Source organism: Ursus arctos, unplaced genomic scaffold, assembly GCF_023065955.2.
Source record: "Ursus arctos isolate Adak ecotype North America unplaced genomic scaffold, UrsArc2.0 scaffold_13, whole genome shotgun sequence".
NCBI classification, from domain to species: Eukaryota; Metazoa; Chordata; class Mammalia; order Carnivora; family Ursidae; genus Ursus; species Ursus arctos.
Window position 1 is genome coordinate 64,963,862 of NW_026622797.1, and position 72,089 is coordinate 65,035,950.

Here is a 72,089-nt window from a genome sequence, read left to right on the forward strand (position 1 = left end):
TTCTACCAGAAACTCCAATAGAAGCAAATAGAAAATAGGGAAGAGGTAATATTTACAGAATTGATGAAAGACCTGATTTCAGGATGACTAAGTCCCACTCAGGATAGAGACACTTGGACACACAAGAATGACACTGAAGGACACTAAAAACAAAACAAAACAAGTTTGTAAAGACAACATGCAAGAAAAAAAATATGGATTATCTATAGGAGAAGATGACAGATGGGTAGGAAATCTTTTAGCAGAACCACTAAAAGCCAGAATAATATATTCAAAAGACATATGAGCAAAGACTTAAAGCAGCTGTGTGACTTAGCCACACGAATTTCAGAGGGCAGGGTTAGCAGAACATTTTGGGCCAAGGCAATGAAGCTACAAAGGCTGTAAGACAAGGATATGGATTGTTTGCTCAAGGAAAAGTCCAGGGTGGCCAGAGTCTGTAAAGAAGACAGAAGAAGCAGGTGAAATCAAAGAAAAAGGATCAGGTTATTTGGGGCCCTATAGGCTGAGTAAAAACTTTCTCTTCACTTTTAGTGAAGTGTGAGCTATTACAAGGCTTTGAGCAGAGAAGTGGCATGATCTGATTCACCCTTTAAAATGACTACAGTGAGAGTTTTGAAAACAGTCTGTTAGAAAGCGAGGGTATGTATAGTTAGGGAAACCGGCTAACTGAAAACTGTTGGAGCAATCCAGGATTGGATTTTGGTTTTGGAACAGTGGAAGTAATAAAATGTGTTTGAATTCTGGGGCCATTTTGAAGGTGGAGTCAATAGGATTTCCTGATTGATTAGATGCAGAGTGTGACAAAAAGAGAGGAATCAATGATGATTCAAAGATTTGGGGCTTGAGGAGCGTAAAATATAAAATTGGCTTCAACAGTTGGGGAGAGAGTACTAGTTTGGTTTTAAACATGTTCTGTTTGATAAGATAAAGCTTATATGTAGGATGAGGCTGCTAGAAATGGGGTGCTTCACCAGCTCTTTCTATCACTTATCCCTGACCCCACTTTTGTGAAGCTCCTTTCCTGAAAAACTTTTCAGTTACCGTGTCTAATATTTGTTTCCTGTTACAACTATGAATGATACAATTATGAAAGGCAAAATTGATTGATGTAATAACAAACTCTTCCACCTGCTTGGGTCCTTAATGCAAGAATCTTTTAAAGTGTATATTTTGGCATAAACGAATTTTCAGTACCAAAAAAAAAAAAAAACCCACTAGATTTAATTAGCAGTATGCTACATGTATTTATCTTAACCAAATTTCAGATAACGAAGATAACACTTTAATGAAACTACATTCATGAAACTTTCATAAATAGTAAATGACCTGAAGTTTCACATGTTTAATTCACAAGTCATGATCTACTATCTTAAGAACAATTATGGATAAACCATATGTGTATTTAGGATGTTTTGCATTACTTTGTTTCTTGCCCAGGCTGAAAGCCAACAATGGCATGTCCTGGCAGAGTCTAGGAATGCTATTGATCACATTCCTGAAAAAAAGAGGAAGGGCTAATGTACACAAGACTGTGTCCAAAATTATAATTAACTGACAAAGAGAGGCTTTCACAACATGAAGCATTGGATGTTTGATGGAAAATAGATGCAAAAATGTGGAATTTATCAACCAACTATACACAGAAATGAGAAAAAAACACACACTTAATCTTAATGGATGAGTAGACTCTTCCAAGGGATAAAGTACAACTTTTACCTTCTTTTTAAAATTTCACCTGTAAACTAATACCCACCTTCTGAGTCTCATCTTCCTCTCCCCTGTGTGTGGGACAAAGTATGACGGGGCAAGGAGAGTGCCCTGCAACACCCCCGATCCTCCCAACAAACAGATGCAGCCCGTGTTCTCACACTTACTCAAGCAATGCCCCTTGTAGGAGTCATGCTCCATAACACATTTGCCTTCCAAAACTCAGAATAAATTAAAGAGAGAAAGAAATAAAAGCCATACTTTTTAGAAGTATGTTTATATTGAAATTTAAACACCCAAGTGAAAGAGATTTACATAAAAGAATATGACCTACCTGATATAATGTACATGAGTGAAAATTGCTTCTCAGTTCTTCATAAAATTTTAGCTTGACTGGCAGGTACAACGTAAAAACAATATGCATGCTCTGCTTGCATTTACATTTTCACTCTCCCATGTCACATTGGATTATAAATTTTTTTAGTGTTTTATCACAGCAATAATCACTTCAAAGCATATTAGGGCTGTGTCCTTATGTGATATAAACAAATATGTGCCAGAACACTGAATTCTTGCTTTAACCCTTGATCTAACATGGCTTAGCAGAAGGGTATTTTTCCTCATTCATATGAAAAATGCAAAATAGTGGTTTTGCACTCCACATACAAACACACACACCCTTATCATGTCACATAATGACAACCATTCATCTAGATTAAATCGATGAAATTAACATGTTTGATTCTCTAAGAATTAGGAACGAGTGTTTTTACTTAACAATATACATTTAATTCTAATATGTGAGCTTATAAATATTTACTAAGTGCCTAATAAATACTGGACAAGTACTAAATAGAGGAAAAAGAAAATGGATAGGTTTTTTTATAGTACAATGGGAAAGAAAAATATATAAATCATGAACGAGAAATTTCCATATAGTATGTTAAGTGTTAAAATAGGTATGAGGCAGAGTGTGATAGAAAGCCAAACAGGAGGCCTGCTTAGCTAAACCTGAAACTTCAAAGTAAGTTTCCTGAAAGAGATGATTTGATATCTTTTTGCCAAATGGTCCCACGAAATATACCTATGGTACTTCGGAACCCAAAAAAATAACACTTCCTATGCTAGAATGAAGTTTCCCAGCTTATAAAATTTGAACAATTTATTAAGTATGATCCTTTATGAAAATTGATCCTTTCTTGAGTATAATAACCTTAGAATTAATGTGTAGAATTATTGTCAATGATTTATAAAATAAAATGCTTTACCTTCGTATTATTTTAATGATGAGATACATTTTTTATGTGTGATAAGTGGATATGGTAATTCATGGAATGTTTTAATAGTAGAGCCGGGTCCTTCAGCAAGGATTTCTATAAGGGGCTCTTAGAAAAATCAAGGTGAGAAAAATGGTAAGCCTTAAACTAGGGCAGTAAATGGAAGTGTAGAACCTGAGTGAAGTAATTAAGCATCTGCGTTTACATGGGGGCGTGAGATGCAGGACTCCGGGGTGGCTCCCATGATTCTGGCATGGTGAACGAGGCATGCGCAAGTGAGGAATGCAGTTGGAAGAGCGACCTGAGCCATGTTGAAGTGGAAGTGAAGTTGGGCTATCCAAATCGGCGTATGACCTAAAGCTCAGAAAAATCAGAGCTCAAGAAATATTTAAAGTTATCTACATGCACGGGGCACCGGGGTGGCTCAGCAGTTTAAGTGTCTGACTCTTGATTTCAGATCAAGTAATGGTCTCAGGGTTGTGAGATCGAAGCGGCTCCACAGCCAGTGCAGGGCCTGCTTAAGACTCTCTCTCCCTCTCTCTCTGCCCCTCCACACACACCCCCTTAAAAAAAAAGTTATCTATATGCAGATAGGTAATAATTAAAACTATGAGGGACATGAAATCATCTATAGGGAATACATAGAAGCAATGCTAAAAGCCGAGGTAGAAACCCAAAGTATTAACAATACTTAAAGAGCAAGTGGAAGGGAGAGTATCAATGTTCACAGTGAGAGTGGAGAGAACACGAGGAAAATAGTACAGAGACGCAGAAAACTTGAAGAGAATATTGCCATGGAAGTTAAATGAATAGAGAGTTCTCAGAAGAAAAGCAGCACTATCCATTGCAGCAGAGATAACCAGCAACATTAAAGACCAGAAAGGGACTATAAACTTTCATTTCCGGGAATTGAAACCTGGGGAATTCAGGCCAGATTTCTGCTGCAGAAAAACAAAAAATAAAAATAAAAAGTTGAACTAAACGAAACAAAATGGAAGTCATCGGAAATTTGATATAATGAAGATACAGAGGGTAAATGGAATAGTTAATTGTATTCACTAATTTTGCCCACTTTCAATGCACTATGAACAAACAGATACAAGTAACACGATTTCTTATGGAAGAATTAATATCTTCTGAAGAAGCATGAGAGACTTTGAGAATTGAAAAAATCTCACACTGATAATATATCATGAAAATTGTGAAATACCGGCACAGTTCAGTGCACTTCTTAGGTATTGCTCCATTTGTTTCTCTGAAGATAAGTGTGGCTAGCCTAGCTCTCACACGTTACAACTGGTTCGAGAAACTGTCTTTAAAGCTAAAAATCCAAAAGAGGAAGCTTCAGAAAAAACATCTTCTCAGGGAAGGAAAAATCCCATTGTTTATTATTAGTGATAGTTGTAGACAACATCAACCCTTGAAATTGTTTTTAAACATTTACTCCTCTTTGTTGTTTTTCTGTATCAGTAGAATTACCTTTCCAAGGGGACTATTTGAAAGAGTGAATGCAAGGACCAAATAGAACATGTGTGGAAAGCCTAGTGTTGAGTGTAATATAGTGAACAAGCTCTCACTTTGGATAAACATAAAGGTGTTATTGTTCCATTTGATTTTTGGACATGAAACTCAGTCTTTTAAAAAAATGTTATTTTGTTAGATTAAGTAATGTTTTTCCAGATGCCTTGATGTTTCTCCAATTTAGTTTGTTTTACAACAAATGGAATTATTAGTTTAGGAGCAATGGATTTAAATATCCTTAAAAAGTAGCATTTTTCGGAATAAGAACAAGTCGGTTGTGATGCCATAATTCCCCTCCAAGAGCTGATACTAATGTATATAAAACATGAATTTACATAAGAAACAAACCACATGAATGCAGAAATAAATCAGTTTAACATTAAAAAAAAAAAAAACACATCCCTACTTTTGGGAGGGTATGAAAAGATATGAGGGAGTGCAGGTATTTATACAATAGCAAGTATAAGTAATAGGAAGTAAAAAGCAGAGGGGAAAAATGTCTATAAAATCTCATTGATGATTCAGAGACTTTTTAACTGGTGTAATTCATTTACAGTTTTGTATACATAGCATAAAATGGTATACAGTTAAATGAAGATATAAGGACTTCTCCACATGTGCCCTTTTTTTACTCCAGTTCATCCCTACCAATGGCTTTAATAACCATTTAATTGCCAACAACTCTCACAACTACATTCTCCATTCTCCACCTCTCCCTTGGCTTTTTAACTCTTCTACTTGCTTGTCTTAAAGGTACTTCAGACTTAATCTAATATCAAACTCATGATCCTTTTGCATGAAACTGACTCTTGTCTAGAAGCTCCCATTTCCATGAACGTCATAACCATTTAATCTAGTTTAGTAAGATAGAAGTCTGGGGTCATCTTTGACATTCTTCTTCCCTTTTCTATTATTATGAAGTATTATAATTATATGCATATTTTATTTCAAAAGCTATTGATGTTCTGCATTTTTTGATATACCAAAGTAATCATTAGTAAAATTCTATTTCAATAGTTTCACTGCTCACTTCCAAGCCTACACTTCAACAGTCTCAATCTCTGTCTCTGCTCCACCTGTCCCTTCCACCCTCCTTTCTACTTTCCTTCCAATTTCTTTTTGTCCTCTCTTTCTTTCTTCTTTTTTTAATCTTTGTGGTGGCTGGAATCTTTTTAGTAGTTACATTTTTTATGGATGGCTTATGGATCCATTCATTAATTTATACATTCATTCAATACGTATGTATTATGCACCTACTTTGTAGATTGCATTATGCTGGGGAATTCATGTCTCAACATAAATTACAAAAATTCCCCAACATAATTAATTTTCAGCAATTGTGTGAGGCCTTATTTTAAAATGATGATTGGACTGCCTTTCCAACGATGTAGATTCATTCATTCAACAGCCATAACAATAACAATTATGTGACCAATCCTGTATTGGACTAGAATACAAAGATGAATACAACACAATTTATACTTACACTATAGTACAGAGAAACAAAACAATAAAAAATAAAGAAACTTGGATGCTAACTATATACTGTGATAAAATGGACAATGCAAATAAGAGTCATAAATTCCCTGGAGAGTGAGTGTCTGAAAACACTTCACAGTAAAAAAATAATGTTTTTCTCTTAAGGACTTACTCAGAAGATTTTTCTCTCTCTGGAATACAATCACAATAGTTCTCTTTTTGCAATTAACTGAGCATTCTATTCTGAACCTAGTAACAGTATAGGTGTATAGTGTTGTTGGAAGTGTCTCTTACATTACTTGGTGAGTCAGTTGAAGAAAATGTCCTCACCTGGTTACTGCAAGTGCTATAGTGATTCAGAAAATGGATACTAAATTTAACCTGTTGTGAACATTTTCTGTGACCATTACTACCATTATTCGTAGCTGAATTAGTAGTAGTAATATCATTATTACCCAGAATTGGAATTACCCAAAGATACAACTTAGTTGTTATTTGGTGGTTTTGTTAGTTTTTTTCCTCTCTCCTAAGCCATTGTAGAAATCAGGGAAATTGTTGTCAAGTTATCATTATGGTCAGAAATACAGAAGTCGTGTTGGGATAGGGAAAACATACCAAGAAAGCAAACTGAAAAGGAAAAACAAGGACCACTGTAAGTAGGTCTAGATATGAAGCCAATGTTGGACCCATGTGAGAATAGATAAAGGCTATGGAAGCCAAGATTAGAATACCCAAGACCAGCTTTGAGAAGGGCAGGGAAGTCACTCTAGATCAGAATGATAGATTCAAAAGAAAAGCACAAATTATTCATCAAAATAGAGGAAACACCTCAGTGATTTGTTCCCTAACTTTAAATAGAGGCTCATCATTGTGGAAGAAGAGCCATTCGCCTTCCCATTAGGTCTCAACAGATCGTCTCCTGAAATCAAATCAGACACTTTTGCTAGTCACGTTATTTCATAACGTAATTTGCTATAACTACACAAATTTTCAATTTTTAGACATATAAACAATAAATATCAGATATGACAGATCAAGATATTCACTTTTAAGTTAGTTATTCAGTATTTTGATTATCAATCATTAGTGTTGATATTTGTGAGTGGTTAAACTGGGGAGCAACATTAAAGGTCAGCCCATTCCCTTATTTTACTAATGGTATAACCTAGATTCAGACAGGTAAAGCACCAGGGGGGGGTCACACATGTAGCTAGTGTTGAGACCAGGATTAAAACTTCAGTGTTGTATCTTCTAGTATGGTTATGTTTTTCTAATAAATTCTTACTTTACACCTGAGTGTTTTAAGTGCTTGTGAACACAAACATACTAACTACAGTAATATATGAATAACCGTGCTAAAAGTAATTATAACAATGATTAAAATTCGTTTTCATTAATCTGTGTTAAGAAAAAATAAATGTGTCATTTCATACTTGGCATGTGCCACAAAGCCCTAATGGGAACACACATGCAAAAATGTAAGCTTTCATTCAATGACCATTCCAGAAACTATAATCTTGCTTAATTCCATCTTAAACATTGCTTCACATTACACATCTGTTTTATACAGAGAAATACCTCCCCGAAAAATGCCCTTAAACAATAAAAGTAAATAATTTTTCCATGGTACAAAATTTAAAAAAAAAAAACAAAAAAACGACTAGGAAACGATGATGAAGAAGAAAGATGTTAGGCTTCAGTCTGTCAAAGGAAAGCATTGTGTTCCTCAGTTACTCTGAGTCTGAAGGGAAGAAATGAATAAGTACAGAGGCATTACAAAGGAACCTCATCTCTTACCTCGCTGTCATCTCGCACCTTCGTAAGATGGGACCCCCCTCAGCTGCCAGCCGCTCGTGAAGGCAGACAAAGAGGGCAAAAGGATCAGTACCGCAGCGCTCCTCCTTGACAGGTGAATGTAAGTGGCACTTCTAATGCTGTTACTAATTTATTAAGTATTCCAAAGTTAGAATTTAATCAGAATATTTTTGTCACATTATCCATCACTAACTTAGAAGAGATGGAATTTTCTTAAGCAGCCACGCAGTGCAGCGCCTTAGGCAGGCTTTTAGTCATTTCAGTTTGTCACAATGGACTAGTTCCATTTTAATGATTTAGTTAATTGTGTGACAAGCTATGAAAAATGGGAGTGACCCAATGCCTAGTCCAAGGAATATGCCAAGGTCTAGCGGCTAAGTTACTGGGAACCAATCTCATTTGCAAATGAAAGAAAAGTTTCTACTTTTGCCTTTTTCCTTTGTAAATTTCAGATTTCATTGGTGAAGCCATAGTCAAGTTAGAGAATAGCTGTTCATTTATATAAAGACAAGATGAACATAAAAAGTCACATTAGCAGTTTCAATGATCAAGTTAAATAAGACACAATTTAGGTGAAAAGATAATTAAGTGTTGAAAATGTAATGATCCATCTGACAGTGGGAGAATATAGATGCAGAGAATTCCAAATACAACCTCCTCATCTAGATATCACACTTAGTATTCCTCACAAGAGAATATATGCATCTGATAGTCCTGTGTTAGCTTAATATCAACCAATTGCTTAATTAAGACACACTAACATTCTATAAAATATACACTTTATGATCACGGTAGAGTTAGGGACAAGGATTTTTTATAAAAATCACGCATCATAGGATCATCAATTGAAAATATTAACAGTGTTTTGTCTTTACTCTGCTTTGTGATTTTGCATAAGAATTTTATTGGTGCAACCTTAGACTGCCTGCTAATTCTTTTTCTCAAAGCATTTAAAATTTTCACTCCATCTTGGCAGGAAACTAACAAACAAAAAAGAAATGACTCTAGAAATAACTCAAAACACAATAACATCTTCACATTCAAATCCAAATTTCATATTAATCCCTATGGCATTTTGAAAATAAGACATTCTGTAGAGTCAAAAGATCTAGGTTCAAATAACTGATTGAAGCAGTTTGTGTAATCTCCCTGAGCTGTGGTTTCTGCATCTGTCAAGCTGGACTAATGTTATTTACGGTATGTGGTTATACTGAAGGGAAAATGTTAATTTATGTAAAAGCAACGATATGGGTCTTTATTAATAAGGCTATATGTTATGCTGGCAAAGACCAGGAAGTTAAACAGGCTAAAGGCAACCTCTCTGGCATATCGCAGGAGAGCACCAGGCAACCAAACAACACAAATACTGTATTGTAATCCATTCCAGGTAGGTGTTATGAACTGTGGAGTGACCATCGAATGATTCATTGAAGATACTACTGCACCATTCAGGGGGAAAAAAAGCATCCATCCTACAAAAACCTCAAATCATTACATATTTTAAATAAAAACAAATTATGAGATACATTATTGAACTGGCAGGTAAATGGATTGGGTGAAGTATCACATTTTTTGCTTCTCTATTTTTATAATGTTTAGACAGTCTATGTATGCTCCCAGCACTTTATCACCATGCTCTAAAGACTTTTAAGTGGAATAAATGTGCATTGAAATTCAATGCTGAAATATAGACAGTGACCTGGTCACAGAAAACCAATGCATGGCAATTCTATGACAGCCAATACATCATCAGTTTACAGTGTATATTATGCTCATAGATTGTAGTGTTGTCTAAAAGGTCTAAAAAATAAAAAAACTGAACAAGAGACATATAATACTCTTTACTAATACTAATACTCTTTAACCAAATGATTCATATGAAAAGGAGAATGGATGATGATGCCCATTTATAGTTTCTTCTTTTTTTTATAATTAGGGCATTTATTCAATTTATCAAATTACATATACAAAATTTTTCTCATAAAGAAAGCATAAAAATCACTATAGGAGACTGGGTTTTCACTGTTTGACTTTAAGCAATGTGATCAGGCTAAAAAATATTTGAAGCTATATTGCAAAATGAATGTGCTCTAAAAAACAGATGAGTGTAACATCATTTTTATTTTTACAGTTTACATGGTACTTCTCCTAGAATGAATTTAGCTCTGTATACATAATAAATTAATTCATTAGAATATCCACATCTGCATGCAGAATCCGTTTTCCTGAGTGCCTACAAAGTCTCCAGCTCCACTCTAAAAACTATGTTGAAACTTAACTCATTAATTACTCTTAATATTTAAGCATTCTCCTTATAATCTATTTACAGCTGACTTCTCTTCCAAATTAATTCAAATGGCCAAATGTGATCCATTACTTATCATCAATCAATCAACCTACTATATATCCAGAACCTTCCAGATGTGCTTGTTTATGGCTCATTTATACCTACTGACCAGGAATCGTGTGTTTATGTACCAACTGGAGTATTAGTATATAATTATTAATGATACCTCTGGTTACTACAGCTTAAGCCCTGACATCTACTGAGGATTCCAGTCACCTTTAATAATAAATTTATGGAATTCAGAGAAAGAACTTTCTCTGTAGAGGATTTTTCATTTCAAATTTTATTTTTTAGGTAGACCATTAAGCTAGTGGATAAAACATTTCCTTTAGTATTTGTTTCTGAGAACCATATCTAAGCTGTTCCCATGTGTTATACAATTGATCTGTGTTCATCCCTTAGATGAGAGATCAGAGTAGGTAACCTCCAAGACCTTCCCAGTTCAAAATATTTGACACTCAGCCTGGGAGCAACCACCAAAGATCAGTGGTGCAGAAACTCTTCCCCAAACTCTAAAGGCCTAGACTCCTACTTCATCCCTCTCCTCTTCTTCAATCCTTATTATTACAAACATTGACAGAGAGTTTGGAATCCCCAAACACCCAGAGATAGTTTCTCACTTGGTATCCCAGATGACATAGTGAATTGTTTGGTAAGGCGAATGGCTAGAAGAGAAAAAGTGAAGAAATTATGTAGGCCATCTGTTTCTTTTCCCTTAGTGACATAGCATCAGATGAAGGGGTGGTAAATGACACTGCCAACACCATAATATTTCACCCCTCTCATATTTTAGTTTGCTTCACTATGTCTGCACATAATGTCCCCAATTCTCAGCCTCACAAAACAATGTTTCACAGAAAGAAAATTAAAACAAATAAAAATAATCAGAATTTTCAGAACTTGATAGTGTGTGGAATCAGCTATGCAGATTTTTAAAAAAAGAAAAAAATTCATTCTAACATAGAACATAAATTCTATTTTTTCTGGGACAATGGGAAAAAATCAGAATATTATCAATAAGATAGAAATATAAGGAAGCTATGAGTATCATATCTAGCAACTACCTCTTTTCCATATTACTATATGCCCCCTTAAATATTTTTAAGTCCCCCATACTCAGTCCTTACTCTTTTCCTCTACCTGAGCCTTCTCTCCATACACGTTTACCTAGTGACATGCATATACAAAATCCCTCTCCTCCTCTCCCTTGCCCTCTTGTCTTCTTCTTCTCTCTCTCTCCTCTCAGACTGTCCCTTCAAAACTTAGGGGTGATTCATTTGCAGTATCTAACTCTTCTTAACTCACTTCTATGAATGGCCTATCCTGCCCTCACCATAAATACAAATTTCTCCCTTTCTCATAGCTTCAGAATCTGCATGTCTCTTACGCTAATGTGCCAAAGAGGCTGAGTTTTTCCCCAAAATATTTCAAGAAATATTTAGGCTGAGCATTTCCCTAAAGAATAAAACAACATTATACCAATATTCCATGTATATCATAGCCACGATCATCACCAATATACAGCTGTGCATTCCCCTTCATGAAATTTGTTTGTATCTCTTCAATGTTTAAAATATTTACTAGAAAATGTTGCATTATCTTCCGTGTTTTTTGTGGATATGAATAGGAAGATAGAAAGTACACACTTTTTTTTTAGTTCACAATGTACCAAGAAAGTGAGAAACCTTCAGGGAAATGTCAAGTAGCTGGTGGTGAAAACAGTACATAAAGGCCAAACCCTGGAAAATCAGAAGTTTTTTTTTTAAAAAAGAAAGAAAGAAAAGAAAAGAAAAAAACGTGAACGCATAAGCTAAAAACCTAGCTCCAGAGCCTCTACAACTCACTGCTGCTTTTTGCTTCCACATTCCTTTTCGACATTCTGCCAGCACCCTGGATCAGTCCTTCTCCAAGTTCTCCTATGATGCGGGTTAGAGATGAGGACTGGGTTGTATTGAATACAGAATTTCCAAACTCTGTTGCCAGGAAGTCAGCAGAGGAAAATGTTCTTCCCGAATCCCTAGTTGGACTTTCTGATTCATAATCCTGCAGAACCATCATGAAACAGACAAGGTGATCCATGTAGCATCGCACGGCTAGACCTATACTTCAGTCACATGTGTGGGAGGCATATTTAGACTGTGCTGAGATCCAAACTCGGTATTTTGTCTCTGGGCTCCAAATAGCCAACATCCAAATGACTTTTGAGAATCCAATTCATTGACAAATTTGGATTTGGCTCTGCCTGTATTATAAAATTATCAAGAAGACAAATGAGGTAGTATATTTGAGAGAACTTTGAGAGCCTACTTAAGAAAGCATTACATAAGTGCAAAGTATTGTAAAGAAGCAATGGTGGGAAATGTGTTGGCGGAGGAAATAATTGGCAATGGGGAGAGGCAACAATTCTTGCAGCTGGACAGAAAATGTAGTGAGGCAATACCGAGCCAGGTGAATGGAAAAAGGATTTGGTTTTATTGGAGGAGGACGACAAGTGCCAGCAACTTGGAAAGAAGTGGAAAACAGATTTGACTGTTTGGAAAACATTCTTCAAGAATACCTGATGGTATTTCCAGATTGTCAACTGGACACTCACCCTAAGTCTCCCAAATGCCAACTTTTTGCCCTTGAATTTGAGTAGACATATGTTATTAAGGGGTATGCAGGTAGGTATTCATGTTTTTAGGTACGTGTACATGTGTGCATGTGTAAATTACTTATAAAAGCTAGAATAAGAATCGTCTTGAAAATATCCAAAAAAGATGCAGAGTTCACAAAAAATAATGCTCAGAGAGACCAATAAACATTATGCTAATTAAAACTGAAAATTTTGATTAATTTAAATTTTCTTACTAATTAAAATTATATCGAATGGGTTTTTTTCTTAGAGATTTTTAAAGGTTTAATTTGTTTAAAGCTGGTAACATAAATTGCTAATCGAAGCTTTATCTGCACCTGTGATATCTTACTTTTAATTAATAATAATATATCAACCACTGCAATACTCAGGTATCAAAGAAGGCTATGGTCCATGGTCAGTAAGTACAGATGAGAAGAGTTTTCTCAGGAAATATAAAACACAAAAAAATGTGGGCTTTTTGCTAAAAAATAGAATGATGAGTAGATATAATCATTTGTTAATTTAATTTGTATTTTTATAAAAAGATCTTACTCTCAGAATTTTTAAAAATTCCACTTTATATCATCACATCAAAAATCTTTTCAGTTTCAATATTTAAGGAAGGCATGGGAGTGGAAACATTCCTCCTCGTGCCTGCTATCCCCTGGCTCCTATAAAACTTGTAGTACTGACCTGCACAGTCGTCCAGCTGTCTTTCTAAAATTACCCTTGGATAGAAATTTCCTTTGTTTCTGTCCTGTGCTGGACAATCTCCCTTGATTCCACATTATTCTCTGTTCTAATTGTTCCCCTCATATCGATGAAACAAACTTGTGTAACTTCCTGGAAAAGGATGTATGGAATGTTAAAATTTTAAGAATTTGCATGCATGGAATGTCTTTCTGCCATCACTCTTGTTTTATCTTTTGGCATAATATAGAATTTAAGTGAGAATTTTTTTTCCCAAAACTTGAAATCATCATTCCATTTTCTTCCAGATTTCAGTATTATACCTCATATATCTGATGCTACTCTGTTTCCCAAATCTTTGCCTACCCCACTTTTTCTCCTCCCTGGAAAATGTTGGCATCTTTCCTATATTCCTGGAATTCTGAATTTTAATAAAGTAGATTATTTTAATGGGTCTTCTAAATCGTTACTGTGTTGATTATAACATATTGTTACCTTTTGATGTAGAAACTCATGCCCTAACAATATAGATGATATTCATATATTATTTCTTTGATAATTTCTCCCTCCTGATTTTCTCTCTTTTATTACTGGAATTCTTATTAAAGTTTATACTTCCTGGACGGTTTCTTTAATGTCCTTATCTTTAAACTTCTGGTTTTTTTGTCACCTTTTTTTGTTTTTGTTGTTGTTATTGTATATATATATATGTTTATGCAATTTTTCCTCAGATTTTTTTCCAAGACTTCTTTAAATATGTTTTGTATATACATGTTAGATATGTGTGTATATATATATATATATATATATATACACACACACACATACGTAAGCATAGATATATATGTTAGATATATATATGTGCATGATAGAAATATATCTATTTCATATGTATACTTATGTTCTTAGATAAGTGTGTGTGTGTATATATATATATTCATTTATAGTTCTATATTAATTCTCTGTTGGTCCATAAATATCCCTTTTTAATGGTGTCATGTTCTTATTTCATAAATGTAATAAAATGGTAATTTTAATAGTAACCAAAATCTATTGAACACTTAATGTTCCAGTATGGTTTTAGGAACTTTATCTGTCTTAAATAATTTCATCCTTTTATTTCTATGAGATAGTTTTTTTTTCCCCTCTGTTTTGTTCACTACCTCTGTGTTCTCAAATGCATTTAAAAAAAAATCTTTTCTTTTTCTTTTTATCTTTTGTTTTTCCATTCCTCAATCTTCAATGAAACTTTGTATGAGGATTACATATTTGATTGGAAGTACTACATATGGGGCAGGGCTTGCTTGTCCACTGGTGAACTAAGCAGAGAAATAGACTTTTCTTTGCAAGATGCCCCTGTGGCAGGCAAAATTACAGAATGGGGGGCGCCTGGGTGGCGCAGTCGTTAAGCGTCTGCCTTCGGCTCAGGGCGTGATCCCGGCGTTCCGGGATCGAGTCCCACATCGGGCTCCACGGCTCAGAGTCTGCTTCTTCCTCTCCCGCTCCCCTGCTGTGTTCCCTCTCTCGCTGGCTGTCTCTCTGTCACATAAATAAATAAAATCTTTAAAAAAAAAAATTACAGAATGGCCCTCCATGAATCTCTACTCCTTGGTGTCATTCTTGTATTTATGTTACATTATATAACAAAAAGGATTTTGCAGTTGTAAATAAGGTAAGAACCCATTACTTTAAAATGGAAAAATTAGAAAAAATATAGTGGGAAAATTATCTAGGTGGATCTAACATAACCTTATGAGCCCTTTAAAATTAGACCGTTTCCTCCAGCTGGTGGCATAAAAAGGAGTCAGAGAGATTTGAAGCATGAGAGGGATTTGCTGAGAAGGAACAGACCATGTGGAAAAGAATTGAGTGGCCTGTAGATGCTGAAAGCAGTCTCCAGTTGACTGGAGGTCTCCAGCTGACAGCTTAGCAAGACAGGTTGACCTGTCCTGTTGTGAATAATGTAGCCAAGAACATAGGTGTGCAGATATCTGAGTCCTTGCTTCACTTCTTTTGGTATATAGTCAGAAGTGGCTTTGAAGGATATTATGGTAGTTTTAGGTTAAATTTGGGAGGAACCACTCTCTGGTTTTCCATAGTAGTTGCACCATTTTACTAAATTTATGTTGTTTTAAGCCATTAAGTTTCTTGTAATTTTTTATGTAAGAACAGAAAATTAACACATTACCCTTCCCACCAAGTGTTCATATCTACAGGATTTCTTGTTGTTGGGTGGGGGAATGCTAGTCAATTTTTACCAGAGAGTAATTTATTCTGTGTTTGGAGAACAAAAGTTTTGATAAATGGGTAGAAAAAATAGACCAGTTCCTTTATATCTTCCACTTTCAATTTGGTTTCTCTTCCCTAACGTTAGTCATACCTGGTACTTCTCATTCCATTTATCCACAGAGTAAAACTTTAGTCTTTTTCTTGGATGGGAGGAGTAACTGACAAGTTGTATGAGATGGGCAAAGATATTGAGAGGGCTCATTGCTAATTATGAAGAAAATTTTTAAAAATTTAATGGTTATCAGGTGAACACAATTGGGTTAATCATATTCCTTTATTATGAAACACTGTCACCTTTGGTCCATGCATGGGCCTTTCATCTATCTATCTATCTATCTATCTATCTATCTATCTATCTATCTTGAATAAGCACACAAACATAAAAGCCAAACCTTTGACAATAACTTACATCTAACTATATGGCTCCCCACCACCCCATTTTCTGGTATTGTCTCATCTGAGGCAACTATTTCCTTGATTCCCATGTTTATAATGATCTCATCTATAGCCATTATAAATGTCTATGTGTTTACAAACAAAAACATTTACATTTATACATGTAAATATATGTATATGCAATTATAAATATATGTATATATATATATGTTTAAGTTTAATATCCTTATATGTGCATATATATGAGTGTATATGTATATGTATTGTGTCATATGTATGTATCTATTTGTGTGTGATGTACATATATACATATATATACATACACCAGAGTTTGGCAAACTTTTCCTGTAAAAGGCTGAATACAGCTTTGTGGGCCATATGGTTTTTGTCCCAACTGCTCAGTCTGCTATTGTGCTGCAAAAGCAGCCACAGGTATAACATATACTAACTAATGAGCTTGACTATATTCCAATAAATCTGTATTATGGATACTGAAATGTGGTTTTCAACCATTATCTGTATAAAAACCATTATTAGCACAAGGAACAACCATACAAAAACAGGTAGATTTGGTCCTCAGGCCATAGTTTGCTTCCCATGGTATACATATAATCCTTGTATATTTTTTAAGTTTACTGTAATTTTATAAGGAATGTTAAGCTCTACGTAATCTTCTTATACTTACTTCTTTCCATGTACATATTCATAAAATGTATCCATATTTACCTATTATAGTTACTTTATTTTGCTTGATGCCTATTTCATTTATGAGGTCATATCAGAGTCCATTCATCCACTCTTCTGTTGATGGGCAGTTGGGTTCCAAGTACCTGGACCCTCAAATTCCTGAGCATTTCTTCTGGTTTCTGTAGAAGAAATTAGTTGCTGCTTGTTAACTTCTGCCTTGGAGTTTAGTGTGTCAGTTTTTGTCACCTGCTGAGTCCATACACCTGCCATCTTCCAATGTTCCCTTGACATCACTTATCTGCTATTATCTCCTCTCCCATTGTCTTTTTATTTAGCCTTTTAGATAAGTTTAATTATATTAATGTCATTTCTGAAGAAAGAGGATACAGAGGTAAACATATTTTTTTCTACCATATTTAACTGTGATTTACTTGGATCGTCTTCATAGATGATTTCAGGAGATGTGTTTTAGGAAAGATAAAAGGCAAACCAGAAGATTCACTTCTGGCATGATGGAGTGAGGACATCAACAAATTCTTTTCCCAAAAAGCAGCTATGAATGTGGGCAAAACTGTCAAGAAACAAGCAACCATTTCAGCACTCTGAAAATCAAAGGCATACAACAAACGGAGGAGAGTTTATAAATGAAAATGTTAAACTTGGCATTTAGGATACCATAGACTCCTTCTCTGACACTGCTACCATTGTCCTGTTCCCCCATGTCCCCCCAGTTCTGTTGGTGAGGAAGTTTAATCAAAGTAGAGCAGGCAGCACCTTCAACCCCCCTACAAGAGAGCATTCTATTGATTTGGAGTCTTGTCATTTAAAGTGGAAAAGCCAACAAAGAAAGTCAGAAGCTCGGCTAGCTATAGTTTGCAGCACTGTGTGGATGAACAACTGACCTGCAAGCCAACGAGTGATTCAACTGGGAGTTCCAGAAGGTGTGACAACCACAGGGACTTGATAAATTTCCTATCAATTTCAGGTTGGATCCTAGTCTAATATACTGCAGAGATCAGAGTAGGTCAAAGTTACCCACACATCCTTGGCTTAAGTTACCTGAACATACACAAACAGGGGGTCCAGCAGTAAATAAAAGTGAGACAGATCCTCAAAAACACCCTGACCTTTGAATGCGCTTCTCAATCTATTGGTTTTATTGTCTGCTTGCTTGTATTTTTGTTTGATTATTTATTCACTTGACTGGGTTAAATCTGTGAGGTATATCTCCTCTACAATGTGTGGTCATTGATGGCTTTGCTCATTTGTTTGTTTTCCCTTCTTGATTTTAGTTTTAAGCTCAGCTTCCCAAGGGTAACCTTTATGTCTGCATAGCTAAGTGTTCAAACAATGATAGGTCATAGATTGTGGGCAAACATAATGAGGCAGTAGGATTTCTACACTTCAACTCTCAAGTTTCAGAGAAACTGGAACCTTCATATATTGCTGGTGGAAATGCAAGATTATACAGCTATTTGGGAAAACAACTGACAGTTCTTATAACATTAAACATTAACTTAGCATTCAACCCAACAATTCCATTGTTAGGAATCTACCAAAAGGAAATGAAAATATATGTCCATACAAAGATATATATATATGGATGTTTATGACAACATTATTTATAGCAACCAAGAACTGGAAAAAAATCCAAATGTCCATTAAGTGGTAAATGAATAATCCAAACGTAGCATATCCACAGTATGGAATACTATTCAGCAATAAAAAAGAATAAAATATGGATATGTGTTATAACATTAATAAACCTCAAAGATATAATGTTATGTAAAAGAAGCCATATACAAAAGACTATTTCGTAATTTAGATTCTCAGTGGAAGTGTTTTTAAAATATGGTATTTACTCAAAGGATACAAAAATATTAATTCAAAGGGATATATGCACCCCAATGTTTACAGCAGCAGCAGGAATAGCCAAAATATGAGCCCAAATGTCCATCGACTGATGAATGGATAAAGATGACGTGGTATGTATGTACAATGGAGTGTTACTCAGCCATTAAAAAGAAAGCAATCTTGTCATTTGCAATATTGTGGATGGTTCTACAGAGTATTACTCTAAGGATAATAAGTCAGCCAGAAAAAGACAAAAGCCATATGATCACTCATACGTGGAATTTAAGAAACAAAACAAATGAACTTAAAGGGGGGAAAAAAAGAGAGGCAAACCAAGAAGGTGACTCTTAACTATAGGGAACAAACTGATGGTTACCAGAGGGGAGGTGCGTGGGGGGATGAGTTAAACAGATGTTGGGTTAAGGAGGGTACTTGCTGTGATGAGCACTGGGTGTTGTATGTAAGTGATGAATAACTGAATTCTACACCTGAAACTAATATTACAGTGTATGTTAACTAGCTGGAATTTAAATAAAAATTTGGAAAATTATCCCTTTCTTTTCTCTTTTTTTTTTTTTTAAAGATTTTATTTCTTCATTTGACAAAGAGACAGCCAGCGAGAGAGGGATCACAAGCAGGGGGAGTGGGAGAGGAAGAAGCAGGCTCCCAGTGGAGGAGCCCGATGTGGGGCTCGATCCCAGAACACTGGGATCACGCCCTGAGCTGAAGGCAGCCGCTTAACGACTGAGCCACCCAGGCACCCCTATCCCTTTCTTTTCTTTATCCCTTTCTTCCCCTACCGATCTTCCTAGTTCTTATGTTCCATAGATGAGAGAAATCATATGATAATTGTCTTTCTCTGCTTGACTTATTGGGGGGTAATCAGAAGGGGGCATGAAGCATGAGAGACCATGGACTCTGAGAAACAAACTGAGGGCTTCAGAGGGGAGGGGGGTGGGGGAATGGGATAGACTGGTGATGGGTAGTAAGGAGGGCACGTATAGCATGGTGCACTGGGTGTTATACGCAACTAATGAATCATCGAACTTTACATCAGAAACCGGGGATATACTGTATGGTGACTAACATAATATAATAAAAAATCACTAAAATAAAAAAAAATGGAAAATTTAAAAAATAATAAATAAAATAATAAAATCTGGGTCTTTAAAATCATATAACGAAGAAAGGGTAAAAGTTGACGCCATGTATCACTTCCTACTTAATCAGTATACCAAAACTTACCACATTGTCTTGACTACTACAAAATTAGTGAATCCTAGGGATAATATGAAAAATCCGAACTTTTTTCCTTTTTGCTTTTTTTACATCCAAACAACAAATGATTATGATAGAAAAAAATATTACAGTGAAGAGATAGTGATATAAAATTAAACCACTCTTTTCCCTATAATGTTAAAAAACTATGTTAGAGTTTTTAGAGTGATAGAGACTCATTCCCCTCACTGACCAAGGGTAGGTTACACTTGTGAAGGAAATAACAAAATTTAAGGATGAACAATGATAGTGAGAAGTGAAGGGAGAAAAAAATGATAAAAGAGATTACATTGATATTGCTGTACATGGGGAACACACGATGAAAAGAAAAAAGAGAGAGAAGGTGATTTAGAGGATAATGGTGGGAAGGGGAATATAAGCTTTTGACACTTCAAGGATGTATATATATATTTTTTTTCACTTTAAAACAGGAAGGAAATTATGGATTTTAAGATGTACGTGGAAACTGAGAAGCTCTGTGTTGTCTATGCTGTTTATTTATTAGATGAAATTGTCACATATACATCTGTAACCTTTAAAATAAAGGATTCTAGAAAATGTCAAAATGTTACATTGAAGGAATTCAACCCAGGAGAGATTATCTTTGAAAATATACCCGTGAATATGAAAATAGGACAATATCTGAGAACAAGTAGCATCAGTTACCTTATAAATTACACTTAAACACTGACCCTTTCGCCAACATTCTGCAAGTTTTAATTAATTAGTTAGCGTTGCTTTTACTTTTATAATGAACACAAATTCCAATTCAGTTTCAGGGCTAATTTAGAGCATCTGTTTCTTCCTGTGAGGAAACACAGATTGGTTCACGTATCTGTGATACATGCATGAGACCTTAATCACGCTCAAGGAGGCTGCTTGCGAAAATAACCGACTCCATTCTTCAATTTGGCAGGAGTGCCTTGTGGAATAAAGACACATGGCCATCCAATGAGCTTCCTCTGAGAGGTAAACTCTAGGCCAAGAAAACCGTATCCAGCTCAGCTACAGAGATGTACTGAGTAAACAATACAAACTGACTTGATTCATTTTCCTCTCCAAAAACACTGCCAGTCCAAAAAGAAAGCCTTGTCTTTTTTTCTTTTTTTCTTCTTCTTCATCTTTTTTTTTTTTTTTTTTTTTAGCACCCTCACATCTATCTTAACTAGTATAAAGTCTTCAAATAAAGGATCTTCTTTTCCATATGGCTATGAAGCATGTGATCTATGACTGGGAGGCAGACAAAATAGGGGAAGGGAATTAAGAGGTACAAACTTCCAGTGTTAAAATAGATAGGTAACGGGGCTATATGGTACAGCATAGGGAATATAGTAAATAATACTCTAATAATTTTATATGGTGACAGATGATAACCAGTGTCATCATGCGGATTATTTCATAATGTATAAAAATATCGCATCAGTATGATATACACCTAAAAGTAATAGGATAGTGTATGTCCATTATACTTGTTAAAAATTTTAAAGGTATTCCGGACACTTGCCTGAATATATGTAGGAGCTTCATTCTCTAGACCGACCATGAAACCAGTTCCCCTTTGAGGCATGATATTAACTTTCTCTTGGTTCCTTGACATAATCTTACTAGTGTCAATGTGAAAACTTTCTCTACTTCTTCTGGAAGTAACTTTCTGAATCTCTCTGCCTCATTGACTCTTTTCCCCATTTCAAACGTCAACCAAATACATCCTAGTTTTCATCTCCTGTGATTCTTAGATTATTTTTCCTTCTGTTATGTCTGTTTTTCACTATGTAGCTATATTACTCGATCTGCAAGAACTTTGGAGACCCTGTTTTTGTAATAAAATAAATCAATTTTAAGAAGTAAGCAAAGAAACAAACAAAAACTCCGGAATGTACCATTGATCATACCAACTCACAGATACAGGTTAAATCAATGTGTGACCAATAGAAATGCGAAATTCAATGAATCTTATTATATTCAAGACATGAGTTGACATTCTCCCAGTAGAAAGTTACTGAAGTAAGGTACATACTTAAGAAAAACTGAATTTTTAAATATGTCTTAAGAAGTTGAGATGTTTTTGACTCTTTACACTGGTATGAGTTTATAATAAACCACAAGGCACACACACAAGTCACTCCGATAACTAGAAAGCAGATGCACAGCTTGGGATAGAAGCTTTCTTTGCCGATTATATACATAAGATATTAATTTTAAATATGTGAGGAGAATATGTATTTAGCATAGAAAAGCTCATAGTTAAATAGATAGGAGAAGTGGACCCACAGTGCAGAATGGTTTGCATTCCAGTTCTGTATTTTGCTGTAACATTCGCAGTCTGGAGAGCTGTTCCGTTAGAAGGTAACTCCCGTTATAATGATGTGATATGCTGCTTGGATTTATTTTTCAAAATATGTCAGTATTTCTTAACAGACATTCATGTACCTTGCTAATTACTGCTTCATGAACACGCGTTGTGTACTTTGACAATCATAAAGAAGTGCAAATATTTACTCATTTCAAGTGACATAACCTCGTAAAGGGATGAAAAATAAATTCTGGCATGAAGAATGAGAAAGGGATGACAGTGGGAGAAAAGAAAGACAGAAAATTGCTACGAAGTTAAGAAGTGTCATTCTAATTAAATACATTAAATGCATTGTGTCTAGCATGCTGTAGCCCCAAGCATAACTCTGGCTTAATCCCTTCCAAAATGAAATATAAATATATTTTGATCTATTTAAGGAGGTTTTCTGTCATAGAAATCATTTTTTTTTTTAAATAAAAGTTTAAAGGCCAAACTCACATTATAGAATGCCCATGACAGTTAACCTTGCTGGAAAACCACTATTCCATCAAAAGAAGATACCTGTCATCTCGCATCACTTACAAAATGAACAAAAGAATAAATAATACCCATGATCTGCTGATTCCAAACATGAAACGGTTTTAAAGTTAACCAGGCTTACTTGGTTGCATGGCATTGCTGATAAGAAATATTAAAACGCCAAATATCACTATACTTAGATGTATCTTTTAGCTAGCAGGGAAAATCACCATGTTTTTACATTAGCCATGATTCAAAACAGAACATGTGAAGTACAGAAAATGCAGTAATGATGATCTGTGTTTTGCTTCTTGATCTTCCTCAAAAAATATTATCAGAGAAAGTTACTTGGAGAAATATGAGATATCACATTGTATATTTGCTTGTATTTAAGGGGAAAAAATCAATAAGAAAAAAAAATACTTTGGTTTATTTAAATTCCAGTGGTGTTCATTGTAGTCAAAGCATCATTTTCATGGAGTTATAACTTATCTAAATGCAATGCATGCTTATTTTAACAAACTATATATTAACTGACGCTTTGCTTCAAAATAATGCATATTAATTAAGACAAGCATTTCTAATATAGAGATAGGACTGGCACTATTTTTTACATGTGTTTTCTATTACAGGTGCAATGATGGCAAAATTTGATATCACTAAGGAACTCATTGCTTTTAGGAGACTTTTAAATCTACATGAAGATATCCAATATCAAGCGATCTTCCATTAATGAAGCGATTACTGGACTAGGCTTTCACTGGGATGTGGAGTCTAGCACACTGCTTGCAGAACAACCCCTAACCAGCACAAGGCCAAGGAATGAAAACAGGATCTGCTCTGAAAATGACATCTGAAGGATACTTCAAGATGCAATTAACTGGAAGGGTGGAAAACTGCCTGATGTTTACATTATGGCCCCGTCAATACGTGTACTTTTACTTGATTAGTTCTTTAAGAAACAAGTATGGAGGAAGGGTTTAGCGCTGTAATCTACTATATGTTAAAATGGTTATGTGGAATAGAAGCCTGAAGAGTATGAATTAAAAATTGAAACATTAATCTAATGCAAGTTTTAAACAAAAGAAAGCTTTTGAAATCACCATTACTAATTAACTGAGGAAAACATTCATTACAAACAATAAGATTTGTCTAGTGTTACAGTGTTTGTCCTGTGCTGTCCCATATTAAACCTGTTTATCTCTATATAAAGGATTGTCTGGTGAGTCCTTGTTCTTTCAGAGTTAAATCAACTAGAATCAACCCTCATTCAAGGCAAATTGCAGTCCTCACCAAGATCCCTACAGATTTCCAGGTGGAAGGGGAAAGCTTAAATTTTCTGGTCACTTCTTGCTTGAAGTTTCAATTCCCTTTTCTTAACTTTTTTTTTTTTTTTTTAATTAGGAATTTGTATCTAGATTTTGGGGCAAAGCGAAGAACCTTGAATGAGACCAAGCTCCTTGTTTTAGAGGCTCCTACCCTCCCACTACTGATATTCTCCCAACCACTTCTCCTACCCATGTTGCTCATCTCCCAGTGTCCTTCAGGCCCTCCTGTCACTTTTCTTTAGCTTGATACCCCCAGTGACCCTGAGGCGAATGTTAAATATCCAAAATCTCAGTAACTTGCTCTGCTATCTGCTCGGTTCTCACAGAAAGGCGGGCAGAGGCATTGAGAGTGTGAGAGTGATTCCCGGACCACTGGGAAAATAGATCTCTTTTTTAAGGTAGAAGCCACTCCCACATAGCTGATAAGGGGGGTGTAACTACTAAATATTAGGACATCTCTGTAAGATAGGCATTACCATCCCCATTCCTATTCCACAGATGGGGAAAGTGAAGTTCAGTGCTATTTTCTAGTTTTCTGTGTTCCCACAAAACTAAAGATGAACACTAGGGCTTGAATTTAAGCCTTTTATGCCTGTATTAGTCCATCTTTCTGGCATTCCATGGAGTTTCTCTCTTTTTGGTAATATGTTACCATCAGCCAGTTTTTTTCATCGGAAATAGGACTCTTTGTAAATAGATTCTTTCTTTCTTTCTTTCTTTCTTTCTTTCTTTCTTTCTTTCTTTCTTTCTTTCTTTCTTTCTTTCTTTCTCTCTCCTTCTTCCATAAAGAAATATTTACCCAAAAAAGACAGCCCCTGGGTGGCTCAGTCAGTTAAGTGACTGACTTAATTTCGGCTCAGGTCATGATCTCAGGGTCCTGAGATGGAACCCTTGCTTTGGGCTCCATGCTGGATGTGGAGCCTGCTTGAGATTCTCTCTCTCTCCCTGCCCTTCCTCTTCCCCCCCATTTCCTTCTCTCTAAAAAAAAATAAAGAGCCTGAGATTCCTTCATCAAATCTTTACAGCTGTCTGTATTCTATCTTACTCCATGGTTTAAGTGTGAGTGCATACAGTGCAGAGCCGTGGGGAGTAACATTACACACGCGATGGGCACCCTCCCTTGTTATTCTTCTTCCCCAGCAACGTGCTGTGGTTCTGCTGACACAGAGTTGCAGCAGGACTGGGAAGATGGGAGCACAAAATAAGCTGAATGATTTCAAAGTTGTCTTGAGGTCTGTGCACGCTTGGAGCTCTCCTCATTGAATACAGGTGGTGCATGGTGTTTTAATCCTTCCTGCATCCCTTTGGCTCTGTTCAGGAGAACAGAAAACATGATAGGTCTATAGAGAATTTAATTCAGGCAAAATTTGGATAATTTAGATACGCAAGTGAAAAAAGAGCTGAGAATCCAATTGGATAATTTGTTTTTATTTATTATTTTTTAAAGATTTTTAAATTTATTTATTTGAGAGATACACACACACAGAGAGAGAGAGAGAGAGAGAGAGAGAGAGAGCGCACGACCAGGAGGGGGCAGACTCTGCACTGAACACGGAGCCTGACACCAGGCTCTATCTCATGACTCTGAGATCACGACCTGAGCCAAAACCAAGAGTCTGGCTCTTAACCAACTGCACCCCCCAGGCGCCCCTCAATTGGACAATTTAAAGCAAGTAGGCAACATGCACTAGCAAGAGTCGGAAGCTAGAATATCCCAGTGGTTAAAGGAGAAGTGGGAGGCAATGGAGTAGCCAAAATTTGGAAGCCAGGCCATGTGGCTAGGCTGCTCAAGTGGGATCTGGGCCATGAGGGAGAAGGAGCTTCTTCTGCAGGCTGTGTGGCAGAGCAATGAGGAGAAACTATCTCCTGCCCTCCAGTCCTCTTCCCATATGCCCATTACAGAACTAGTCAAAACCCAGCTGTCAGAGGAGCTTGAAAGGATATTCTCGTAAAACACCAAGGGGAATGGAACAACACGCAAATGAAAAGCACACTTGTCGCAAAACATCCGCAGCTTTTAAATACCTCCACATTTGCCAACTAGAAACCCTGTTAATGAATGGCTTTAAGGAATAGGAACAGTACAATTCTGATATCTCAGAAAAGATTTCCAGGATATAGCAGTTATCTTCTTTAGCATTGATAGTAGTGATAGTAATAATTTTACTTTATTAATATAAGTAATTAATAATTACCTATTACTTTTAAGTAAAATAAAGGCAATCTTCAAGGCTTTTCATGACCAGTATCTTGATTTTTCTCTTTAACCTTTCTTCTTCCTTAAGACTTGTTAGCTGTGGTCTGGTCTCTAATACCCCGGTTTTAAGGGCCCTTTTTTAAAGATAAGTGATGATTCATTTGGTGTTGTTCACCAGGGTGTCTCTTTCTCTTCTAAGAAATTTGCTCATCCTAAAACATGTCAGCATGAGTTTCTTGAAAACAGAAGCTGAGAGAAGGGATTTTCCAAAGATAGTCTGGAAAGGACAGAAGAATGCCAGAGGAGCCATAAACACTTCCTTTGAAATGTTGCCTACGGCAGTTTGTGCCTTCCAAGATCAGATTAAAAAAGAAAAACTAGGCCATTTTCTGAAGGTCTCAATAAGATCAAGAGTCATGGAGACCCTGTATTCAGAAATTGAAGCCTACGTGCTGGGCACAGCCAAACCTGCTTGGGAGATCTATTGATGCTGATGCCATGTGATGGGGGATATGAGCAGCCTCCTCCCGACAGAGCCGCGCCCTGGGCTTGTAGCACGAGGGGGTTACAAACCGACTTCCTTCTCTCTTCCCCTGTGCTTGTTCTGACCACATGCATTATTCTGGTTTAAGAGGCATTGGGCTTATATTTATCAAATAAAAAGTGTCTACGGAGAATATTTTTCCTGTGTAGCCATAGACATAGTTTAAAGGGTTCCCCAGTTGAGACAATTTTTGGAAGAGAGACTATAGGAAAAATAAGGATTTATTAGGTTCCTTTGAATGGTTTTTAAATATGAAATATTTTCCTCATGAAAGAAGTTTTTTATTAATCAAAACTGCTTAAAAGACATTCATATTTTATTTTTAATTTTGGTATAAAATATCAGGTTTGAAATGGTTATATAAACATGTCACTGAATCCAGCTATGTTTGGGATCATTCATGTCTTAAGTGATGCAGGTGTTAGGTGGAAAACATTTGGGTAAATATTAGTAATATTTAACATACCTCATCATTCCCAGCTTTCCTAAACTTCTGTGATATTTAAGGAGGTAAATTTCATCCCTTTTATTCTTTGTACTGTTTCCTTTAGGTTTCTATTTATTTCAGTCTTCCCATTGCAAACAAATTCGTCGGTCTTGGTCAACTGACCATGGTTTTATTTGAGCAGCAGGATATATTATGATTGTTACTGTTATGGCTCACTGCCCACTTATATGTTGCTTTTCTGTAAAGAGGTTAAGGTATATTATTAAATCTAGAGATAATTTTTATAATTCTCAGTAGAAGTAGGTGGAATATATTTAAAAATCTTAATAGCCCAACAATCTATATATGTATTCCAATCTAATCCCTAGTACCAGCAACTATGCCAATGAGGTTTCCAAACTCTAAAAATTCAACTAGTGACTATTCATTTTAATTAAAGAAACAAAGGAAACAGCACAAAGTAATCTCACATTAAAACAAGTATTAGGGCTATGCCACATCTTGTGAACACCAATGTAGACCCTTGAAACAAAATAGATTAGTAGGGACAGGGTATTCAGTATCTCGCTATTTAAAGGGACTAACTCATTCTCTGATTTGAGCCCAAATTGTACAGTATATCAGAATAACTCATTTCCTCTGTCCAGTGTTAGTATCTAGTTTTTTAAATAATTCTTATTCTCAAATAAGAAACAGAAAACGTCATAAAACAAATGTGTAGTTTACTAAATTGCCAAAGGTGAATATTCTTGTAAACACCATTCATGTCAAGAAATAAAACCTCACCAGGGGCTCCTGGGGTCCCTAAGCAGCCCCCAGTCACAGCTCCTTTCTCTCTCTACTGAGTTACTTCCCTAGACTTTTATTGTGACTACCTCCTTTACTTTATCATCCAACTGTGTTTTGATAGACATCAAAGTTTAGTTTTGTTTAGGTTTTTTTTTTTTTCAAGTATTTTTGTTTTAATCTGTAAGATCCCCTCCATCACTTCTCTGTCCTAAAATCTATTTGTTAAAGAAGCCGGGTTATCTGTCCTATAATTTTCCACAGGCTGGATCTTGTTGCTTGCATTCCCCTGTAGTTTACTGTGTTCCACTGGTTTTTCTCCAAATTGGTAATGGAATCTAGAGACTTAGTCAAACTCAGGTTAGTGTTTTTTTGTTTTTGGTTTTTCAAATCTACTTTACAGCCAGTATTGTGTTCCTCATGAGGGATCATGGGCGGTATTTAATGACCAGTTGTCTCTTTTGTTAAAATTAGAAGCCTTAATCCCTGAATCCTTTAACTAATTAGAATTTGCAAAATGTACAAATTGCAATTCTGTCATTCTTTCTTCCTGTGTTTTTTGAAATATTCTTATGATGACACAATTTCCTTCATCTGCTCTTTGGTTACCCAATCCCATAGTTCATATAGGAAAAGTAGGATAAATGTTGGATTCCTTCCTTATATTTATATCGGTTTATGTTTTGAAGTTGTGTTGGCTGTAACTCTCATATACTTGGGAACACAAGTTCTATAACTCATCTCTAAATACCACAGCTGTGCCTTTCAAAAGAGAGAAATGCTTCTTTCGGTTTGGGCCACACACCCGAGTTATTCAAAATTTGCATTCAAGATATCACACCCTGAGATATATAATGATCTAACGCTATCCACTTCTTTCAAAATTCCCCCTTCAGCAGATCTATAGTCAGAGAGCTACCCAGTTTAAGCCATCTTACTTGTGGATATTCTATTATGCTTTGTACTTTCCTTCATGTTACCAGTATTCAAATTTCGTTTTCTACTTCCAGTCATTAGGTTGGAATTATATTAGAAACTTAAAAAATAATCGATTGTAACTAAATTAAGGCTTATTTTCTCCTGAAGTTTTCATATTTTCATTTAAATCTCAAAATGGAGAAAGCTCAACATGGAATTCCTGTGTGGCTCAGACTGAACCCTTGAGCAAGCTGGTTGAACCTTACTCGTTCTGTTTGGTTTGGCTAGTTCATCTAAGAGATCTCAGCGTCACAGAGAGATAAATAAGCATCTAGAAATGAGGGTCCTTGGAGACTGTGTGTGACTTCTTGGGGAAGATGAGCCAATGATCTGTCTGGCTTATTCATGCAATTAAGCTCTTCTCACTAAATGTGGGCTCAGAAATAAGTGTGTCCATTTGGAGTGCAAAAACCTTGAAGCTGGAAGGCATGCGGTACATGCCCCTTAAAGTGAAGGAACACATTTTAACATTTTCTTGGGTAACCTTCCTTGAGTTTAGTGCCCTGGCTAACACTATGATAAGTTGATAGTGTCATTAGTACTAGACTCTCCTAAATATTTAAAATAATTAGTGGAACATTTTAATTTAATTAATGTTTCTGAACATAAAATAGAGGAGGAAATAGGGATAGCAGGCATCAGATAATGCAGAGACTTATATTTTAATGATAATATTCTTTATTCTTAAAGCAATGGTTTTTAGGCAAGGGAAATGGTGATTACATTTCCATCTGGGGATCACTAGCTACAGAGAAGGGCTTAGAAGAATCAAGAATGGGTATGGGGTGACATGCTAAGGGATAGTGAAATAGTCCCAGTGATAAACTATGGTAGATTTCACAGAGTCAGAAAGAATGAAATTAATATATTAGGGAAATATTTAGTGTTCCCTTTTGCTCTGGCAAAATTAAAGGTTAAATTTGCAGTGTAATCAGAATCTAAAGGTTATTTTACTTCTACAGGATGGGGCCTTCACAATGACTTATTCAGGATGTCCAGATCTCTCTCTCTCTCTCTCTGTCTCTCTCATTATGTTTTCCTCCTCCATCCTCACATCTCCTGACACTGTCTATGCCTTGCTATAATTCAAAACTTAGAATTTACAAATACAAGGACACGTAACACAAAACATTAATTTGCCTTTTGTTTAGTCTATAAATAACATGTATGTGACAATATAACTTGATGTATTCTTGGATTTTTTTTTCTATAAAGGATCTGATTGCTTAGGAATAAATTATGAATTTACCCTTTTACTCCACTTCGTTAAAATTAGAACAACAAACATTTTTAAGACCTTATTTTGAATTAAGATTATATATCCTATATGCTATATCTTACTTAATCTTTATGACAATCCTCCATATCTACTTTCACAGATGGAAAAAAAGTAAAATACAAAGAAACTTAAGTAACTTGTTTAAGATTCCCTAGCAAATAAATTAAAGAGTTGGAATTCAGACTAGATATATCTAACTCTCCAATCCAATTGCTGAAAAGTACCAGACAATATGTTGCCATGCATTGTTCTTTGATATGTCAAAATGACATATTTGTGTTTTTTACTTACAGCTGGACATGATGTTCCTATGATTCCCGTGTATTGGTGAAGAGGTATAAAAAGTCACCTGCGTTCACTTGCCTGCCCTCTTTTGTTTACGTACTTATTAAGACAATTTTTTAGAGTAGTTTAAGGTTCACAGCAAAACGGAAAAGAAACTACAGAGATTTCTCTGACACCCTTTGCCCCTACACTTGAATAGCCTCTCCTTTATCCCCCACCAGACTGGTATATTTGTTACAATTGATTAACCTACACTGACACATCATCATCACCCATAGGCAATAGTTTACATTAGAATTCACTCTTGGTGTTGTACATTATATGGGTTTGGACAAATGTATAATGACATGTAACCATCATTATGGTATCGTGTAGAATATTTTCACTCTCCTAAAAATCGTTTGTGCTCTGCTTGTTCATTCCTCCCCTAACTCCAATCTCTGGCAACCACTGCTTTGTTACATCTCCACAGTTTTATCTTTTCTGGAATGTCATATAGTTGGAATTATACACTATGTAGTCTTTTCAGATTGGCTCTTTTTCACTTAGTAATATGCAATTAAGCTTCTTCCATGGCTTGATAGCTCATTTCTCTTTAGCTCACAAATATTTAAAATCATTATAAAATATCCTAATATAATTTTTTCTGAACATAAAAACACAGACTATGTAAAGGATGTAGTAAATAAAGAAATAATTAAAAGTCACTTTTACCTCACTACACAGAGTTAACATTTTTAATTGTTCCCTTTAATTTTTAACTTTTTTAAAAACAATTTAACTCAAGAGGTCCTGGAACAGATAGACAAATATCTCATTGAATCTTGTATTCTATCCCAAAGGGCATATCCTTTACAAACTTGTAAGAGCCAAGAACATTTTCCAATAATGCAATCAACACTGGCTGCAAAACCCAGAAACTTATTCAACTAGCTTAAGGAAAAGAAAATAATACTGGATGACAAGGGGGTCTATTCTATCACCCAACCCATGTCAGAAGAGGATTAGTGACTCATAAGGGCTTGGAGTCAGAAACTGGAAAACCATTTGGAAACCAGCCTGTATATATTCCTCTCCCTCTCCCTAATTCTCTCGTTTTCCTTCTCTGCCTTGTCCCTTTTCCTCACTTATTGGTTTCTTCTTTTAGCTTCGTACCCTTCATCTGTTTTCTTCTCTCTCTCTTTCATCTTTCTTTCTAAAAATGAATTATGCACACAACAACCCCTAACAGACCCCAAAATCACTTTGAACTTTCTTTTACAGGGAAGAAAACTTTAGGAAGTAAATTTAAAACTCTGCCCTAGAACCCCTTTCTTCAGCTAACCCAGTCCATTTTATAGACATGAATGATGCAGAAAGCATCATTAACTGTTTAATGAAAACAATGCAAAAGAGAAGAATGAAGAGAAATAGATCGAGTGAATATTCTCACAGGAAAGTGATTATTTAGTGTCAGAAGAAAAACATAAGAAAAACAAATTTTTATTCATATTCTCTCCTGATATATAAAAATTCCACAGACTATTTTATTCATAGAATAAATAACTACTTCTATGGAAAAGGTGCAGACTCAGGGCAGACAAGGAGGTGTTGATGGAAATTTAAAATGTGACTGATCATTTTTTTTAAGTCAGTAGGAATGAAAAATAAAATGGAAATTTCAGAAGTCCAAATAAGTAATCTGGAAGATCAAAATGTGGAGATTTCTCAGAACAGGGGAAAGGACAAATTTATAATAATTATTTTAAAAATTATGAAATGAGAAAAAACTTAAGAATCAAGGAAGGAATGATTAATGATGTTGAACAATAACTTGGGAATTCCAAGAAAGATAACTGAACCTAACCCTACCAAAAAAAAAAAGGGGGGGTATTCATTACTATTCAAAAAGATTTCTATTACTATTTCAAACTCAATACTTAATGAGTGAGATGAATGAACACATATTCATTAGCTGGTAAGATTTAAAAATTTCAAGAACAAAGTTAAAAGCCTACCAAAAGAGAAAAACAAAATAAACCATGTAAAAATTAGAGAACCCATTGGTTTCAAATTAGCATTAAGAATGCCAGATATGAAAACACATTGGAGTAAGGTATTCAAAGGTCTGAAAGAAAAGTTTCTTGAAGGTAGATTTTTAGACTGAATTTCTCATTAACAAAGAACAAGGAAATGTTAAAACATTTTAATACACACACTTTAATATGTAACAAAAGCTTCGCATCCATACAGGATTTAATGAAAACGTATCAAATATATACTACAGCATATTGTACCAATATTCTAAAGAAAAATGTGAACTATCTGAACCATTATTCCCATGAAAAGATATCCAAAGAGGATAGCTGTACATAGTCCCAGGAAATATTATTGCTTAACCTAAAACAGGAAGTTGAAGTCTTCGTGAATAATAAATATCTTTAATAAGCAAGTGGAATACACACAACAAAGAGGCTAGCTCTTCATGTATCTTCCCTATCGGCAACAAAAAGGCAGAATTGCAAATTAAAGCTGAGAAAAACAAAACAATTATGACCTTAATAAACAACAAACTAGAATATGATATGGTTCATAAGCATTTGAAAGGAGAATGCATCTGACATTGATGCTCTGAAAATTCTTTGAAGAGCAAAGTTTAGGGTACAGATTATAAATCCTTTCCTAAGGATCCAGCTGTACTACTTGTACAATAAAAATATTTGTGTACTTATAAATGTTTAGTAGATTTCACAATTCAGCTAATCAATAGGCAGAGTACATTGAAGATTTAATCGTAGGAAAATAAAAACAGCAAACAGATGCAACAATTCTGAAAACATCAATGTGATAACAACGAGAGGAATAGGAAAATGAAGTAAGGAGGAGGATGGACATCGATGCTGATTTCTTTATTTCACATACTATGAAGTCAATAGGAAATCTCTAAAGATCATGAGTTAAGGAAATAGAAGTGTAAAACAGAAGATAGAAGTTTACTACTAAATTATTTAAAACAATAACAGATACTGAGAATCAGAGATGTTGTCTCATGTTGTTAAATGAAACATGACAAAAGCATTAAATACAGAAGAGATTATGATCATGAAAGAATTGAATTAGAAACCATAAAGGACTAGGGATGGGAGTGTTGATGCGCTTGGGTGTGAGTCTTCTCATTTTACACAGTTTCACTTTTTGAAATTGTAGTTACAGTTGACCCCTAAACAACACAGGTTTGAACCCCTACCTATACCCAGATTTTTAAAAATAAATACAGTAGAGTATTATAAGTGTGCTTTCTCTTCCTTATGATTTTTTTAATAACATTTTCTTTCTCTAGCTTACTTTTTTTGTAAGAAGGGGATTATGCTAAGTGAAATAAGTCAAGCAGAGAAAGACAATTATCATATGGTTTCACTCATATGTGGAACATAAGGAATAGCACGGAGGACCACAGGGGAAGGGAGGGAAGCCTGAATGGGAAGAAATCAGAGAGGGAGACAAACCATGAGAGACTCTGGACTCTGGGAAACAAACTGAGAGCTTCAGAGGGGAGGAGGGTGGGGGGATGGGTTAGCCTGTTGAAGGGTATTAAGGAGGGCATGTACTGCATGGAGCACTGGGTGTTATATGCAAACAATGAATCATGGAACACTACATCAAAAATTAATGATGTACTGTATGGTGACTAATATATCATAATTTAAAAAAAAAAAAAAGTAAAGTTAGGGAGAGTGGTTCCACTTGGAAGGCTGGCTTGGACTTGCCCCTCCCCTGACATCACAAATGAGAAGCAGCAGAGGGCGGGTGGTAAGCACACTGGCTCTGGAACCAAGTCTATTGGGTTCAAACCCTGGCTCTGCCACTGACAAGTTCCATGATTTGGTCTAATTTACTTGATCTTTCTGTGCCTCTTATCTGCAAAATAAAAATAATAAAATATTCAACATAGGGTTGTTGTGAGTTACATACAATACATTTAGACAATATCTCATACATAGTAAGTGCTCAATAATCGTTAGCTTAAAAGTGAAAACCTAATGAGGAATTTTATTTTAATATAAAAAACATTTAGTATATTTTTATCTTGTAAAGAATTAGTTTTTTCTTGCTTTCCTTTTTGTCTGGTATAGAGTTCTAAAATTATGTCAATCCCTTTACTGCTTCTCTTGAAGGCACACCCACTCTAAACCTCCCTGGGGAAGCGTCTGCTATTATCTTCACAGCTATACTCCAGATTTAGCTTTAATGTTTCTATTGCCTGACTCTTTATATTGGCTATGAAAGTGGGGAAGAGAAGAGAAAGAGGAAAGACTGACTGGCCCAGCTGTTTCTTTCAACAATAATGATAATTATGAATGGTCAACACTGATCCTAATAATCATGATGGCTCGCTTCCATGATCTCTAGACTTGTTCAGAATTTGAGTTTCCATACTGTGCCCTTCGATGTGTCCAAGGCTTCCACTAGAAGAATGTCTCGCCTTTGCTGCCATCCTTTCCCGGATTGTATTTTTAGGCTACAGTGTACTTTATTGATCAATGCAAACCCATCTCCTGTCCTCATTTCACATATGAGACATAATATACAGTTAAGTAATACCACTGTTTCTCTATTCCATGGGTTCATTTGTCTCTGTAGCTAATCCTAACTGTCATCTTGAATCTGAAGCAACAGTCAATTTCTGCATTCCGGAATTTCCAGATAAGTTTTGGCATCAATTAAATTCCCATCTTTATGTATTATACATGTACTTGTCTACATCTATGTTTTGCTCCTAGTTCCCATTTTGCATTAAAATGAACATTAGCTTTTGAATTTTTAAAAACTAATTTATATCATTAGAGTAATGGCTAAATAGGTATTATAATATCTATCTATATGTGGCTGTACATTTTAATACCATTTAATGTATTAACATAATTCTTTGTGTTAATAAAAGTTTTGAATGGAATTCACTTTCACCAGGGATAATCTAACTTAATGTGCATTCCCATTTGTTGTTATTAAATTTTAAAAGCATTTTTCCTGTTAACACCTCACAGACATTAAGGATTTAGATTGGTTCTCTTCTGTTAATAATAAAATCAGTCTACTTTGAGAAAAATGCATTCATTCATGGACCATATTAACTAATCAATAATTTATGGCCCTTGTTTACACATAAGATATTAAATATATACAATGTAAATCTTTAACTATGAACAAAGAAATGAATACACAGTGATTAAAAACGACTTGAGAAATTTAACTAATGAAACATTTTTACTTCTAAGGTCAAAAGTTATAGCTTAAGTAAAGGAATAGATTTACCTGTGAACAGAAGAGACCATTTACTGAGAATCTAAATCATGAACGTTTTCAGGCCTCTGCTTCACAGTGTGGATTACAAGTAAAACTTTCAGTGTGGATGAACTAGGAATGAAGAGAAATCAAGGCTCTCTCGTATGACAGTGATCCTGATGGCTATAAATGATGGCAGTGCTCCAATTTTTGAAATTGTTTCATTTAAAAACTAAGCATTGGATTCCACACAGTGTTATAGGATTCTCAGCCATCTTAGATTCAATTCAGAGGAAGCATTTATGGAGCTTAAATTGTTTCTGGCAATTCTATGGTCTGTAACATTTTAAACAAATGTATTTTATACCAAACTCTCCCACATCAAGTATAGATAAAATCTAAAAATACACAGTCACATCCTGTTCATGAACTGGTTTTAGTTTTTGGTGGGTTCAGTTGTATGCTCTCTTAGCAAAAGGAGAGTCAGAACTGATAAAAGTGAAATTTAAATTCTGAGCTCATTGTGTCTCATATAAGAGGACTAATTAAATCTAAAAACAATAAAATGAAATAAAATAAAATAAAATAATAAAAATAAAATAAAACAAAATAAAATAAAATAAAATAAAATAAAGTAAAATAAAATATAAATAAAAATATCCGGAGAGCATGCAGTTCAAATCCTGAGGCTGGACTTAAGCTTCACTTTCCTTTTCTAACCAGATATAAAGTGAGTTTGAAAAGCCATGATTTGATTTATCAACTGCTTTGTTTGCCCCTTTTATTTCCTTTATGGGTATAAATGTAATAAAATCAAGCAGCCAAGTCCTAATTAAGGGAAACTGGTGCACTTTGATGTTACATAGATTATTCTTGACCTGAGATTTGACTTGTTTTGTTGATTAGGAAACTTAACTCTATCATTTTTTTTTTAATTTCATTCTTTAGCATTTACAGAATAATTACAAAATACCTATGGGGGCCATGGCATAGATGATGAATGTGTTTCCACTTCTTTCTACTTGTTAGGAGATTTGGGTGACAAAACACTTCTGCAAGTATTTCATGATCTCCAAATTTGATACTAAGTGGTATTTTAAAAGGTTATGCTGGGGATATTTGGTTGCTCCTGGGTTGATTTCCGTTTCCTTGAGGATCTTGGAGGAAATTAACTCTTCCACTTAAAGGCCTTCAAAGGTCTTCCCATCCAGCCCCACTGTGCAGTGATTGGCAGGACTTCCAATTACCAGAATTTCACTAGTCAGGTGAAGAGTTACCTTTTATTATTACACTTTATGAGCTGACTGCATTAAGTTAAACCTGTACATCATTTTTCTTTCTGGAAATTAAAAAGATTTACACTCACTGTTTTGAACAAGTAGATTTTTGCTTGCAGCTGTCAAAACAAGCTGTCATTTCAATTATCTAGAGTGCCTATTAGTCAATTTTTAATAAAGTTTCCGCTACTTTTTTCTTTTTTTTAAATGAATGGTGTCCCTCACACACCTTTTAAATATATGTTCCAGGGCCCCTATAGAATTCTGAAATTAGGTAGAAAATATTAAGTAATTTAATCATAAAATGCTTTACATTTTTCCATGGTTGCCTAGAACACACTCTTTTTTAGCCATTTTATTTCTTTTTCAACTTCTCCGTCTTAGAAAACAATCACAGCAGCAACCATAAAGATTATAGTACTGATGAATTCAAGACACAGTTACCTCTTGTTCAATGGAGCAATATATGAACAACTCATGTGTAATTTATCTATTATCTGTCTCTCTATCTTTCTATCTCTCTATCATCTATTTGTCTTCTATTATCTTTGTATCTTCGTATCTTTTCAATTTATTTTCAAAGAGTTGACTCTTCCACTGGACTGCAAACTCCAAAGAATAATCTGCATGCACACAAGGGGGCTGGAATATGAACAGGAGACCAAGACAAGCCCAGTTATCAAAGTAAAGCAAATATTGCAAATATGAAGGGAATGTTATGGCTCAGTGGCCACGGAGACGCCTAGAGTTTTTTCCTTGATGTCCAAAATAACAGCCTAACAATAATAATGATAACTCTTGATACCTATCTCCCCACCCCCACCGTTGAACTTCTGAATATGGTCTTTCTTGGTCAGAATCCAGAAGAAAAACAAGGCTGAACCTAGGAATGAAAGGTATTGGTGACTAGATGACTGAGTTGAAGATATAAAAAATGGAATTAAATGAGAAAACGGATGGCAAATGGCTGTCAAGTTACCTATCTTTTACATACTACTTTATAACCTAGACCTAAACACGCTCCTGTGTAACACTAGAGTGTCTCATGCCGGCCTTGCATGCAATGGGTGCTTGGTAGCTTTCATGTGAATTGAGTGAGTGAATAAGTAATTAAATGGACCCTCTCTCTCTCTTGCATTTTCTTTGATGACAGGAGTATATAACAGATATCTTGGGCTGCCAAATTGTCCTTTTTTTCATTTTTTGAGTGTCATTTTGAGTTTGAATTTGAGTGGCATTTTGCCAGATAAAGGAGAATACTTGCAAACAATCGTCCATCTGTGCACTTCAAGGCCCGCTCTATATAGACACACAGCCTTCAGTAACAAAAAGTGGGCAAGACCATGGCTTCTCCTTCCATTTCTGCCACAGGTTATGGGTCCTGGAAACTGCTAACTTGCATTCTAAATATGAATATTTTCTACACTTATCTCAGAGGGAGACTGAGCATCAAAGCAGCAGTTTATTCATGACCTAAGCTTCCAATTAATTCCATGATGATTACTATTCTTAAATGACTTAGAAAAAGTAAATGTTTGGAAAAATTTACAAAAGTTGGAAATTGTCACAAATTTACTAGTAAATTTACTAGTAATTTTAAATTGGAGTAAAATTTACTCCAACAAAAGTTGGAAATTGTCACAAATTTACTAGTAAATTTTGTGACAATTTCCAACTTTTGTAAATTTTTCCAAACATTTATTTGAAGAATTATGTGTCTTTTTGAGTCTTTAAGTTTCATTTTAACCAATAATTTCTCCATAACTTCAAATTATGCCATACTAATTTTATTATTTGGAAATTTGTCTTAGACATATGAATGCATGGCAGTGAGAAGGGGTATGGCCTATATATTGTCTTTTTTTAAAAAAAAATGTTTGGTATGGAAAAATTCACAAATCCTATCATAATGCCTATGAAGCAAAATATTTAAAATAAAACTTTCAATGTTTCAATTACATTGAAGAACAAAGACAAAAGAAGCCACATTCTAATTTGAGGTGTGAGTTCACTATGTAGAATGTAAAAAAGGAGAAATAAGAATATTAGGGTTTTTTCCTCTTAGCAGACTACTACTTTCAGTCTATAAAAGAGGCTGGAAAGACTGAGAGGGACTGGACATTTGGGGAAGATCTTTAGAAAGAGTTTTTAGTACTGGGTCTTAATGACTACAGCTTTGAAATACAGCTTGAAATCCAGAATTGTGATGCCTTCAGTTTTGTTTTTCTTTTTCAGAATTGCTTTGCCTATTTGGGGTCTTTTGTGGTTTCATACAAATTTTAGGATTATTTGTTCTAGCTCCATGAAAAATGCTGGTGGTATTTTGATGGGAATTGCATTAAATGTGTAGATTGCTTTGGGTAGTATAGACATTTTAACAATGTTTGTTCTTCTAATATACGAGCATGGAATGCTTTTCTACTTCTTTGCGTCCTCTTCAGTTTCTTTCACAAGTATTCTATAGTTTTCAGAGTATAGATCTTTTGCTTCTTTAGTTAGATTTATTCCTAGGTATCTTTTTGTTTTGGGCACAATTGCAAATGGGATCAATTCCTTGATTTCTCTTTCTGCTGTTTCTTTATTGGTGTATAGAAATGCAAGAGATTTATGCACCTTGATTTTATATCCTGTGACTTTTCTGAAATCATGTATAAGTTCTAGCATTTTTTTTTTTTTTTGATGGAGTCTTCTCGGGTTTTCTACATAGAGTATCACATCATCTGCAAAGAGTGAAAGTTTGACTTCTTCCTTCCAAATCTGGATGCCTTTTATTTCCTTTTGTTGCCTGATTGTACTAGAACTTCTAGTTCTAGTTAAATAGGAATGGTGAGAGTGGGCATCCTTGTCTTGTTCCTGACCATAGGGGAAAGGCTCTCAGTTTTTTCCCATTGAGGATGATATTAGCTATAGGCCTTTTGCATATGGTCTTTATGATGTTGAGGTATGTTCCCATCTATCCCTACGTCCTTGAGGATTTTTATTAGGAAAGGATGCTGTACTTTCTCAAATGCTTCTTTTGCATCTATTGAGAGGATCGTATGATTCTTATCCTTTCTTTATTAATGTGGTATATCATGTTGATTGATTAGTGAATATTGAACCACCCCTGAAGTTCAGGAATAAACCCCAGTTGATTGTGGTGAATAAATCTTTTAATGTACTATTGAATTCTATTTGCTAGTAATTTATTGATAATTTTGTATCCATGTTCATCACGGATATTGGCCTGTAATTCTGCTTAGTAGTGGGGTCTTTGTCTGGTTTCAGAATCACGGTAGTGCTTGCCTCATAGAAAGAGTTTGGAAGTTTTCCTTCCATTTCTATTTTTTGGAACAGTTTGAGAAGAATAGGTATTAACTCTTCTTTCACTACTTGGTAGAATTCCCCTGGGAAGCCATCTGTCCCTGGACTTTTGTTGTTTGAGAGATTTTTGATTACTGATTCAATTTCTTTGCTGGTTATAGGTCTATTCAAGTTTTCTATTTCTTCCTATTTCAGTTTTGGTAGTTTGTAAGTTTCTAGGAATTTGTCCACTTCTTCCAAGTTGCCCAGTTTATAGGCATATAATTTTTCATACTGTTCTTTTATAATTGTTTGTATTTCTGTGATGTTGGTTGGGATCTCTCCTCTTTCATTCGTGATTTTGTCTATTTGGGTCCTTTCTCTTTTCTTTCGGTAAGTCTGGCTGGCTAGGGGTCTATCAATTTTATTAATTCTTTTGAAGAACCAATTCTTTTGAAGAAGCACCTCTTTGAAGAACCAGTTTCATTAATTTGTTCTACTTTTTTGTTGTTGTTGTTTCTACATCATTTATTTCTACTCTAAACTTTATTATTTCTCTTCTTCTGCTGGCTTTAGACTTTATTTGCTCTTCCCTTTCTAGCTCCTTCAGGTGTAAGGTTAGGTTGTATATTTGAGACTTTTCTTGTTTCTTAGGCAGGCCTGTGCTGCAATACACTTCTCTCTTAGGACTGTTTTTGCTGCATCCCATAGGTTTTGGGCTGTTGTGTTTTCATTTTCATTTGCTACCATGTATATTTTAAATTCTTTTTTAATTTCCTGGTTGGCCCATTCATTCTTTGGTAAGATGTCCTTTAACCTCCATGTATTTAAGGTCTGGCACAAAAACAGACGCATAGATCAATGGGACAAAATAGAGGACCCAGAAACTATATGGTCCCACAACTATATGGTCAACTAATCTTCAATAGAGCAGGAAAGCATATCCAAGGGAAATAAGACAGGCTTTTCAACAAATGGTGTTGGAAAACTGGACAACAACATGCAGAAGAATGAAACTGGACTACTTTCTCACACCATACACAAAAATAAATTCAAAATGGATTAAACACCTTAATGTGAGACAGGAATCCATCAAAATCCTGGAGAACATAGGCAGAGACCTCTTCGACCTTGCCTGTAACAACTTTTTACTAGATATATGTCAGGAGATAAGGAATACAAAAACAAAAATAAACTAGTAGGACTTCATTAGGATAAAAACCTTATGCACAGCAAAGGAAACAATGAACATAACTAAAAGGCAGCCTAGGAAATGGGAGAAGATATTTGCAAATGACATATTTGATAAATGGTTGGTATCCAAAACCTATAAAGAACTTTCAAACTCAACACCCAAAAAATAAATAATCCAGTTAAGAAATGGGCAGAAGACATGAATAGACAATGTTTTTAAAAAAGACATCCAGATGGTTAGCAGTCTCATGAAAAGATACTGAACATCATTCATCATCAGAGAAATACAAATCAAAACCACAATGAGATACCATCTCATACCTGTTAGGATAGCTAAAATTAATAACACAGGAAACAACTGCTGTTGGCGAGGAGCAGAGAAAGGGGAACCCACTTGCCCTGTTAGTGGTAATGCAAACTGGTGCAGTCACTCTGGAGAACAGTATGGAGATTCCTCAAATGTTAAAAATAAAACCATCCTACAATCCAGCAATTGCACTACTGTGTATTTACCCAAAAGATACAAAAATATAGATTCAAAGGGACGCATGCACCCCAATGTTTATAACAGCATTATCAACAATAGCCAAACTATAGAGAGAGCCCAGATGTCCACAGACTGAATAATTATATCATATATATACACACACACATATATATAGTTTTATATATATTATATTATGATTATGTATATAATGAAATATTACTCAACCATCAAAAAGTATGAAATCTTGCCATTTGCAATGACATGGATGGAGCTAGAATGTATTACACTAAGTGGAATAAGTAAGTCAGAGAAAGACAAATACCATATGATCTCACTCATATACGGAATTTAAGAAAGAAAACAGATGAACATATGGGAAGGGAGAAAAGAAAAAAAGAGAGAGAGAGAAAGAAGCCATAAGAGATGGTTAATGGTAGAGAACAAACTGAAGGCAGATGGAGGGAGGAGGGTGGGAGGTGGGCTAGATGAGTGATGGGTATTAAGGAGGGCACTTGTTATGATGACCACTAGGTGTTGTATGTAAATGATGAATCACTGAATTCTACTTTAGAAACCAATATTTTGCACTGTATGTTAACTACCTAAAATTTAAATTAAAAAAATAAAAGAAATAAATAAAAGAAAGAAAAGAAAAGAAAAGAAAAGAAAAGAAAAGAAAAGAAAAGAAAAGAAAAGAAAGCTAGTCGTGTGCTGTATCAGTAACACCTCCAATGGACAGGGCCTTGTGGAGTGCATTCTCATCTCAAATCAAGAGATAGACTTTTTTTTTTTTTAAAGACTTTATTTATTTATTTGACAAAGAGACACAGCGAGAGAGGGAACACAAGCAAGGGGAGTGTGAGAGGGAGAAGCAGGCTTCCCACGGAGCAGGGAGCCAGATGCAGGGCTCGATCCCAGGACCCTGGGATTATGACCTGAGCCGAAGGCAGACGCTTAATGGCTGAGCCACTCAGGTGCCCCAAGAGATGGACTTTTAAAAGATCACTCAGAGAGCATGATATGTGTGTCCTGAAATTTTAGAGGCACATGGCTTGGTACCTGATTCATCCTTGAGAAATATAAACGGTGAGTACGGTCCTGGAGAAAAATCACAAGCTGGAATTAGGAAGATGGGGGCGAAGGGTAGGACTTAAGATGAGAAAAGCAAGAAGTAGACCTGATCCCCAGCTTTTCTTACACTCAGAAGCCAGCCCACTTCTAGTCCTAACTGTAGGAGCAAGTAATACTTTCATTTCAGATTCATTTTGAAAATGTGATTATTACCATTAACCAGGAATAATTTTATTAAACTGAATCAGTGTTTCTTATGACAAGTAACTGAAGGTATTAGAGCATGTGAGAGCTAAGGGCTGAATGTGTCCCCCAAAGTTTACATGTTGAAGTTCTAACTTTCAGTACTTCACAATGTGACTATATTTGAAGACAGGGCCTGTAAATAGATAATTTAGTAAAAATGAGACCATTAAGGTGGGTTCTAATCCAATGAAACGCCCGTCCTTATAAAAATAGGAGATTAAGACATGCAGAGGGAGAACCCAGAGAGATCCCAGACTCTTGGAGATACCTTGATATTGGACAGAAAGATGAATAAATAAATTTCTATTGTTTAAGCCACCCAGTCTGTGGTATTTGTGATGACAGATGCAGTAAACTAATATAGAATATGACCCAACATGTCGAGATATTTGTCCTAAATTTTATCTATGTATTTGATAGCGAGAAAGCCACTCCACAAACAATATCTTAAACAATAGCAGTGGTTGATAAAAACATCCTATATGGAAATCATCCCACTTAAGTCTCATCATTTCAAATTATACATATGTTGAATATATATTTATTTTCTTAATAAGTTCTTAAAAATTAGCTTTATCACAAAAACTTTTTTCAAAGATTTTATTTATTTATATGAGAGTGACAGAGCACAAGTTGGGGGCAGACTCGGAGAGAGAGAAGCAGACTCCCTGTTGAGCAGGGAACGCTGTGCGGGACTCTGAGATCATGGAACCCAGGACCCTGAGATCATGACCACAGCCAAAAGCAGATACTTAACTGACTGAGCCAGCCAGGTGCCCCTCGCAAAAAACTTTTAATGACAACACATAAGTGCAAAAATCTTGCCCAGTTTACTTCAGTGATAGGTAAGCTGAGGAGAATGTGTAGCAAAAAGTAAAAACAATAAATAAAAAATTATAGATTTTCTGAATTGTTTTGCCTGATTATCCTGGTAGACTTTTATTTCTCCTGCCACCCCTGGTAGACTTGCGAGAAGCTGGAGAGCAAAGGGATGAAGGGAAGAAAAAACTTTAGGTTTTGGTAGTTGATAACTTTATTAGCATATATAAAACTGGCATAAAAAGCAAGAAAAGCACAATTGGGAAAGTAGGACTACATCGAACTGAAAAGCTTCTGTACAGCAAAAGAAATAACCGATAGAGTGAAAAGGCAACCAGCACAATAGGAGAAAATATTTGTAAACTGTGTGTCTGTTAATTTCCAAAACATATAAGGAACTCCTACAACCTAATAACCTGATTAATATACTGAGCAAAGAGCATGCCTGGGTGGCTCAGTTGGTTATGTGCTCTACTCTTGGTTTCAGCTGAAGTCCTGATCTCAAGGTCGTGATCTCAGGGTCATCAGATTGAACCCCAGGGAGGGCTCTGAACTGTGCAAAATCTGCCTAAGTTTTTCTCTTTCTTTCTCCCTCTCCCTCTGCCCCTACACCCCCCTGCATGTGCCCTGTCTCTCTCTCTCAAGTAAATAAATAAATCTTTTTAAGAAATACTGGGCAAGGGACTCAAACAGACATTTCTCCAAAGAAGACATACACATGGCTGATAGGTATATAAAACGATTCTCAACCTCACTAATCATCAGGGACATACAAATCAAAACCACATGAGATATCTTTAGGATGGCTGTTACTTTAAAAAAAAAAATAGATAAAAAGTGTTGTGAGGATGTGAAGAATTTGGAACCATTTCAGATAACTTTGTATATGGTGTGAGGTTTAAATTAAGGTATATGTATGAATGTATTGCCTGTCGGTATCTAAATACTCCAGCACTATTTGTGGGAAAGGTTACCTTTCTTCTGTTGAACTGCTTTTGTGCCTTTGCTAAAAATCCCTTGCTCATATTTGTGTAGATGTATTACCGGGTATCTATTCTGTTCCATGATAGATTTGTCTGTTCCTCAGCCAATACTACGATCTTGATTACTATGGCTATATAGTACGTATTGCTATCACGGAGGCGGATTCCTTTCACTTAATTTTCTTTTCTTTTCAAAATTATTTTAGCTAATCTAGTTTCTTTACCTTTCCATATAAAGTTTGGAATAATCTTGTCTATATCTACACCCACACATAAAAATCACTTTGGAATTTTTTAAAGAATTGCATTAAAGCATTGTATCAATTTGGGGATGATTGATAGCTCTACTATGTTGAGGCTTCCAATTTATGAATATGGTATGCTTCTCCATTTGTTTAAATATACGTTGATTTCCTTCATCAACATTTTTTTAGTTTTCAGCATATAACTCTTGTACATGTATTGTTGGATTTATACGCATCTCATTCTATTTAAGCAACCATCAATGACATTGTATTTTTAATCTGGTCATTCATATGTTCGCCGCTAGTATATGGAAATACATTTGATTTTTGTATGTTTGTCTTGTAACCTACATCGTTGCTGAATTCATTTATTTGTTCTAAGAGGTATTTTTGTTTTGTTTTTCTTTTATTTTGTATATTACTTCAGATTCTCTACAAAGGTGATCATTGATCACATCATCTGCAAGGACCGATAGTTTTATTTCAATCTTTCATGTTCATATGCCTTTTATTTGCTTTATTGCTTTATTTTACTGGCTAGAACTTGCAGCACTAAGTTAAATAAGAGTGCTTATGGTGAAAATCTGTACCTAGTTTCTACTATTAGGAGAACAAAAGTAAGTCTTTCACATTAAAAAACAATGGTAAGTATAGTTAGTGAGTGTATAGTGCTGAAAACGCCCCAAAGTTGGCAAAAGACATAAGCATAGAGATTGAAGAAGCTGAGTGAATCCCAAACAAGATAATCCCAAAGAAACTCAAACCAAAACACATTAGAGTCAAACTTTTAAAAGTAAAGACAAAGAAAAACAATTGCTGAAAACAGTGAGAGAAATGACACCTTACTTACGGGGGTGGGGAGGGCGGGAGAGACATTGTTTAAACATCAGTGAATTTCTCACCAGAAACCATAGAGGCCAAAAGGGGGAGGCACGATATCAATATCGAATCCAGGAAACAAACTGAGGGTTACAGAAGGGAGAGGAGGTGGGGAAGGGGGTAACCGGGTGATGGGTATTAGCACTGGGTGTTACATGCCACTGATGAATTGTTGAACACTACATCAAAAACTACTATTAGTTGGCTAACTGAACATAATAATAATAATGATAATAATAATACTAATAAAAATACAGAATCCTATACCCGATGAAAACTATGCTTCATGAATAACAGGGAAAGCAAGTCACTCTCAGATAAAGAAAAAACAGGAGAATTCATAGCTAGCAAATTTATCTTGAAGTAATGGCTTAAGGAAGTTCTCTAGACATAAGAGCATTTTTGTCACCCAAATCGTTATGCACATTACCAGACACTGCTAATACCCCCATTTCTAGCTCTAGACAACCACTCATCTATTTTCTTTCTCTATGCATTTTCCTGTTCTGGGCAGTTCTTATAAATGGAATCATACAATATGTGGTCTTTTGTGACTGGCATCTTTTCATTTAGCAAAATGATTTAAAAATTCACCCATATTTTAATGTACATCATTTTTTTTATTACCAAGCAATATTTAATTGCATTGACATACCATTTTTGTTTACTCATTCATGGCTTGACAGACATTTAGCTTGTTTCCACATTTTAGCCATTACGAGTAACACTGCATTATGAACATTCATGTATAAATTTTGTGTGTATATATTTCTCTTAGGAATATATCTGGAAATAGATTGCTGGGTTATATGGTAACTCTGTGTTTAAAAATTTCAAGAAACTGCCAAGTTGTTTTCCAAAGCAGCTGCTTCATTTAACATTTGCTTCAGCCATGTATGGGGGTTCCGATTTAACCACATATTTGTCAACACCTGTTACCATTTGCCTTTTTTTTTCTTTTTTTTGCTATAGTTACCCTAGTGGGTGTGCAAAGGTATCTCACTGCTTTTTGATCTTCATTTCCCAAGTGACTAAATATGTTAGTCATCTTTTCATGTGCTTATTGGCCATTTGTTTATCTTGGAGAAATATCTATCCATACCCTTTGCCCATTTCTGAATTGAGTTTTTGTATTTTTATTGTTGACTTGCAGGGGTTCTGTGTATATTCTTGGTATAAATCACTTGTCAGAAATATGATTTGCAAATATTTTCTCCCATTCTGTAGATTTTTTTATATTGATCTTGCATACTGCAATCTACATTTGTCAGTTCTGATAGTTATTTTGAGGATACCTTAGGATTTTCTATAAGCAACATTATTTTATCTGCAAGTATAATTTTACTTCTTTTCCAATCTGAATGTGTTTTATTACTTTTGTCTGACTGCCTTGGCTAAAACCTCCAGTGCTATATTGGATACAAATGTTGATTACGGATTTATATATTTATTTATTTATTTATTTATTTATTTATTTATTGTAACTTTTTCCTGATTGCAGGGGAAAGCATTCTTTTTTTCACCACTGAGTATGATATAAGCTGTAGGTTTTTCATAGATGCCCTTTATATCGAAAATCCTCGTTCTTTGAATCTTTTTATCATGAAAGGTGTCCAATTTTGTAAAATACTTTTTCTGTGTTTATTGAAAAGATGATGTGGTTTTTGTCCTTTATTCTATTGATATGGTGTATTATATTGACCTCTTTTTGGATGTTAAACAAAACTTGCATTCCTGGCATAAATCCAACTTGGTCATGGTATATAATTCTTTTTATATGTTGCTGGATTCAGTATGCTAGTATTGTGTCAAGAATTTTTGCATATATATTTGTAAGGGATAGAGTTGTGTAGTTTTATTTTCATGTAATATCTTTATCTGGTTTTGATAAAAGATAATGCTGGCCTCATAGAATGAGTTGGAAAGTATTTTCTCTATTTTTTTGGAGGGAGAAGAATTTGTGAAGAGTTGGAATTAAATGTTCTTTAAGAGTTTGTAGATTTCACCAGTGAAGTTTTCTTTATAGGAAGTTTTATACATTACTAATTCAAACTTTTGTTTGTTAGAGGTTTATTTTTATTTTTATTTTTTTAAAGATTTTATTTATTAATTTGACAGAGAGAAACAGCCAGCGAGAGAGGGAACACAAGCAAGGGGAGTGGGAGAGGAAGAAGCAGGCTTCCAGCGGAGGAGCCTGATGCGGGGCTTGATCCCAGAACGCTGGGATCACGCCCTGAGCCAAAGGCAGACGCTTAACGACTAAGCCACCCAGATGCCCCTGTTAGAGGTTTATTCAAAAAATTTTTTCACATTCTTTCTTTTTACTTTGTTTTTGTTTTTTAAGTGTGTCACCTATAGACACGAGCTAGCTGGATTTTTCAAATCTATTCCAATTCTTTTTGCAATTTAGTCTTTAATGGGCTTATTTAATTCATTAATATTTCATCAAGAATGATAATATATAGGATTTTACCATATTTTAAATCATTTTAATATATTTTTTCTTCTTTCTTGTTTACTATAGGACTGATAAATATTTCTTTATTCTTTTCTATTCCCTCTCAATCCTTACAGATTACATATATTTCCTTCACCAAAATCACCCCAATACACTCCCTGCAAGTAGTCATTCCACTCCCCAGAAATAGTTTGTAGATATCCTTCCTGAAATTTTCTCTGAATACATAAGCATAATTTATTTTATATAAATTGTGGTACAACCAGTTGTTTTCTTTTAAAATAAGTCCAGGGGCGCCTGGGTGTCACAGCTGGTTAAGCATCCAACTCTTGATTTTGGCTCAGGTTGTGATTGTCTCAGAGTGGTGAGATGGGGTCTCTGTGTCACATCTGGCTTCCCACTCAGTGGGGAGCCAGCTTGGGACTCTCTCCCTCCCCCCTCCCCCCACCTCATTTGCATGCTCTCTCTCTCTCTCAAATAAATAAATAAATCTTAAAAAAAATAAGTCCAGACATCTGTCCAACTTAATACATGGAGATTTATCTTATTCTTTTATTAAGCTGCTGCATAATACTCAATTGTTTGGAAATTATATAGTTTTTTCCTTACTAGACGTTTTATTATTAAAAAGGTAATACATACTTTACCAAAGGCATAACATGAAAATAGAAGACTTTGGCTAAAAGGACACTCTTACTATGATTTAGAAAGCCCTTTCTAATGTGATTCCCATTTATCCCAGCCTAAGTGAATGACAACCTAACATTATAGCTCAATGTTTCGACCAAATCATCTAATTCCTAAGTCCAGGATGTGTCAGGTTCTCTCTTCGTGACCTTTGTACATTGTCCTCATTCTACTCCACCTGTAACTAGCTTAACTTAACAAACTTAATCCTGCTCCTTTGATCCTTAATATAGATGTTTTTCTAGAGAGGACATTCTGACTTTCTATACGCTCTCCAATTCTGGCTTACATGTCCCTTCTAAGGGCACCTGTAGCAACGTCGACTTCATTGTTGCACTTACAAAACATACTCTAAATAGAGATTTTCCTCCCCAGCTTACACTACAAACTGCATGAGACAGAATAAGTCTGTTCAACTCACTATGGTAGTCCAAAGGTTCAGCCCACGTAGTAGGTACACAACAAATATTGGTTAAATAAATGAAAGATGTAATTAATATTCCTTCCAATATTACATTTTGGGTTTCAACAGAGTATTTGCTCCAACCAATCAGCATAGCAATAGGAGGAAACATAAATTATAAAAATAATAATTCTGTTAAGATTACTCGAAATTATTTGAATTTTTAACTTCAAGAAGTAGCCATTTTTGAACATATTATTTATTTCCCCTTTCTAACTTACCCATTGTGAGAGTTTAACTTGTTTATATTACAGTTCTGTATGGTTCCATTGTGATGTTACAAGTCTAATAATGCAATTATATTTAGTTAGTTCATATATCGCATTTACATTAGTTCTTTGTTAAAAAAAAAAAAGAAAAGAAAAGAAAAATTTCGCCTTAGGGAAAATTTTCTGCTTTACAAATTTCTTCCCAGAAACAACTTCTGGGAAGAAGAAACCTATTAGATGATTTGCTAAATCTTTTCACTCCATTTAGAATCTTAAATTGGGGTGAACTACTTGAAGCTATTGTAGGACAGTTGGTCTTTAGTTGACTAATTGCTATTAACACTCCCAAGTCAGTTCCTCTTCTCTCTTTGGGGATATAAAAAAGTTGTTTTTTTGTCTTTTGTCTCTCCGTTAAAGACACTATCATATTAACGCATCTACTCAGACACTGGAGGTAACATTCTTAAATCCCCAAATTTCCTAAATCAAAACATTTGACTCAATGCCAACTGCTCCCAATCCTAACCCTAAAATACATCCTAAATCCATTATCTTTCTTCCAGGCCATGAATGCAGTTCAGTTCCCTGTCATCTCTTGTTTGAACTCTTACAAAACTCAAGTAACTGATTTCTTTATTTCTGTTCTTTTCCTTATCTAAATTATGCTTCTATCACTAAATTTCTAAAACAAAACAAAAACAAAAACAAGTCTTATCCTTACCCCCCCTTCCCACAACACATACTTAAAAATCTGTGGTTGATTTCACTTAAACCTTTGCTGAAAGCCACTTGATTACACAGTCCAATAAGAAATATAATGTGATACATGAATTTAAGACACAGATTTTTTTTAAAGATTTTATTTATTTATTTGACAGAGAGAGAGAGAGAGAGACAGCCAGCGAGAGAGGAAACACAGGCAGGGGGAGTGGGAGAGGAAGAAGCAGGCTCCCAGCAGAGGAGCCCGATGTGGGGCTCGATCCCAGAACTCTGGGATCACGCCCTGAGCCAAAAGCAGACGCTTAACGACTGAGCCACCCAGGCACCCCTTAATACACAGATTAATACACACCCCTTAATACACCCCTTAAGACACAGATTTTAAACTTTCTAGTATTTACATTAAAAACAGTAAACAAAATAGGTGTAACATTAACAATCTATTTTACTTAGCCCAATATATATATAATGTTATTTTAACATATAATCAATATTGAAAGCTAAAGAATGATTTATTTTCCATTCATTTTTCAGACTGAATCTCTGAAATCTGATGTGTTTTAACTTAGAGCACATCTCATTTCCAATGAAAATTGTTGCCTAAATAAATACTCGTGCTGAGCAGAACCAGTGATTTTGTTACTACTTTTGGATAGGTCAGCTGAGATCTAGGCTGGGTTCAATAATCACTAATTTTCTAAGGCAGATAATTCCCAGCAAGGCTGGCAGCCCAGGGGTAGCCTAAACTATTAAAAGTAGCAATATATGAATAGAGCATGTCTGTGGCGATCTTGAAATGATTGGAGTACAACTTGAAGTGTTTTCAGTATCACACAGTCCCCAAAACTACAATGTACATATTCATTTCTGTGTTCAAGAGTTATGGATCAGGTTACTACCAAAATCAGGATCTACATGAAATAATGCTTCAGGGTGAGAAAATTTTTCTTGACTAGCAGAGAACAGGAATAGAGCTCTTCATTTTCTTGATATATCAAGGAGACATCAAGAAACAGAGAGCACAGAACAAGTAATGCCAGTCCATGAAGTGTGGTTACGTTAAAAGTGTCACCTTTGCTTCTTCTGGAAACATGGCTAAAGAAAGTTCAGTGTATCATTCATTTCAGACCATAAGCAATTTCTGTGTTTTAATATTCTTTCTAACTAATACTTGTACAACCTTCACTAAGTCCTTTAGGTTTCTCCAGTAGCTGCTACTACTCTACACTGAGAGTAGTAATCTCCCCATCCCGTTGCCCACTCTCTTACCCCAATATCTACCTCTGCTCAAGGGCAAAGGCAACCGACTGCTCCAGGGTTCACATCTATGTCCACCTCCTCCAGAGAGGGATTGACTTACGTACTTACTAGTCCTACATTCAAAAATCCCAGATGTTTTTTATTAGACCAGAGAAGTGAGGTCAGTGTAAACATTGCAGCTTTGGGGGTGATAAGGCAACATTTTCTAAATTGAAGAAAGATGCTTTCACAGAAGAAAGGGATGAAAATGAAATAATAAAAAGACTTCAATTCCACAACAAGTAGATTTACCTCTGCACCGATAGGCAGTTTACACTGATGCTGCCTCAGTAGGTTCCAAGCAGCCTGCTCAGATCATGACTCTGAGGTTTTACCGGCATTTTAACAGCCATAAACTCCCCTCCTTCAATAGGCCCTCTTTTAGTAAGTGTCACAGCAGGTACCCATTGTTCATCAGACATTTGAGAATTGTTCTAAAGTCTATCTTCCATCTGTCACATTTATTGTCACTAATCTTCTAAATTCTTACTCTTAAATATCTCTTGAGACCATCTGCTTCTTTCCTATCACCCACATCCTTGTTCAAACCAGCATCTCCCTCCTGGATGCTGTAATACCTTCATTATTGGTTGTCCAACATCCACTCTCGACTCCCTAGAACTCAGGCTACACTGCACCTTGAGTGACATTTTAAAAATGTACATCTGATCATTCTATGTCCCTTTGGTGCAATGGCTTCCCATTGCTTCATAGGATTAAGATTTCAAGAATTAAAGGTTAGAACACATATTCTTAATAAGTTCTTAAGGTGTATGATTTGGCTACGTACTTAGCCTCCTTTCTCACCATTCTCCTTTTAAAAATATATAGTAAGTCAAATAGAATATATTTCAGTTCAATAAGTTTATACGTTTTAAACTAAGGTCTTTTACATGATATTCTTTATGCCTTGGACACTCTCCCTAAAATTTCATTCCTATGTATCCTTCTGTCTCAATTTAGGCAGCCCTTCCTCCAGGTAATCTCACCCAGCCACCAAGATAAAGTCGTTCCCATGTTAAATATTTCTATGGCAGCCGCATTTCTTTGTAGTTGTAGAGTGCACTTGTAATTATTTGTTTACTATCTCTGAATTCCTTGAGGGTATGGACTATGCCTTCTCATCTTTCAAAGCCTGTACAAATGTCTGACCCATAGAAGGTGTTAATGAGCATTTGTGGCATAAATGCATGAATGGATGAATGAATGATCGCCTCGCAGCAAGTTGCTGTTTATAATTCTGTCACACATCACACCTCCTTTAACAGCAAGTCCCTGAAGGCTTTGCATCCCAGTGCCTAGTGTAGTGTGCGCTTTACAGCAAGCCCTAAAAATACCTTAATGAAAATAGAAGATACCTGCCATGCCAGATAATTTCAATTCATCCTATTTAATTCATTGTTGTTCTTGCTGACGAGGTCCCCTTGTAGATATTGAATTTCTGGGACACCACTTTTCATTTATCAGTGTAAAATCAAACTAACAGCCTCAGTCAAGCTCCTGAAGAGAATCTTTGAGTTAACATATAACGTTACGGGTAAATATGGAACTACTGAGTTCTGCTCTAACTTTGTAGTGTATAACTTGCCGAAATGGTGCCTATACAGTCCATGGCTGAATTTCGCTTTCTAGATTACAGATATGTTTTTTCTTCACAGCCGTGATGGTCCTCTCTTAATACCTCATCACCATTTAGCTTCTTAGACTTCAGAAAGACATTCCTTCTCTACTTGATCAGGTGCTTAAGACTTTCTCTAAAATAACCTGTATTTATTAAATATTTATTTATGGACTTCCTGATTTACTAATTTTGCTCAGCCAGTCACACTAATAATGGTTCTAATCTCGTAGTCAAAGTCTCCACAACTCTTTAGTTCGGTGTATTAGTTTCCTAGGGCTGCCGTAACAAAGAGGCAGCTTAAGACAAACCACGTGGCTTAACACAAAATAAATATATTCTCATAATTCTAGAGTCTGGAAATCGGAAATTAAGTTTTTGGCAGGGTCATGCTCCCTTAGAAGTGTCTAGGGAAGAATGCTTCCTGGTCCTTTCCAGCTTCTGGTGGCCCCAGGCTTTCCTCGGCTTGTGGTAGCATAACCCCAATCTCTGATTCCATCTCCACATGGCATCATCTCCCTGTCATGGTTTACCCTAAGCCATTATGATGTCATCTTAATTACCTCTGCAAAGGCCTCATTTCCAAATAAGGTCACATTCTGAGCTCCCAGGTAGACTTGATTGGGGAGCCGGGGGGGAGACACTATTTGACCCACTAAACATAACATAAAATTCCCCTTTACAACCCAATTTTAGTCTGTCTACTTTTAAAATACCCTTTCAGGGGTGCTTGGGTGGCTCAGTCGGTTAAGCGTCTGCCTTCCACGCAGGTCACGATCTCGGGGTCCTGGGATCAAGCTCCACACTGTGATCCCTGCTCAGCAGTGAGTCTGCTTCTCCCTCTCCCTCTGCCCCCTGCTCATGTTCTCTCTCCTTCTTCCTGTCTCTCTCTTTCAAGTAAATAAGTAAAATCTTTAAAATAAAATAAAATGAAATAAAACACCTTTTCAGTAAATGTTGGTTGCCTTCAATCTGCCAGAAAGACCTAAAAAATGATTCAATGAAAGAAACCAGCTAGTATATTGCTCATTTGCTATCAGAGTGCCTTCCTAGGAAGGGTGCACGCATTTGAAGTAAAAGTCATATTTACCCAGCGACAACCAAGGCAATATGGGGGAATTTGTTTTTCTGTTCAAGAATTTACCTTACAAATAATTACGGGGTAAATATAATCGTAAATTCAGTTAGCAATCTACATGTTATGTAGGTTAATGATCTATATAATAGACCGTGTTTCTACTTCTAAGAAATCGTTTCAAAGGATTGCATTACCAATTTACCAAAGAAGGAATGTAGAATAAAATATACACACAGCATACAAAAATAATGTATTATAATTTCAGCTAAATAATTAACGTGAGTTTTGTCGCTGTCTCAGGATTTATAAAGACTTTGAGGAGATAGTAAACATCCTAAGGTTAACCTATTGCTTTCCTTCCTCTTGATAATTTTTTTCTGTAGAAAGCATGGAAATTTGAAATGTATTGAACTTAGGCATTTTCCCCAAATGTTCTATCTAGTGCTTTATAAATGTACTTTGTTATCAATAATGATGATGATGTTTTCTTCCACTGAGAAGCATTTTAAAGCTAAGAGACACTCCATTATTCTCTCCCCTTGCCTAAACTTGATTTCATTCTAATTTACAAGTAAACTTTTATCAGCTAAAGAAAGGATCCCTAAAAACAATAAGAGTAGAGGGGCTCCTGAGTGGCTCAGTCAGTTAAGCCTCTGCCTTCAGCTCAGGTCATGATCTCAGGGTCCTGGGATCAAGCCCCAAGCCCCAAGTCAGGCTCCCTGCTCAGCAGAGAGTCTGCTTCTCCCTCTTCCTCTGCCCCTCCCCCTTTCCTCCCCACTCATGTGCTCACTCGTACTCTCTCTCTTTCTCAAATAAATAAATAAAATCTTAAAAAAAAAAACAATAAGAGCAACATAGTAGGAAAGAAACCTAAATACTCATTTTGATTAAGTAACTGCAAAAGCACCAGGGGGATAAAAGTGGACTTGACGTTGTTTTAGTGGGAGCCCAGGAAGGGTAAGTGATGATGAGTTAAGAGTTGATGTGCACTGAGCAAGCTGGACACTCTTGCCCATGGAATGTAAGTGAAGGTTCTTTCTGCATCACGGACAGACAGTCCAGAGAAAGGGGACACCTCAACTGAGATCTGAGAGTTGAGTATGGAATTTCTGTACAAAGAAGCACAGGGTGGCAATGGGAGATAAGCAATACAGGGAGTCAGAAGTGAAAGCAGAGAGGTTACAAGGGCCTGGTGATTCCATTTCATTCTCTGTCATGCATTTGATTGGTGTTGTGGCATTTCAATGAGCAATAATATTCTATAACGTTCTATAATGTTGTATAACATTTCAAATACTGTGATATATACTATCCCAATGTTCTCTTACACCTCCTTTGAAGTAGTTAGCCATGATAGTTATTATTATCCCCATCTTACAAGTGGGTCAAAGAATTTGGACTCCAAATGTAAAGTGAGCTGCTCTGGATGGAAAATGGAGAAAATTTTTCTCTTTGTTTTTTGCTCTAGTTTTTTTGTTTTTGTTTTCTTTATGGGTTCTCTTTATGGGAAAACATTATAAACGTAAAAGGAAATAAGCTTTAAAAATTAAAACTTCTGCCACAAAATTGCTAAAATAGCTTAAGAGGACTATGCAAGTACTTGCTGTCACCTTAGTCCTTCAACAATAGGAGGAAAGATCTTAAAAAGCAACATTGTAAGGTGAAGACACATCGATAAGTTACAAAGGAGAAATATTAGACCCAGAGAATATTCAACCAACAAGTAAATTTTGAGCAGTCATAATGCTTTATTTTTGTTTAAAATTTCTGTGTCTGATGTAGTATGAATTCATACTGTATTTTTATAAATATTTGTTAAATGAATAACTGAGGAGAATTGCATAGGTCATGCGCAGATTCAGACACCATTTTAGGAGTCTCTGAAACACCTAAAGAAAGTGTCAAGGGAAAGAAACCCAGAATGGGGGAACACATCCCTGGTGGCAGTCAGCTTTTACTTTGAATCCAATATTTTTTATTATTTCCTCCACCGGAAAAACATTCCTTTTGAAGACAAGAAACTTCAGCTTCCAAGATCCCTACAGCAATGTAGAAGAGGTCCTCTAGCATTCTATTCTCTTTCTTCTGGCAGGCCTTCAGTATCGTGATAAGATTTCATTTTTCAGAGAATCGTAATAGCTCTGGTAATTTTTATTTCTTCTCATTTGTGGCCCAGGGTCAGATTGTGGAGACAACAGCTAAAGCACACATTCTATTTTCCCTATCATTGCCTCGTGTTGAACACTATGTCATAGTTCACCATCTGAGGAGGATGCCTCTTCCCTCAAAATACTCTATCAGAATGTTCACAATATCCAGTCGAGGTATAAGCTTCTGTGATATCTGGGCGGCCTAATGTCTTGCCTTACTTTGAACTGAAACTCAACTTGATTCAAAGTTAGAGCATGATGTAACATACAGAAGAGATCTGTACCATCAAGCAGTAATTGGATGGCCTCTGACTAGGCAATTTTGACCAATCTCAATGATTCTGCTAACACCACTTCTGGTGACTTCTTTGAGGGTACCATGCCTTACATCACCAAGTTTTAACTCCTAAATCAAAAAGCACGTTGTTTCAGTTAAAATTGATGAGTGTGATATACACTGATAGTAATACTTTATTTGACAATTTTCTCTTCAGTGAGTGGAGGTAACCATTATTTTGAAAATTATATGTAAATTAGATCTGTACAATTTTCTTGGAAAAAAATGCTTAAACAATCTCATTCAACCTCCTAATAAACTCAGTCAGAATATATATGAGATCCTCCACTGGTAGCCATGTTTGCTGGTCAACCCGAGACTATTCTTGGGATGCTCCTTTCAATTATCCATGTCTCTCTTGGGATTTCTCTAGAGCAGAATAAGGAGCTCATCCAAAAGCAATGGCAGTCCTTCTCCTTTTAGATTGATTCTTGGTGCCTAAGCCGCTTATTGACTTTGTCTGCTGAAGTGGGCCACTAGCTGTCCAATCCACTTAACCCCATCAGAGCTCAGAACCATTCAAGCCTGCTAAAAATTAGGACTACATCTATTTTTCTTAATCTGTTTTTCCTATGCTTGCACAGTGCCTCACACGTAGAAGGGACTTCAAAAATAACAGTTGAGTAAATGGGTTAATAATCAAGTTTAATAATTAATTACTCAAAAAAAGAGTAGAGTGTTTTACTGTCTGTCTCACTGGTTGCAGGGCAAAGTTGTACAGTGGAAATCTCACTCCTGTCTCAGTGAATTGATTGCATTCTTTCTCTTTGAATAGGGCAATTTGCCCATCTGGATGGAGCTTTTTCTTATTTGTAGTATTGCCCAGTGCACTTCCTTTCATCTTAGAACATTTTGTAGTTTTCTCTTGCAATTGGAAAATAGTTAATTAGAATTGAAATCTTTACTTCTTTACGTGATGTAAGATCTATTTAAGCTTCGTGCTTGCCTTTCCTTTGATGTTTTGATGATGCATATGGGAAGGACTCACACCACTCTTAGGAATATATCCTGGGACAAGATGTAGAGAGGGCACTGATCCAGATGACAACTTTTTAAGGGATGATTGGCTGGTGCTGAATATCTCAGCATATCAAAAAAATGAAAATAAGCACACAGGATGAGACCTCATGGCATGTCCCTTCATAATAGCCCTACTGCTTTTTTTAGGATTTGATTTTTTATAATTACAAGGGAGTCTGTGTAAAATAGGAGGGATTATAAGGAATATTTTAATGGGAGAGGAGTTTTGGAAATGTAGTCCTTTGAAAAAGTTTATTTCTGTGCTTGAGACTTAGAAAAACTTTCTCCTTGCAGCTCAATTGCATCAGGGGTCATAAAGTCGGTAAATCTTCTGCAAATGAGACTACTCTATCTTTATTATGGTAGCCTGGTGACTCCAGTGAAGCAATATGGCTGTGTGAGCATGGGAGTTATTTGGGTCTGACACTGGGAGCAACACGCACGGTTGCTGCAGATAGCTTTGAGGCAATTACATTTTTTAAAGGTGATTAAGTAGAGTGAAATTTTATCACGCATATATTTAGCTTACACAAAATCGGTTATATAGCTCAGGAGATAGAGAGAGAAATAGCACTTCGTGTTTATACAATGTGGTCAATTCCCCTTACTGTGCAGGGAACATAATGCTTAACCACAACCCACCAGTCTCCATTCTCAAGACCCTCCTACACTGGGAGCATATTGCAAAATGGAGTACCTTTGTAAAGTTTAAAATACGAGTGTCTTTCTTTCAGAATGTCCCCTAAATGGTAGTCAGCTACGCCATCTGTTACTCAACCGAACAGATTATTTCGGTGCCAGAGGAGAAACTCTCCTTGGAACTTTGAACGACAATACTTTGGTCTTTACCGTGATGGATTTTCTTAGCTTATTGTGAGCCTATTTAATTTTGTCTTACACACAGACTTCAAAATTCTACCACCACATAAAATCGTACCACCTAGACTTTCTTAGATAATTAGGTTCTTGAAGGGCCCACTGCTTGTACAAACCAGAAGGTAACTTTCATATTACATTCAATTAAATAGAGTGCCTTAGAGGGTGCAAATGGCCAAAGTATGAACATCATAAATCTGCTTGACTCAATTAGAACAGTGATATCTGAAATATAAGTTTAGAATTCATTCAGTTATTCATTACGTATGTATTAACCATCAATTACGTGTCAGGCAATATTTTGGACACTGAAAACATTAAGAGGAAAACTGAGCAATCATCTGATCAAATTCCTAACTTTTAGTTGAGTTTCTGAGCCCACTCCCAGAAGTCATGCAGTTTTCCCACTGTATTGAAGAAAAATTTATGTTTTTTTAGTTCTAACTCTGGTTCTGCCCTTGGATACATATATAATTTCTAATATCTTTTAATTTTAATAACCCTTAAGTCTTTGAAGAATGTTTTCTTATTATTTCTCTGCTCTTCTCCCTCAACCTGAAAATCTTATTTTTGTCATGCTAAATATTTTCTTTTAGGAATACTTTATATCTTAGGGCTTCCGCTCTATACCCATCTCAATCAATATCTTCCTTAAAGTTTCTTATCACCCACCCTTAAATTCTGGAGCCAGAGTTAAACCTATTGCACCTGAGATAAACTGGGCCAGTTGAATGAGACTCTCATACCACATGCCTAGGAAGATTTGGCCAAAATGCACTGTGGACTCATAAAATTATATACTTTCACTTGCTTACAAAGAATTTGGAAATGACCCTAAGACCCTTCAGGATATATTTATCACATTTCGATTATCCACCTTTTATCTTGTTCTTTTTTGAAAATGCTTGTTTATTATATAATATACAACCTTTGTGTGTTAAACAATACAGATATTTAAAAGCAAATCTAATCAGAAATATTAGCTGCCATAGGTACTAATGGTAACCAAATAGGTACTAGAATTATGAAAATAAACACCTATAGTAGAGATTTGAGCAGATGTTTAGGGAAAACATATATGTGTGTAAAAATGATTTCTACAACAGATTTTTGTAAAACATGGCTTAAGATAATTTTCTTAAAACATTGGATTTAATTTGGAAGAATTTAATAATATTTTGTTCTTACTTTTAAACTCAGATTTCCATAGGTGTACCATATTTCCAGTTAGTTAGTAAGTTATAAGTTACAAATATTTCTATTATTATTTGTAAATATTTGTAATCTGTGATTTTCCTGTTAGAAATTAAAATATTGGAAATTTCCCTTGAATTTGGTAGAACATTTTATACTTGTTTTTATTGCTCAGAAATGAAATTTAAAGTTTTAAAATATAGCAAGGAAAATCTACCTTCCATGACTATATTACTAAGGAGAAATTGTTTAGATTTATACATGGGAAAATGTTGCTCCTTTAATTGCTTACATAGTGTTATTTATTTTTATGCAATTACATTTTATAGATAGTACCACATGCTTGTTCCACACAATGCCAAAACATCTGGATGAAAAGTGGAAAGTATAGTAACAAACCCAGATGGTTTATAAGTACAAGGCCAAATATCCAGATGGTGTCAAGAAGGCAAAGCATGTGGTTGACAAATATCAAATCTTTCATTCAGATGTCATGGCATCACATAGACACAGTGTATCAATAAGTTCTTTTTAATGAAGATGAAGAATATGAAATAAACTAGAGGTCAAAAAAAAGGACAAATATATTTAAGAAAAAACACCATATTTAATATTAAATCAATGTTTAAGTCTTAACAAAGGTAATTTATAACTGATTTAAATGTAACTAAAGAGAATCTGAGCAAAAAAAGAAAAATCCAAAAGATTGTTTATTACATTCACTTTTTAATTGCCATAATCTTTACTGAGTTTTTGATTTGAGAGAATTTTCAATACAGCTCACGTGTACAATAAATGGACTCAATTAAAAATTGTATTTGATTCCGATTAAAAGTTGCTTGATCTCTGTATCACTATATACTGCAATCCAGAATTGCATCTAGCATGTCACATTCAATAAACAGACTTCTTTGCTATCTCTGAATAATTAACTTTATCTTTGTCACTGGGAACAAAAGTAATGAAAGCAGCATAGAGGTTATTCATTTATTCTTAGATTGAGAATCTTATTATTTTGACCTGTCTTCCCACAGTAACCTCTTGTTTGGTGTCATGTAGACTTTATATGAAGTTATTTCTGGCAGAAGATGTCAGAGTTTCAGCATGATCTCTTCTTTCTTAAACCCCGAAAGAAATACGAGAAAGATGGTCAATATGACTCTAAAGAAATATTATTTAAATAATCATTTCCTGAATGTGTATTCCTTCTATAGCACTGAGATAGGTAAAATATAGAACCTCCAATTCCTCAAAAACTTTCTATAATATGAAAACTTGTTCATCCCAAAGAACGCTAGTTCCATCAATATAACCCTTGAAGGGCTACAGTCTTTGTATCTGCAGCTGAAAGTGTTGACTATGCATATGACTATTAAACTTGGAACTTCATAAATTCAGTGGGAAAATCAGCTCCATTGATTTTTAACTATTGTGAATTAAATTGTCTACCCAAAAAAGCTCTATTGAAATCCTAACCCCCAGTACCTCAGCATGTGAACTTATTTGGAAAGAGGATTGTTGCAGATGTGATTAGTTAAGTTAGATGAGGTCATACTATAGTAGGGTAGGTCCCTGAGCCAAGTTGACCTACATAAGTCATAAGTGCCCTCAAAAGAAGATGGCTATGTGAAGACAGAGACGTGGGGAGAGTGTTGTGTGAAGACAGAGGATCAGAGTGAGGCAACTCCAAGCCAAGGCATGCCAAAGATTGCCAGCAAATCAGCAGAAGTTAGGAAGACTCAAGGAGGTATTTCTCTATAGTTTCAGAGAGAGCATGGCACTGTCAACACCTTGCTTTCAGACTTTGAGGTTCCTGAACTGTGAAACAATACATTTGTGTTGTTTTCAGCCATGGAGTTTGTGGGGCTTTGACACTGAAGCCCTAGGAAACTAATACAATAAGTAATTCTGCATTTTGACCATGCTATTAAGTGTCATGATTTTATTTTCTTCCTTAACTTTGGCACTACAAGATTTCCACTTTATCTTTGAAATTAGAATTACCCAAAATGTTTTAAAATAGAATAGGCTCTAGAAGCCAAAACTAATTCTAAAATATTAATTCTAAAATTAAATATAATTAAAAGTGGCAGTAACCTTTCCTCAATGGAAAGAGCTCTCTGAACACCTGAGGGAATAATTTGGATGAAAATAGAAACCATTTGTCTATCTAAGTTGTACATTTGATTCCTAATAACCATATTGATACCTTGTGATCTAACAGACAATCGCTTAACATGCAAATAAACACTTCTTGCCAAGAACTTGAATTTTAAAATTATGGTCTTTCTGTCTCAAAAGAAGCCATTTCTCTATATTCCTAGTTAAGTGTCCTGTATGATTCTAAGGTCTGTGAAGGAAATGAAAATTCTAATCACTTCTTCTCTTCAATCCTCTGATTTGGTAGGTTTGAAAACCTACCTTCTACAAGTTTGAAAACTTGTAGAAGAGGGGTAGCTTATTATTTTTTAGCACATGTATCAGAAGTGAGCTTCCTCTTCCCATTCCAGGACTTCTGAGAATTGCATGCCATGGGGTCAACATTTTCCCTTTCTTTCTGTCTGTAGGCATACCGTGCTATTATTTTAGGTCCCTTACAACCAACTATTGGCCAAAACTTAATGATCTTCCAACTGCCATCCATTTCAGTATCTGATGCCAAGCATACTCTCCTGAGCTTACTTCCCTAGGCCCTGGTCACAGCCCTTATGTTCTGTACTGCTGCCAGTGTCTAGGCAAAATGAAATACGATATTTACACACCTGTAAACACCCCATTCTAGAATAACTTCCCAAATAAGAGATATCAGAAATCTGTTTAGCTATCATTGCTAAAGCCTATATTTGGGAACTTGCCTACATAACCGTCATAGAACGAAGAAGCTATGTGAAGACATGGAGCTTCCTGAGGGATATTTACAAGAAAACAACTACCCAGAGTTATCCTTATCCCCATGATCTGCTATCCGCTTTTCCTTCTATATTTCATGAATTTCACTTATTAAATTAATACCTCTGAGTTTGACATAGAAGGTGGAAACTTTATCTCCACAATAAAAAAGCAAAATAATGTATTTACAATGCAGTAAATTAATACAGTGCATATAATACAATCCAACGATGCAATACAAAATACCATATTTTCATTCAGCGTTGGGCAAGGGATGGATACATATCTTGTATGGACTGTGTTACCAAATATATTGCTACTTCCTGGGAAGTTCAAGGGCAAAAAACCAAACAAACAGTCTTTGCTGTCAAAAAGATCAGACTTTAGGGAAGGAGGGTTAAACAGTTGTAAAGCAGGCTGGCAAGTGCAATAGGTAGATGCAAGCGTGCCTTGAGAGCACAGAAAAAAGAAATTTCTATGATAGCTTGAGAGGAAAGGGCAAACATCCCTGTAATTAGCTAGAGTAGAGTATGGGGAAAGTATATTCAAGATGAATGGACAGTTAGGTCGAAAGGCATTGAAAAAAGACCAGGAGCTGGCCTACTCCTACTTCAGGTGTCAGTTTATCATGGATTGACCCCATTCTGTTTAATGAGCACCTATCATCACATCATAAGTCACAATCAATATGAAAGAAGCAGACAGTGTAAATCCTACCACAAAGTTTCCTTTTTCATTCTGAATACAAAATATATGCATTATGGTAAGAAATCAAAAGCACTCAGTGGCTTTAGTAGAGGCAAAATAGAGAAGACGATACTTGATACAGGCCAAGGATTAATAGATTCTGGGTCAAGTGGAGGAAGAAGGAAGAACATTTCTGGCAAGAGAATGAGTGTTCATGAAAGCTCTGGAGAATTGGAAAGAGAAGAGAAAGATGCTTACCTTTCAAGTATTGAGCAATGATGAGGCTACTGTGGGTGAAGATGTTGTCTACTGGGGAAAAATAGAGATAAAGAAAATTGGTTGGGGCACCTGGGTGGCACAGCGGTTAAGCGTCTGCCTTTGGCTCAGAGCGTAATCCCAGCATTGTGGGATCGAGCCCCACATCAGGCTCCTCCGCTATGAGGCTGCTTCTTCCCCATCCACTCCCCCTGCTTGTGTTCCCTCTCTCGCTGGCTGTCTCTGTCTCTGTCGAATAAATAAGTAAAAAATCTTAAAAAGAAAAAAGAAAAGAAAAGAAAATTGGTAAAATGGTGAAAGGAGAAATTAGGAAGGTCTAGGGCTGAGCAGAATGAACAATACAGAAAGACTATGGATCAAAGAAATGAAAAATCAATTTGGAAATAGTCATCCATTCAAATATAGTCTTTAGTGAAAAAACATTGAGATAAGGAGAAATGGGAAACAGGTTAATAAGGATTCCTCCACCTAGATGTAACTGACTAGTGAAGTCAGTGTGAGAAATATCCTGAAGCAACCTGACACTGTGGAAAGCAGTTAAGGACCTCATCTTCTGGAAAGAAAATCAGGGGAAACAAAGTTTCAGTGAGCTTCAGGAAGCTCTGGGTTTCCCTATGGGGTGGTATGAGCCCTGTCAGGTTCCAGACCATGGGATGTTTGTCCTGGAAAATAATCGGGTCTAGGACAAGCTCAGCTGGTCTTGCGTTTGTTGGGGTGAGTGTTCTCTTGGTGTGAGTGGGTTCGGGTTGTAAGAAAGAAGTGTGTTTTTACACCAGAGGCTTTGTACTTGAACTTCACTTCATTATTAAATCGTAGATGTAAGCAAGGCCCAGAATGAGGGAGAGATCATTTTTCCACTTTTGGCTCCAGACCCTCCACTAATTTGACCCCTAGAGATCAGAAACTTCGAGAGCCTTGAGAAGCCAAAATATATACTCGCTATCATTCTCAAAATGGACAATGAGCAGTGGGCTTCCTCAAGTGATGGTAAGTGTGAGCTGGACCAGCAAAGGCAGATCATACTGAATATTGTCTGGGGAGGGAAATGTACTAGATTCATTCGTAAGTTTGGTGTGCACCTCTTTGGGGACATCTAGAAATACATTTGGAGTGGTGATTTTGCAGGAAGCTCCCCATTTTTGTGGTGGTGAGGTGACTGCTCAGAAGTAGAATCCGGAAATTATTGTCAATATGACTATGCATAAAACTAGTACAAGTGGGGCGCCTGGGTGGCACAGCGGTTAAGCGCCTGCCTTCGGCTCAGGGCGTGATCCCGGAGTTCTGGGATCGAGCCCCACATCAGGCTCCTCTGCTATGAGCCTGCTTCTTCCTCTCCCACTCCCCCTGCTTTGTTCCCTCTCTCGCTGGCTGTCTCTATCTCTGTCAAATAAATAAATAAAATCTTTAAAAAAAAAAACTAGTACAAGTATAACACTCAGATTACATACCTTAATAACAACTCGAGGAAGACTGTGATAATGTACATGGTAAGGAAAACACAAAGGCACAAAGTTTGACTTTGCTTGCAATAATCTTAGAAACCATCAAGGGGAAGGTAAAATTTAATTTGAGCTTGGAAGAATATGAAGAATTTAATATTAGATGGTGACATATAACAGAGAACAAGGCCAAAAAAACCCAAAACATTAAGGGGTTCTATAATATCTGCATTTATGTAATTGTATCTGTCATATGTTTATTGCTATGATATAATCAAATGTATTCATGTGAAGAGATTTCATCCCATTATTCATTCATTCATGTATTCATTTGAGGTATCTTCACTAATTAGCCTACTATGCATAAGGACTATGATAACCATTGTATAAGCCCCATAAAGGTGTGTGAATTCAGGCATGGTCATAAAGACCCAAGTTTATTCATCTGAACTGCGATTCAGAAATATTAATCTGACAGTAGAACATAGGATTGATATAATGAAGTGAAACCAATATTAGGGATACTAATTTTCTTTGTTGTAGTCAAAGAAAGGAGAAATCAAAGCAGAAGCAGTGAAAATGGAGAGTAGTCGATGGAGGAAATATATTTGAGAGATGGATTAGAGAAACATTTTACAAGCCTTAACAAATTTTTAGATATTCTGGAGAGGTGTATTGGTTCTAAAGTTTCAAGCCACAGAGAGTAGGAACACAAGGGTGCACCGAGCATACAGTGAGGGCAGTAGGAGATACTGCTTCACGTGTAGGAGAAGATGCTAGTATAATTGTAGGTGTGTTGCGTTTAAGGTACAGTTTTCAAAAGAAAAGTTAAATTAGAAATCATCAAATTATAATCAATAATTAATGATTAGTACGGGCACACATAATAGAGAGCTAAATAATTAAACCATGATAATGAATGAGTTCCCCAGGGCAAGAATTATGTTTTTACCTCAAAACAGAATCAAGCAAAAATTATACTAATCTATTGTTTCTATGTATTAAAACTAATAAATGCCCAATTATAGAGAGTGTGAATTAAAATAATTACATTTAGTTTATACCCCTGAGGTAAAAATCACTCTTCACTCTTACCTAGTTGAGCCCATCAATGTTTACCAACTTCTTATTCCCTGTAATAATTTCTTCATGTTTAAAGAAAATGTGTTATGATTTAACCACATAAGCCACTCATTAATTAACCTTGTTATCTCTAAATTAGTTTTTTATAAAAATTACCCAAATTGCAAATATTATAGAATGGTTCTCTGTATATAATAAAATCATATAGCCAAAAATTAAAAACTGAAATTTGGAAAAGGAAAGGTAAAAAGAAACCTTATTTCAGTAACTGTAAAACAAATTATAGAAATTTAGAAACATTGTAGAATCCTACAATGCCAAAATCATTGATCTGAGTTGGCCGTCTAGTTAATGTAACACCTAAGTGAGTGACTCTAGGTTCTTTTATATAAATCAAACTGGCAGTCTGAAATGTAGTATTTCCCTGTGCACTTAACCAAGTCCAATGAGATGAATCATTGGAAAACACTTTACTCTCTGATTTGTGTAAATCCATTAAAATCATACTAAGCATATCTAGAAGAAGGATGAAGAAAGTCCTAGAATTTTTATAGGTAATTAGGATTGAATAGGTCAAAGTTCAAAGTTGTCTAGAATCATAATAACTCATTTTTTACTCTATTCTCTTTAAAAGATATTTGAGAAAGAGTAATAGATGCTTTTCTTAAAATAGAAAATGTCCTGGCTCTAAAATATTAGGAGGAAGTTTAGCATTATTAATTTTATATATTATTCATCTATCTATTAAAACTTCTACTTGAGAAAACTTTAATTTCCTCTTTAATTCAAAGAAGACTGTGATACATAAAAAGGGCAAAAGGTATCAGAGTAGTTTTCTTTATTTAAATATCCATAATGATAAGCAGAATATTAAAGATTTGAAAAGTATAATTAGGCCAAATGTCAAGTTCTATTTTATGTTAGAATAATGTGACTTTTGTAATGGAGTTCACCATGAGCTTCTTTGCTTTCAGAGATCTGTATTAATTCTTTCTGTGTTCAGGTAAAGACTTAGGTGCCTTTTTTTGGGATGTGTGTATGTGGGGGGGGGCATGTTTGTGTGCATATGTATGTACCTAGTCTTTAAATTAGTAGCAGAAACCTTATTTTATACTTCTGTAGAAAAGTCAATGATTGATTCATTCTTTAAATAAATGTAACCAATCTGCCTAGTACCCCGATTCCTTTGTTCATTGGAAATGACACTGTAGCAAACTGGATCAGAAGCAAACATACTGAAACATTCATGACTTCTTAAACCAGAGACAGAGGACAGAGAGGGCATACTGATGAAAACTGATTTTTAGAACCTAATTTTCAGAATTCTTAAATATCATATACTGGCCTGCTAAAGAAAGGTTTTGATGTTGTCAGAAGAAAAACACATGCAACTTTAGTTATAGAACTGTAATACTAAGCAAATAGCGTTATTTGGAAAAGCCATCACTATCAGGGCAAGGCCAAAAAGGTTACACTTTAATGAGAAAAGCTAACAAAATAATGTGGAATAACTGGGCACAGAAACTATTTCTAAATACTTCTGATTCTTTTAAATACTTCTAAAACCAAGTTAGAAAGTAAAAATGAAAATGAAATAGGTCTTAGATGCTAAGGTGAATGTTACTGAAGATATTCCCCATACCCTTAAAATTGTGTGTGTATTTTGGCAAGAAAAGAGAAAACGAGGATTGTCAGGTTCAATACAGGAACTATTCTTTCAACAGAACTGGGACATCGACAAAACTGCATTATCACATCCCAGTCTGACACCGTATGAAGACTAATTGTCCAACTGTGTGTATTACCCAGACACTTAACTTGTTTCTGCCCTTCTCTATTTTGCCACTTGTTACCATCCTGGGCAGTAGATCTGGGGGCAAAAAAAAAAAAAAAAGAAAGAAAGAAAGAAAGAAAAAGTGTTGGAAGGAATCGGTCAATTAATCACTTCTTGACAATTTTGACAAAAAAAAATTGGTGAAACTCCAGAACTTCATCAGATTGTAATTGCAAATACCAAGTAAGAGAAATTAAACTGTTGACAGTGTCAGTGGAGACCTAAAAAAATGACAGTTATGACTGGACATATGTGCTCTGGGGTGAGGCTGGGAGGGAACACTTACTGTGAACTTTAATCCCATTGACTAAAGATTTTATTCAGAACTGTGGATTCATTAATTTTATAAAATTACATTATGGAAAGATAACAAGGTCCTTTTTTAAAAAAAATTTATTCCTGAATTAGTACCTGGCACTTGGTAGATGTTAAATTAATATCTATCAAATTAATAAATTAATCAATATGATCAAAAATAATTTTTATTTGTGTTATTTAAAAGTGATTCAAGCTAAATCAGAAATAGTAACTAATAAGTAAGGAACACCCCTTCTGTAGGGTCTTGCATCCATTTTCCTGGGGAGAAACTAGGACATGATAAATTAGATATCAAGTGTTCGTGGTAAACAAGGTATCTCTGAACTAGAAAATGTAGAACTACAAAGCAATAAATTTTTAGAGTAAATGGCTACATATTTAAGGAGAGTTAGAACACAAGAGGCGGTGAGGTGGTTTGGGGTGGAGGGAGTCAAATATGAAGACCCAGTGGAGAAAATCTGTAATGGAAAGGACAGGCTTGACAATAGGCCTTAACTAGGCCTTAACTCATGCTGGGGACAAAAAGGGAAGTGGGTCCCACCAATACCCCCCAAAAGAAAGGATATAGAAAAGGAGTTTAAATTTGGGAGTTGTTTTCCCAAAGACATTCTATGTTGTTGGGCTAAGAGTTTATGCAAAAACACAAGGCAGACACTCAATAAGAAAGTTCCATGAGCTGTCTGCAACAGGACACTCAGAATCCAGGGAAGACCCAACCCCAGCACGGGCCTCCTAGGAAGTGGGACAGGAGACCTTGTCCACTCTGGAGAAAGGCACATGCCCAAAAAGGGATCCCGAGTCAGGCTGGGAATTGACAAAGAGAGGTGTTCATGGCAGGGGCACTGTGGTAGCAGAAATGGTGCAGTAGCAGCAGCAGGGCAGTGGGGAGGCAGCAACCTATAAGGGAGAAGAAATAATGCCTGTCGGGGAACTGAAAGCACTGGGACTCAAGCTGAAGACCTTTGGGGACGTTTAATATTCATACTAGTAAACAATAATATTGGATAAAGTATGGGTGTCCCTTTCCTCACCACCACCCACGCCAGATACTGAAGCTAGTATTCTTGTGAAAAACTAGGCAGAATTGTAGTTTGCATCTTAGGGAGTTGTGGATTTCAACATGACCCTGACAGATACTTGGTCAGGTTTGTTCCTCTCATTGTGTTACCTAAATCTTACTGAAATTCTATGTCCACAGTAATGGCTGGGGGGTACTTTGGCTAATACATAGCTCTGGCTTGAGATCACAATGAGAATGAGTCCGTCTACCCTAACTGGTTGGAAACAGAGGTATATTTCTTTTATTACATCTCTTATCTAGCAATCTATAGAGTTCAGTATTTTGGAAATAATTCTTTTCGTGTTTATGTAAAACCTAGATATTGAAAACAACTTAAAAGGAAAAAAATGACATTCCAGAAATTATTTCTATCAAGGCACTCCCACTAAGGTATTTATTAATTCACAGCCTTGAATTATAACTACCTTCAAAGAGGAAAAATTAAAATACCTTTATGCTATTAAATATATAAAAAACATATAAAGCTGGATAGGAATCTGAAAAATTAGCTAGGCTTTCCTTCTAGCTTTGCCACATTAAAACCATCCCCAACAGCTGGTGATTTACCATATGCTTCATGACTTCCAGAGAAAGTTTCCAAAGCTTCTGCAGATTCATGTGGACAACGTGCAACAACCCTTTACTTCCTCCCTTTGTGGAATATTAAATAGTTTATTCCATAGATTGTTCCTCCATTTCATAAAGTGTATAAAACTATAAACATAGTTTATAGTTCATAAGGCAGCATCACTTATCAACTTGCAAAGAGTTTTACAAATTATCCACTATCATCCCCCTTTTATGTGTGAAAGAATTAAAAAATTGAGTGATTTGTCCATGATTCCATGGATTGTAAATGGCAGAAACATGATTCCAGTTGAGGTCATTGCATTTTAAATCTGTTGATCTCAACTATAATAAACTTGTTCTGTTTTTCTGTGGACATAGAGCAAATTTACAGCATGACTTCATTGATACTGAGATTTGGAGTTATTTTATTTTATTATTTTATTTATTGTTTTGAAAGAGAGAGCAGGGGGAGGGTTAAAGGGGGATAGAGAGACAAAATCTTAAGCAGTTTCCATGCCCCAGCGCACAGCCTGACGTAGGGCTTGATCTCAAGACCCTGAGTGGAAATCAAGAGTTGGACACTTAACCGACTGAGTCACCCAAGCGCCCGAAACTTGGGGTTATTTTAAATGGGACAGTAGAGGCAGAAACTTGATCTTCCAAAAACCAAGGTAACCATCGTCCATTTATTTAAGGAATAAATGCACAAAACTAAAACTGAAATCACAAAACCACAATGGTGAAGCTCCTAAAGCTCCTGAGATAGAAACAATTTTAAAACATCCTCGAGAGTCTCCATTTAATCACGCTCTCTGTCTCTGTTTTCTGCGTATGTATAACTTCAGTGACCAAGCTCTTTCCAATCCGCCATGCTGCCTGTTCTGGTTGAATTGTCCAGCGTGCCTAATTTCTTGTCCGCTGGATCTAATCTGTTGGTCTTTAGTGGCGTTTTCTTAGGTTTCTTCTAAATTCCTGGTTTTCCTTGATAATTTATGATTGTGGACTGCTAAAACAGATAGGGTTCAAATAAAATCTGAGTGGACTTGGTTCTTAGTGTATTGTTTATCTTCAAGGTATCATCAGATCAAAGCTTTTGGTGGTTCAGGTTGACCACTAACACCTATACTATGTATACCATTCATGCCATTTGAATGAACAGCAAATATTTATTAATTATTTTGAATTATAACAATTCGACTTAAAGATAATGTTACTAATATTAAAGAAGATATACAATAAATTCTGAATGCAAACATATGCACCAGCATACCACATGGAAAAGGCTAGGCTGAATGTCAGAGGAAAGCTAAAAAAATTACCCATCAGAAGGCAACAGAAACACAGACTGAATGGTAGGAAGCGGGTGTGGGGGGTTAATTTGGTGGGAATACGTGATAGCTCTTAGGTACAGCAATCACTCAGCTCTCAGGCTTGTGGAGCAATTTAAAAGGAGAGCTTGTCT